Source organism: Conger conger, chromosome 7 (assembly GCF_963514075.1).
Source record: "Conger conger chromosome 7, fConCon1.1, whole genome shotgun sequence".
Taxonomy (NCBI): Eukaryota; Metazoa; Chordata; class Actinopteri; order Anguilliformes; family Congridae; genus Conger; species Conger conger.
The window spans coordinates 31,394,631-31,466,719 of record NC_083766.1 but is presented as its reverse complement, the minus strand read 5'-3'; the positions used below and the strand labels follow the sequence as shown (position 1 = coordinate 31,466,719).

The following is a 72,089-nucleotide window of genomic DNA, read 5'->3' as shown; positions in this document are numbered from 1 at the left end:
TTTTCTTTATGGAATACATATAAAATGTCCCAAATGTATACAATACTGTTGTTTGGGTACAACTCAGTACATTTTACAAGCAATAAAAGTACAAATTAATCATTAATCCAATGGCTGCCACCCCAGTGACAAGCTTTTTTGCAATTTTAGGTATTTCTATACCTTTTTTTCTGAGACTGTGCTGTTCCCTATCACACTATACGAGGTGCTATCTCCCCATTCAGATGAATCTGGGCCAGCTGGACGTGCTGTTGCATCATGATTGTACCTGCTGTGGCGACATTAGGGTCTCAGTGACTGCTCTATCACCAGGAGGAAGGGCTACAAACTGATGTCATCGTAGTCAGAGAATCTTTCCGAAAATAGCTGACAGATATCATCGTCGGCATGTGAAGCGTGTATAAATGGATCTGCAGAGATGAAGGGAAGGAAAGGTGTGGAAAAGAGAAGGTGTGGGTGAGAGAGGGAGAGAGAGAAAGAAAGAGAGAGACTGACAGAAGAAGCATAAGAGAGAAAGAAATAGAATGTGCAAAGGATGGTCAGAGAAGAATAAAAACAAAAAGTTAAAATGTTTAGAATAAGTCAGAGTAAAGGAACGGAACTGGAATTCGTAGTTACTATTAAAATTGTTTTGAAAAAAGATGTCTCCACGCAAGTTATGCCCAGCATTTATATAAAACGTGATTCAGTGGGGTGACTAATCTTGTGGTCGGGCTGACACTGAAATTCCAAAACAGCCGAGCCAAGAGGCACACGCCCGACCTAGCTGTGCCATATTCACTGCCGGAGCGCACCGGCGAGAGACGGTCAAAACCCAGCAGGATTTTTTATTTCGCTCTGGCCACTGCAGGAAGCCTGCGGTCAAAAGGACCACACTGGCGAAAAACATTCAGAAGCCAGGACACTTGACTGAAATGGAAAAGCCAGGTCACATCGATTTTATTTGGCAAAAAAGAGATCCTTGTGGCAGTATTCAAACCAGAAGTCAGTGATATACGGGAATGTGATTTAGAGTATAAACCCTTAGTGGTGCCATGAATAATGCGCACCATTTGATACTGTTTAAAGCTATTTAATTTATAGCAATCTGTGTGTGAGTGTGTGTTGGTGGGTGCAGTGATATTTCAGTACACTTTGTACCTGTGTGTCACTGGCTTGGCGTGTGGCTGAATGTGCCATGCCTGGTTTGGTATTACTCACTGCTGGTGTGTGGTGTCCCAGGCCTGTGTGTCAGTGCAAGTGTGTTGTGTTATCCCATATTCACATCGCCTTGCCCAGTCCCTCCTCCGAGCACTTCCTGTTTATGTGGACAGTGTGTGCTCTGCTCCCAGCCAAGTCATCTCTCTCTCTCTCTCTCTCTCTCTCTCTCTCTCTCACTCCCTCAGTCTACTGCTCTGTCCCTTACACACCCTGTTCTTCTTTTTCTCCCTCTCTCCCTCTTCTCTCTCACCCAAACATACTTTTTATCTCCTGCTCTCTGTCTGTGCTCTCTCACACACACTCCCTCACACAGCCTCTCTTTCTCCCTCTCTCTGTCTGTTGATCTTTAACACAGATTCTCTCTCGTACTCTCACTCCCTCTTTAACTCTTCTCTTCAGACTGAATTGAGCTATTAAAAATGGACTGCCGCTGCCAGAAGGCCAGTAGACAGCGTACGATATCGTAAGCGTGTGCATATTATTGGGCAAAAAGGTCACGCCATGGACCTATTAGTCATTGTGTCACGGCTCCCCTGGCAAACGCTTGACATGATTGGGCCAGTTATGAGTCATAAGAATTAGGCAGTTCAATCACGCTGCTCCGGAACCCTTCCCCGGGTCTGTGTTTTTATCATTCAGCTTTTTCATGCTGCTCTTGCGCGACTGGTTTAGTTGTGAGAGAATTATGTTGTAGTTCATAAGAGGTGTGGCAGTTCTGGGTTTGCATCCCAATTCGCCACGAGAGAGGGAGAGCACACCCACACCAAACAAAAATAAATAACAAAACGTCTTCACCCTTCCCCCTCACAGGCTCTGGGCAAAAGAAAATAATTTACAAAACAAACAAACAAAGAAAAACAACAAAGACAAATAAAGCAATAGAGAGGAAGAGTTCTTCTGCTTGCCATTCTAAGCAGACCAGCTTTTCAGCTAACCAGAGGTGTATATCATAAAGCAGGATTACTGAGTCAGATAAGTTCTCCAGCTAATTCAGTAATCTTGTTTTGTGATATGAAAAGCTGGCCGGCTAAAAGTGGTGAGCTAAAGAGCAGTGATATACCCCCAGGTGCAGAAGAGCAGTGATATACCCCAGGAGCTGGAGAGCAGTGATATACCCCCAGGTGCAGAAGAGCAGTGATATACCCCCAGGTGCAGAAGAGCAGTGATATACCCCCAGGTGCAGAAGAGCAGTGTTATACCCCCCAGGAGCAGAAGACCAGTGATATACCCCAGGTGCTGGAGAGCAGTAATCCCGCTCTCGGCAAGCGCTCCCGGTCTTGGTCTTGCCTTTGTACCATGAAGAGGAGCACACCTTTAAGCACCTGGTGGTAGGCACCCAACACCCCAGCATTTTGTTAAAATTCTTCACTCAGGAGATGTAATGATTGCAATCAGCTGGCTGAGTCCACGGGTGGAAGTAATACATGGCAGGACTTCCTGGCCCCTGGACTTTCCACCGCTCTCTCCACTGGTGGGCGTGGCTGAGACAAATCTGATTCTCCACCTGACTGAATGCCAGCGTGTGTAATGATTATTCAGGCATTATGCTGGTACAATCCATTTTTGGTCAAATGTTTCAAGAGTCAAATGCAGGTTTTAAATAATGTGCCTGTACAGTATTTTATGTTTCTCTCCTATCTTACACAGGTGTGCGTGTGTGTGCATGGGTGCATGTATATGCACATGTGTGCACCTGCAGTGTGTGTCTTTCCTGTTATCTCTCCCTCCATCCCTCTCCCAGCCTCGCACCCTGAACAGTAAGAGTTTATGTGCTGCTTCTCCTCAGTGTCAGCACACAGGCTCTTACGGTACAGGGTGGCTGGTCCAGTCCCATGTAGGGGTGTCTGTCTGTCTGTCTGTCTGTCCACCGTCTCCATGGCCGTCCGTCCATCTGTCTTTTAGCATCTGCCCAGGACATGCCTCAGGATTACCCAGCTGAACCACTGTGTGCACAAGCATCCTTCTGCTATGCTGCAGATCTGTGCTGTATTGAGTTCTGAATTAACTCTGTATGTGTGTGCTTCTGCACACGTGTGTGTATATGTATAATTATGTACTCAACAAATAATATAAGAATGTTTTACATTTTGTTGAAATTTTTATTTTATTAAATTTAAACCAGCTCTTGACCAATCATAGGTTGTGTAAATGATAACTGAAATTTGAATGCATTCAAATGTATTTTTATCATGCAGTCATCTATTCAGTAAATGTCTAATTAAGTACACACCATTATTGTTCGTGGACATGCGGGCTAAAGGTATTAACATCGTTATACCTCTAGATGGCGACATTACAAATCTACAGCTCACTCTCCTGCAATAGGGTTAGGCCAGTTTACGCAATAGGGATAGGCAAAAAAAGGATACTATTACTATATGGTAGGAGTTATGGAAAATACTGTATCACTTTCCAGTTTCTCTTCACTAATAACTCTCCGTTATCATTAATTTGAGTTCTAAAGTTGATATTATTGTCTTGTTAACAGTGAAGAACTTGCAAGGAGGAAAGGGAGGGAAAACAATTGCAGTTGAAGGACTGAATGAAGTCAAGAGTTTTCCTTATGTTCTGTGGCAGTTGTTAAGGTGAAATATACACTCACTGAGCACTTTATTAGGAATATTCTTACTTTATTACACCTACTTATTCTTGCGATTATCTAATCAGCCAATGCAATGCATACAATCATGTAGATACGGGTCAGGGGCTTCAGTTAATGTTCACATCAACCATTCTGCAGACAGAAACACCTTGTTAATGAAAGACGTTAGAGGAGAATGGCCAGAGGAGAATGGCCAGACCAGACTGGTCAAAGCTGACAGGAAGGTGACAGTAACACAAATAACCACAAATTACAAGAGTGATATGCAGAGCATCTCTGAACAAACAACGCATCATAACTCTTATAGGCTACAGCAGTAGAAGTCTAATACATACCTAAGAAAGTGCTTACTGAGTGTACATGCTTTCCTTATCCTTCAAAATTCACATCCAAACATCTACAGTATAAGTTTCTTATCAATGCGTCGTCTCAAAGACGCTCTCATCTTGAGCAGCTTGAGTGCTTTCATAATTTTACTGAATTCATTTTTAATCGCTGCCCTTATTTCAAAGGAGCCGTCCAAAGCTTTTCTCCCAAGGTCGTCCTGAGAGAGTTGCTAATAGATGCTAGCGCAGCCTGAGGGAAGGCAGGTTGGCCGGGCCTAGCCTTTGTTCTCTGAGGGATATGGCACTGAATGGTGATAAGTGATCCCGCTGCAGCGGCCTGTGTCTTTGATTCTCAGCGAGTAGCGCGGGACCTCCTGATGCACCGCGGTTGAGTCATCTCATCAGCCACACCGGCCGCCGACCGTTCCTAATAAACAAGACCTAAAAATACCATTCACCTGCTGTTCCATCAATCACTGTCTTCACAATAACATTTCATACGCCATATAACGTACACATATAGCAATGGACAGTTTGAAACTAATGAAATAAGCAACAGGATATATCAGATCAAGTGCATAGAAGGTATACATTACTCAAGAGACCAGATACTGAAAAAATACTCCAAAAAACTGTATAAAATGTTTTAACAAACAGTTCTGTAGAAATACAATTTCATGGGATCAGATTTAATACATAATGATCACTTCTCAAAAAGAGTCTTCAATTTCAGTCTGTAAACTACATTTTCATGACCGAGTGTACCCTTACAGAAAATTGATTCAATCTGCAATATATTGGCTTTAAAAATAATCAGAAATATATATACAGCACAATGTTTCACAATATGCGCACATTAGTGCATTCACATACACTCTACAATATATTTTAAACAGATTATTGTAATACCTGAATATATCCATGGTAGGGAGAATGGATGTATGGACTACAGTGATTAAAGGGCAGGAAGTGAGGTCATTAGTGAAGTAGTGAAGTTGGCTGCTCAGGGGCTCAGGATACCAGGGAAAAGCCTGTTTGCTGATTGAAAAATGTTAGTAATTAATTTCATGGGGGCAGTTTAAGATGGGTGGCTATGGGAACCATGAAGTTCAGATGCTGCAAATAAATAAAAAGCATTAGATTGCCAATTACAGAAGGGAAATTAGGGCTGGCTATTTATATCATAAGAGTGGTATCAGTAAGGCAGTGGTCCCACCAGAGTTCTCTGTAGCGTAAGCAATATTAATTCAGTGTTTGGCCCCAGGAAGGGTCCTTGTGGGACTCCTTTGGTCCAGTGGTTGGGAGAGGATAATATAATATTTCCCACACTGTGTTGTCTAGAATAGACTACAGAAACCTACTTCCAGCACAGCGCAACAAGAAATTGGCAGCAGTACAGCATAATCGGTAAAAACTAAATGCAAAACAATGTTTAAGTTGCTCTTGATAATAGCATGTGCTTAATGCCAGCAATGTAATGTTATGAATTATCAAATTTCAGCACAGTTCATGAAAATGGGCCATGCAGCGGTGTATATGACTTAGTGAGGGAACAAAATGTCATTTGGGGCTCGAAGTGTCAATGTCTCAGGAAAACTTGCATTGTAGAAATCTGGTTCAGACCTTTTCAGAGACTGAAAGAGAAAGGATTGAGGTCAGTAGCAGTTGGGGTCAGATCATTGTTGAAGGTTAGGATGATAGACTTCCAAGCAATGGGAGATTTTTCTGAACGGACTCTGGTTGCACTAACTCTGGGCCCAATGTCAGAAAATGTCTGAGGGCAGAAGAGCTGCTTATCTAGGGTTAGGTCTGTATCCTCATTGGCATGAGCTAAAACCAAAATTTACCCCAGACCAGTACTTCTACGCTGACATGCAAACAGGCCTTTGACTCATTTCAGATCACATTGTGACCTCACTTTCAGCTTGACCACTTGTTTTTCTACATCCACAAACTTGGAACTGTAATTCAATCCATTATTTCCATTGTATATGCTCGGCACTGATTTCCAGTTGCATCCTGGCAGCAAGGCGGTCGTGATCAAATCCACGGGTCTCTATCATTGTAGCCGTAAAATGTGTGTAATATTAGCTTATTTAACAATATTATTGTTACATTTCACATAATCATATTCATTATAATTTAAAAAAAGTCATAATAAGAGGTCATCAAAAACAATGGAGTGGAAAATTAGGAATCGGCATCAGCTTGTTTAAAGGCACATATGCAATAAACCTTGTGGTGCTTTTAATTCCACTAATAAACTGTAGCATCACCCATCCTTCAGTTTATGTGTATGTCCTTTATAGTAATGTGGACACTCTCAGTCATGGGCCTTATTTCAGAAGAACAAGTACTGTTTTTGCCACCATTATTGTTAAATATCATCCATTCAAAGTCACCTTGGATGAGGTCATCTGCTACAATGCGAACTACAAAGATACAAGTAATCAATACGCATCTAATCTCATCAAATGTATTATTTTCAAGCATGTATTCACATTACCTTATTCACACATGCGCTTAACCAAGCAGGTACAGAATGCGGCTCATAGAGTTTCTGCTGTTTCATAGTTCTGTCATTCTCCATATTTTCACATTATTGCACTCCATGCCACACTGCATTCACTAAATTATAATATTTTGCCATTCCCGTGTCCCATACGTCTGCATTAACAGAATAGCTCCATAGTTCTATGAAGAGATAAAAAGATTAAAGCGCTGTAAAAAGCTTCCAGACTGACTGTGCACGGGATGACCCTGATCCTGCTGCAGGGAGATTATGGCATCCCACCCCAAATCTCTAATTTCTCCACGTAAAGCGTGTCATTTTTTCAATGACGCAATGAAAACAAAACAGGGGGAAAAAATTGGTTGTCAGTACAGGAATGAAGATCAGGAGAAGAATGAGAAGAACAGAGAGGCAGAGGGGGATAGAATGGGCAGATGATCTACTTTTCCATGTTCTATATTCAAAACACACACCCTGCTAAATGATACTGACAGTTAAAGCGGATTGTCTGTGCTAAATGAATGGTGAGTGAAAAGCTTCATTTTGACACAAAATGGGCTTTTCTGTCATCACGATCGGTCTGCTTTCTGCCGCACTCCCCCTTTGTTGTGGTGCCTGCCCCCTGGCGACCATGGCTGTAGACTGTTACCAAGGTGCCGTCGCTACAGTAACAATCTAAAGCCACGGTCACCATGGAGACAGCAGAAAAAGGGAGGGAAGTAGTTGCCCTGGAAACTGGAAATAGTACAATCTGATTGGCTCGCCAGCGGAAACGTCTGAGACTTCAGTGCAGGAGTTTCAGGGAGACACCATATTGACTCTTCCCCGTACACTTACGTTTGCAGTGCTATATTTGTCAGTGCCCCCCACCCGCCCACCCACCTCACGAGCCTGAAAACATATTCGCCTCAATATTTCACTCACAGTAGTATGTTCCTGTTCCCACAGACTGAGGAGGAGTGAACGTCCTTGCTGTGGCCTCAGACCTCTTCTGTGATCTTAACATTACTTCTGTCACAAGCCTGACCCCGGAAAACTTACTTAGCTTTGCTGAGCGTGGAAACTGCAGAGGCTTGCCAGGCATCAGTAGCCATGACTGTAGACTGTTACTGTACTTTCAAACCCTATTAGCAGTAAGCAGTCTAGAGCCAAGGTATTGATGCACTGGCTGTTCCTAGATCCACTACAGCATGCTGAGCCCTTCAGAAGAGGCCATGTGGGACCTGTGTGGGACCTGTGTGGGACAGTGTGGGACAGTGTGGGACCTGTGTGGGACAGTGTGGGACCTGTGTGGGACCTGTGTGGGACAGTGCGGGACAGTGTGGGACCTGTGTGGGACCTGTGTGGGATAGTGTGGAACCTGTGTGGGACCTGTGTGGGACAGTATGGGACAGTGTGGGACCTGCGTGGGACCTGTGTGGGACAGTGTGGGGCCTGTGTGGGACCTGCGTGGGACATGTGCGGGACCTGTGTGGTATGCATTTTTAAGGGAAAGAGGTTTGATGTTCCACACGTGTCCTTGTTCTTGTTGTTGATGATGTCATCTTCCTGTTTCACATCCTGCCAGATTATGATACATAAATAGAAAACATAAAAAATGTGACTTACTTCATTTAATACAGACTGAACACTAAAGTAACAGTCACACTTTAAAAATACCATGCATCCGCAACTACCCTAGGGGGTATTCCCAAACTCCTAGCATTACATTTAAATCAAAGAATAGGATACCATACTACTATATATATATATAGTATTGCACCAATGTATACGGTCAGATTGACCAAAACAGTCATAGTCCTAGTCCTAGTTTAAGTTCATTTATGACAAAAGATATACATGTCTATGAATGTCAATAAAAATGTTACTAAAAAGTACATGTTTTCACATAAGTGATTTTTTTCTTTCAAATTCTAGCAGGTGTTGGTAGGAGACCGACCAGGAGTAACGACAGACTCTGTGGAAAGAATGGGATTAACAAATGGACTTCAGGTCCTGCATAAATCACAAATATTTAATTTCTATGTCATTATAATCTCTCTCTCTCTCCCTCTCTCAACACATGCACACCAGCAACTTGCATGACCCAGTTCTGCAGTTTAAAGAGTGATATTGATTGAGATGCGGCTTATGTCTGACTCAGGGAGGTCACAGTGTTCCGTGGAGGTGGGAAGACGTGTGTTACTCCAATAAAGCAGAACCACATCTGTGCGTCTAAGGTGTAATGACATCATGACCTACTCCATGCTCCCCCATATCCCCTAGGACCATTGAGAATATGCTGGGAAAGTGCTATTGTTAATCACTTGACTATACATTCTTATACAGTTGAAAGTGTATACTCAATATACGTGCAAGAGCATATGTATTAAGCTATATCCATTATACATTAAAAACGGATGTCTTTTTCAGTTATATTTCTCCCTAGCTGCTTCAAAGTCAACATATCTACAAATGTGTGTTCATAGCAAGCTGTCATCTATGTTCACACTGAGGCTATTAACATACTTGTTACTTGAGAACAGTATCTGGTTTGGTCAGCTACTGCGTTACACTTACTGTCCCTTATATTCAATAAGGTAGGCAATATCTATCTGAAGTCTGAATATCAGTGGCATCATAATAGTTATTATTATCATTTCCATCTTTGCCAACATCATCATATATGTCCGATGGATTTAAGGGTTGCTTATGCAAGAATATCTGTCAATGGTGCATGTTCCCTCCTCTTGAAACCATTGCACAAACCTCTTAGGTGTCAAGCTGTAAGCCTGCGTGATTAATACTGTCCTGCCTGGGACATAATTGCTGTCTCGCTGACTCAGTGACTGAATGACCCTCTTGTTAATAACGCTATGCCCTCTAGGCTGTACCAAATGAGGAAGTAACATCTTGGTCCACCGATATTTTTAACAATGTCGAGGAAACAGTCCTAAATAAACATGTTTACAACGGTGATCGTCAGCAAATGCTTGGGTCCCAAGTAACTGAATTAGGGAATTCGCCAATCACCAGGGTTTTAAATGACGTGATATTCAAACCGGATGTGATTAAGCATCCAGGTACTTTGGCAACTTTCCTTATTCTAGCCTTTAATATTAGCTCGAGTGCACATCTCAGAAATGTAATTGCAATGTAACCCAATATACCTCTTTTTTATTCAAACTGTCTTAATATTCCTCCACTGAATACTTAATTGGGCATCGTGACAGCTGGAGGCAGCTGAGCTCTTGTACAAACGGTGCGGATGCTGTCCTTGGTGCTGAACATTATTATAATGTACTCGCCACATGCGGTATAGTTGGTTGTCTGAAAATATCCCCGTGTAGCAAAGATAGTATTAATTCACATGTCTGAGAGTGATTTGTCACACGTATCACGTTCTAAATTCGCCGCTGTGCCGTCCCTACTACAAGATCAAAGTCAACACTCCAAGGGGAAATTGCTTCCATGAATGGGTCCAGCACGAGAAATGGCTCCCGGTTTTTCATTGCCATTAATGACAGTGATCATTCTCTTTCCTGGTGGTCTATCGGCTGTTTTCGATTCCCTACAGTCACCAGTTGAATGAACTACCGAATCATCAACGACGTGCGGTGCACGACATACACGGACTGATAGAAAAATGTGTAAGCTAATGCATAACCCAAACCATATGGATCTGAGATATGATTTCATAGCCTACGTCTGCTTCCACGTTAAGGAAACACGGCGATTTAATTGTCATTTGCATACGAGATTGTAAGTTGTAAGGTTGTTTGGCCAACGGATATGATATAACATACAGCCAATAAATGCTTGCCCAGAGACTGCATCAGCTTATCAGAATCCAGAGAGTCACTCCACGTGGTCTAACAGAGGGGAGGGGAGCAGCGTCAAATTCGTTCACGCGACTGTGAATGAATACAGTAGCCGGGGCTCACTGACACGACTTCTGGACTATGCATAGTGCGTAGCCAAGGAAACATCAAAAAGCACTTCAAGGACTTACACAAATGCGAATCTGCATTCGAACTTGCCGTCCGAATGACACAAAATATAATAAATGAATCAAAGCTTATAATGTGTGTCGCTATAAGGAACAATATCCAAGAAAACTAAAAATAATGTAAATGGTACCCACGTGTCTGCCCATCTAGAATTATTGAATGTATCATGCACACTATTTTAAACCGCTCTTGGTAAGACCGCCTTCGGGTATAAATGCATGTAAATCGTAAATTGTATATATTGACGTTTTTCCTTTTACTTTAAAGCTGGAAAATAAAACCTCGGTATTACACTGAAATCCTGCCTTCCAATATATCCAGTTTATTGCTGAACCATGCATGACTATTTTTTCAATGCGTCTACAGAATGTCTCTCCGTCTAATTTAGGCTACCCCCCGACCACAGCCTCTATGAGCGTAATTTCCGAAATCGAAAGCAAGAATGTTTGTTGCCCTGTCTCGAAGCGGATTGCGTGCGATTCACATCGTGGGGGTCCAAAATCGAATGAATAAATCACAGGTAGGTTAAATCGAGTGAATGGAAGAAGATGTCATTAACATTCTGTACAGCGCTGAAGGAGGCGCCCCCGGGTTGGGATGGCCCCCACCCCCACAACTCCCCCTCCCACCGCCCCCCTCCCACCCAGCACCCCGCGGCACATCGCCCAGCATGGAGTTCGCACTGCGGTCGAAGTGTGGACTGTGCACGCGCTGTCTCTTTAAGGGGTTACAGTAGGTGACTGCGAATCATCTGCAAAGTGCGCAAGAATGACGCAGGGCTGACTTCAGCGCTCGAAAATACGTCACAGTATTGAAATAAAAAAAATGAAAGGAAGAGAGGAAGGAAGGGAATAGATAGAGAGAACAGAGGGGAAGGGAGGGGAGGGAAAGCGGTAGAATCACCATGGGTACCCTATAGAATTTATAATTAGAAGTTAGAAAGAAGATGCACGCGCTTCATGAGAGGTAGAAAGAGAACGCGAGATGGGTGATGTGATATTTAAGGGGATGTAGACGGGCATCTCACAACCGGAAACCTCACGGTGCCGAGCACTACCGGGAATGGAAAGTGGTGGTGATGGGGGGGGGTCACTTTCACTACTCCCACTCTCTTTCTCAATACTCCATCGATGCAGAGGTGGGGAGGGGCGGGGAGTGAGCAATCCCAGCTCATCTCCAGCAGCCACATATCCTGAAAATATTTTTATGGAATACTTCACACTAATAGGACCTCAAAAAAAAAAAAAATCAGCGTCCAATAATATCTTTCGGGAAGTAATTATATCATGATACAAGTGTAACAGGAACAAATTATCTCTTCTCATTTCAAAATGTATTGCTCAAATCGCGTTTAATGTGTTCGTTATGGACGACCATGTAGGCTACTAAAGCAATGCCAAATGATGACTATATTAGAAAAGAGCGCACATCACAGCCTCTATCATTGTTAATACTCGCAATGAGGGTTAGTGTTATTTCGCGAACGTCGAATTTAGGCATTCGATATATTTTAGAAACATATAGTGACCCCTGACGAAAACCCATTTATATCCGCTGTACTGATCCATTGGGGTGACTAGACGTCATCTGCTGGAAGGACAACAGAATAATAGAATAATTACATTCACTACATAGATGGGGCTTCTTGTCACGTTTTGCGATTTTATAACGTATGCATTTATTCTCAGTGAATAGTCTCAAAATACCTAGTGAATACATGTATCCATCACCTACGTCAGCGATAATGGCATTAAGTTATTTAAATCGTGCGGGGAACGAAGTAAGCAAATTAGCTGCGATATTTCTTATGCCCCTTTCTCTCTTACTTATAATACATATCGTAAAATCTAATAACGCATCTTAAAACCTACATCTAATTATAATGCTCGTCTGCAGCATTCAAACGCTGATTGACAGAATTATAAGGACGATTCTCTTGAGCCATTCCCAGCGTTTTTCTAAAAGCTGTCTGCTGCCCACGTGCGCTAAAGTGAGTCACACTGCAGTAACTTTCACCTCTTCCGCAATCCACCGTATTCCCGCTAAAAGCAACGCACCACAGAAATCTGTAGGCTATTCTTGATCCGATAATAAAATAGGAATATTTTCAAATACCACCAGCACAGCAAATACACTCTGTGAAAATAAAAGTTCCTAGCCTATTTTAAATAGAAGAAACATGCTGTATGTTGCGGCAATCATTGAATAAATATCACCTGCATTTGTTAGCCTAATTGTGTAGAACAGAAATTAAACTTACCACATTCATCTTCATATCGGAAAGTTTTCCAAATTGAGGGTTGTTTCTTAGTCACCGAGATGTTCATTACTTGAAAAATAAAACGCTATTTGGAAATAACATAATTTTCACCGAATCACTGCATGCCCTGCTGCCTGTTACCGGTCTGCTGCACTTGGAAAAGCTATTCTTCTGTTGTTCCCGCATCTCTGTGCCCCTTGCCTTGCGGAAACTTGCAGTTCTCAGCCGGTTCTCCCATCTGTCCTACGCTTTATATAGAGATCCCGTAGTACTAGTAACGCGGTTGGGGGGTTGAGGGGGGGAACTCATTCACTGAAAAGCATCACCTACACATCTACGTGCATTTCTTACGTCATTGAGAAATTGTTGTCAACGGGTTGCTATTTATAAAGACAGGGTTCCTGGCGGAGAGAGAGGAGGGAGCGTATGTGGACTCCCTCGTCTTACAGACGTCGGAAACGGAAAGAACAACTCGTTTGATTGTTTCTACTATAATTAAATTTGGAGAATATATCTTTCTGAATCCAAAAATACAGGTTGCTGTATTTCATGTTTATTATTTCGGTCGTGTTTAACGCTATAGGAGGGCTGAATCCGTTCCTTGTGAAAATGGGATTGTTTTTTATTCAACAGATTTACCGAAAGAGCACTGGAAGTGTGATACTAATTTGAACTATTGGTTATGTTATTTGATGCTGTTATCTACATTGTTAGATCGTCGTGTTCATAATCAATAATGCATGCGTAGGCTATTTTATAAATTAGAATGTCACCAATAATATCAATAATGTCTGCGTGCACGTTGTCGACGACTCTTTTCACATGCAATGTTTAGCTGTTAGTTAGGACATGAAAAAATGGTTACTGGTCGATGCCTTTGATACGAATTGTACCGTGATTCAAAATAATTATATTTGTGAATGTATCACATTGTCTATTAAGTCACGTTCTCTTAATTAAAGTTGGCTACATAGTTATCACGAACGATATTCGTCGCAGTGTTAAAACAATGGCTACACTATCTATAGGTAAGTGCACCACAGACAGATAGCTGGTAGATATAGCCTAGCATAATGATGACGACATTGTTTAACAAAATAAGAAATAATAGTAGCGTCGCTATAAATGTGTCTGTTACCATTCCCGTTTAAGAGTATACTAGTTCTAGATCACCGGTCGTCTATTCAAGAATAATTATTTTCTCGCATGTTTTACGAACACTGTGGGTGGCCTAATTTTTCCTTTAATAGTTATAAATAGTAATTATAAAGCCAGTACATTTGCCATTCAGAACAAATCACTACTGCGTCCCTTGTCTCAGGTGACGAGCGATACGATACATTGACGCGATAACCTAACGTAGCCTACACATGCCAGTCAAGAACTGGAATCTGGTATTACAGCTCAAGTAATGTCCGGTTTTTCTAAATACGAATCAACTCGTTCATTGGGTATTAAATGTCTAACATAAATAAATATCCTACTGAATGTTAAGTCTACAATTTCTATACCCCTTTCGCTCACAGTAAGGTGCCCAGTGTTCATTCAACTCTAACAGACTAGCCTACATATGAGTCCAATAGGGACCATATCTAGACTCTAAGATTTGATTTAACATTGAACATTGTGCTATGTTCCATCCGCTTGGGGTAGGTTCCGTGTTCATTGGATGTCGAACACTCGACATACGTATGAAATAGTGCAATTCATCGATTGAAACACCTCTCCCCAATTACCACGTTCATAGCAGATATTCTGGCTGGCTCAGCGTTTATTCAGCCTGTAGATCACGACATAGCCTATATGTAAACTTATCGTGCACGTTTCCAATATGGAAATCGTGAACCGCAAATGAAGTAATTGTTGCAGTTCAACTCAACTAAAATATTTCTCAAAATTACTTTTTTTCATTTCAACAGAATCCAATTTGTATTTTCTGGCCTGAGTGAATCATAACTGTCGTAATCGTGGGCATGCCTTGTGATAAAATCGTGGAATCATGGTGTAGAAGTTGGCAGGCAAACGCTACAACTTTAAGCATTCGAGTCTCGCGGGAGCTTTAAAACGTGCCCAAAATATATTTTTATGATGTCTGGTTTTTTTAAAGGGAGAACCCCGGACAGCGTGCGCATTATAGCGTATTCAGCAGCGTGAGGCTTGAACGCCCATTCTCTCAAAGAGGAGTAGTGAACGAATAGGTGTTATTTTTTATAACTTTCGGTCTGACAGCATGCGTGCGCATATCATATTTCCCCTAGCAAAATGCGCCCCTTATGACACTTCCCAGGTTATGAACTGAATGCATTGAAATTATATTAGACTAAACAGGAAGAGGGTGCATTAAAACAGTATGGTATTATCACATTGTTCAGAGTCGGTAATACTGTCTCACTCACCTTTTGCATGTATGTATTTGGGGTAATAAACAGGCTATATTCAATTTGACTTGTGTGAATTTATGAATATGTATCAGCCCCTTCTGCTGCTCTGCAACTAGATATATTCAAACGCTGTTGAGCTTAGTAAACTCTGGCCACGGTTTGGCGACCAACTTCAGCTCGTTCTCCGTGCTCTGCGTGTATTGTCTATAGGTGGATGCGTTTCAGCGTAGGTCAGCTGAACCTGTTCTCACGTTTACAAAGCAGCATTAGTGAATCACAACTTCTCTGCCCTCACATGCTTAGGATACCATCTAGCAGGTTAGTGATTAGTGAAGATTTACCGTCCTACAGGTTTTAATTTCAAACCCTAATTTTAAATGCCTCTACTCATTAGAAGCTCAACAAGATCTCTGGCGGTTGACTGGGGGCATGGGGCATAGTAGTGAATTGGGCACAGTCAACCTTAATGCTCGTGAGAAGGGTTAACAGTGTTTGCACGTGGGGGACTTACACAACACTGGAGATTTAGTTCAGGCATATGTCATCACTGCAATAGCACGTGCCCGTATATTTACATCTGACATGCATCAGGAGCACAAACGTTATGTGGAGAGGGGCGAAGTGTTTTCTGCCCAATGATCCAGTGTACAGGCAAGGCACAAGATAGATACCAGCCTCTGAGGCATTAACTGGTCTGGTGCTGGTCCTGATTTGGAAAAGATTCCTGAAAAGGTGAAGCTAAGCCCAGAGAGGTATTTCATGGAGACCGCTTCACCTGTTGTGTCTTGAGTTGATGCAAACTGGGCTGCCTACCAAAACATTCAGAAGGTTTCACCATGTGAACTGGGCAAAGGGGTGTTGAGTATTTCAATGTTAGGGGACAGACCCAAGATAATTATTGGAAACATGCCTGCAATGACACATAAATTATTAATGGCTGCCCAACAGCTTGTACTGTCTTCTGTATACATTACATTACATTATTGGCATTTGGCAGACGCTCTTATCCAGAGCGACGTACAACAAAGTGCATACCCATAACCAGGGATAAGTTCGCTGAAAGACCCTAGAGGGAAGTACAATTTCAACTGCTACCTGTACAACAAAGATAAGGACGAGGGCCTTTTTTTTTTTTTTTTTTTTTTTTTGAGAACAAGTAAACAAACAAACAGAGCAAAAGTGACCAAAGTGAACTATCCAAACACTGCTTACCTAGCCAACTAAAAATACCGATACACAAAGCACATCACAGAGACAACAATTAAGGTTCACAGGGAGGTAGGGAGGGACGGGGAGAGGTGCTGCTTGAAGAGGTGTGTCTTCAGCTTGCGCTTGAAGGTATAGACCAAGTAATGTTCTGTTGTTTAATTCCATATCAGACTCACTTGACATGTAATGCACCTTAGCTTCTAATCTGATGGACTTTTACAAGAAGAAGATAATGTGCCCACCAGGTGACTGAATGTACTTTTTAAAACAGAACAGAATTGAAGAATTAAAATATGATGCTTTGAATCACCAGCAGGTGTGTGCAGGGGTGTGTACTGTCTGAGGACAGACTGGTGATGTGGGGAAAAAAGCAGGAAGCAAGGACAACTGCAGTGAATTTGAGCAACAATGGGAAGCCCACCAAAGGATCCAAGCAGAGTAACACTGGAGAATGGCAGAAAAGGATGCCAAGCGAATGTTAACAATGTTGCTTAAAAAGTGGCACACAACGGATGTTCAGCAAAGAGCCAGATACTATGATGAAAGCACGAAATGAATATGAAAATATTGTGAGAGCTGTCTGTAAGTATCGCCTATGATGGAGTGGGAAGAATGATTCAGAGAATGACTAGGATGACAGAAGACAGGGGAAGACAAAAAGCAGATGACGTAATAGAGAGAGAAAGAGACAGAGATAAAAATATGTATTTAGTTTTGAAAATACTTAAGTGTATAACAATGGAAATGTAACTAGTAGGGGTCTGCAGAGAAGATATTATCTGTTCAGATAACAAAATTATCTGTAATTGTATCTGTATTCGGATGGAAAATGGAAGTGGATGTGATTTAAACTGGAAGTAGTGTGAACTTGAGAAAATGCCAGTTCTCTAGCTGAATATACAGTACATTGGCTTTCGAGTTGTGCTTTAATGCAACAACTTTGTGATTTAACACTGATAATCATGAAGCATAATAACAGATTACTTTTATTTTTAATTACAAGCAGCCGTAACCCAGCAGATGAGAGAAAAAGACCATAGTATAAAACTATGGAAATGGTGACACACTGAATTGAAATATAAAAAAAGTGAACATCACATGTTACATCTGCCAGATCTCAAATCACACTCCTCCACCGGCAGACTGCAGCTGGGGAGCACGTGGCTTGGCTGATACCACCATTCGTCATCCCTGGCCAGTGGACCACCTGGAATCAAAATAGTTGGATAGCCAGATACCACTGGCGTCATCCTGTGCAGCCACTGCAGGGGGGCATGACTGGACCAGAGGATGAAGGACATCACTGTGGGTTTCATGTTGAGACACTCCTTCTGAATGGTGCTGTGCGGCCCCTCCATGTTAGGACATGCTGGCGAATGATGGTGTCTCCACCCCTCTAACTCCTGGGACAAAACTGTACCACCCCAGTCCCCTGTCGAAAGCATGAGTCCATAGGGTGAAAGGCAGGGTGAAATGAAGGGTATAAAGTAAAGGGCTACGCCACAAGTATGCTTTGATTCTCAGAATCAATGGCTGACTCTGCTGCTTTCACTGGTTTGGATCAGGGGCTCCTTTTTAAGAGAGGTTGGTCAGAAAAGTCCAGAAGAAACCTGGGGTAATAGACTAGCCCAAGAATTACCTAATTTTCTTTCTTTTTTTCTTGCTGTTCTCCCTTTCTCCCAATTCATAAGCATACTGTATTTCCCAATCATACAGTGGGAGCAATAATTATTTGATCCCTTGCTGACTTTGTAGGTTTGCCCACTTACAAAGAATGGAACTGTGTAGAATGTTAATCATAGGTACATTGAGAGACAGAATATCACAAAATAATCCACAATAACAACATCATATAAATATTATAAATGTATTATCTTATTTTTGCATGAAATAAGTATTTGATCCCCTACCAATCAGCAATAATTCTGGCTCCCACAGACCAGTTAGTTTTCCATTAAGAAGCACTCCTAATCTCAACTCATTACCTAAAACACCTGTGTCAACTGGTTACATTGTTATGTAGCTGTATAAAAGACACCTGTCCAACGTTTCCACCATGGGCAAGACAAAGGAGCTGTCTAAGGACATCAGGGACAAAATTGTAGACCTGCACAAGGCTGGGATGGGCTACAAGAAAATAAGCAAGCAGCTTGGTGAGAAGTTAACAACTGTTGGAGCAATTATTAGAAAATGGAAGAAACACAAAGTCACCACCAATCTCCCTCGGTCTGGGGCTCCACGCAAGATCTCGCCTCGTGGGATATCAATGATCATGATCAGGGATCAGCCCAGTAAGACACAGGTGGAGCTTGTTAATGACCTGAAGGCAGTTGGGACCACAGTCATGAAGAGAACCATCAGTAACACACTACACCGTGAAGGATTAAAATCCTGCTGCGTGCGCAAGGTTCCTCTGCTGAAGAAGGCACATGTACAGGCCCGTCTGAAGTTTGCCAAAGAACACCTGGATGATCCAGAGGAGGCTTGGGAGAAGGTGATGTGGTCAGATGAGACCAAAATAGAGCTATTTGGCATCAACTCGACTCCCCATGTTTGGAGGAAGAGAAATGCTGAGTACAACCCCACTTTACCATCCCCACTGTGAAGCATGGAGGTGGAAACCTTATGCTTTGGGGGTGTTTCTCAGCTAAGGGGACAGAAATTTTGGGCGACAACCTCCTTCCCTCAGTGAGAGCACTGAAAATGGGTCGTGGATGGGTCTTCCAACATACGGCCAAGGCAACAAAGGAGTGGCTCGAAAAGAAGTATATTAAGGCCCTGGAGTGGCCTAGCCAGTCTCCAGACCTAAATCCCATCAAAAATCTGTGGAGGGAGCTGAAGCTTCGAGTTGCCAAGCGACAGCCTCGGAACCTTAAGGATTTGGAGAGGATCTGCAAAGAGGAGTGGACCAAAATCCCGCCGAAGATCTATGCAAACCTGGTGAAAAACTACAACAAACGTCTGACCTCTGTGCTTGCCAACAAAGGTTTCTCCACTAAGTATTAAGTCCTATTGTTCTATGGATCAAATACTTATTTCATGTGAAAATATGATATTAAATGTATAAAATGTATATGATGTTGTTATTGTGGATTATTTTGTGATATTCTGTCTCTCAATGTTAAAATGTACCTATGATTAAAATTCTACACAGTTCCATTCTTTGTAAGTGGGCAAACCTACAAAATCAGCAAGGGATCAAATAATTATTGCTCTCACTGTATATCAGCACATGTAACATTCGTTATCAACATGAGAGTGCACAGACAAGTATGTGTTCTCCTCCAAAGCAGGTGATGTCAAGCAGCACTGGGCAGCTTGCAGGATAGGCTTGCACAGAGATGAGTAAGAGGAAGACACTTCACGTGCGGCTTAACAAGTAGACTTGCCGGTGCCCAATTAACCAGCTGAGATGTGGTTCCAACCAATTATGCATTAATGGTCAGTATTTGATCCCTTGCCATGGGCCTCATCCATTCACTAGTACAGGAATGGGGCCTTAACTGCATGAGCTACCCAGCATTCCCCCTCACTTGATTTTAGACTTCATTTTAGGACATGTAATGTTTAAAAATATATATATTTCTGACCTGGCTCTGCGCTAAGAGGAATCTGAGATACCGCAGGCCCCTCCAATATGGAATCCTAACTATAGTGCTGGATGGGGTATACAAGTTGTGTTATCTGAGATCAGTCTGGCTTGGCAGGGCTGAGAACACATCAGCAGACTCCAGCTACAACTGAGCTACCTCTACTGCTCTGGAGTGAGATGGTTGTTAATTGGAATGGACAGAGTTTTGGCCATGTTTCCAGTCCTAGCTCATCCAATATTCCCAGATTATATTACATTACATGATTTGGCAGACGCTCTTATCCAGAGCGACGTACAGTTGATTAGACTAAGCAGGAGACAATCCTCCCCTGGAGCAAGGCAGAGTTAAGGGCCTTGCTCAAGGGCCCAATGGCTGTGCAGATCTTATTATGGCTACACCGGGATTAGAACCGCCGACGTTGCGGCTCCCAGTCATTTACCATAACCACTACGCTACGGGCCGCCTCAGATAATGGGAGTAAAATTAGGACATTGTCTCCTAGGTTAAATGTTCATAATTGAGCAGTCCAGATTTGCTTATGGTCCTCCCAAGTTTTTCTTAACAGGTCAAAATGTCCCCTGGGGCATCAGTCATACACTAATTCCAAAGGGATAACCTCATGAACACTAAGGGAACCTCTCACACAGTAACTTTACTCACTCCTTACTGAGCTCACGAGTGAAGCCTGCCGGTCTGGAGAGCAGCAAGGCCATGCAGCTTCAGCTCCCAAGCCTGGGGCAGTCACCTCTCTTTCCACAGGTAATGTGGTGACTTGATGGCCCCTGGGATCTCCTCACTGCCAGTCACTGTAACTGGACCATTTATGTGTGTCTGTCAAAGTGGGTGAGGGCAATAACCACATTTTTATGTATCTATTTAAGTCCAGTCTATGCACTCAGATAATAATTAACATCTATTCCATTGAAGTTATATTACAATAACCTGACACAATAGCGCCAGGTTCAATGAAGTGCTGCCAGAGAGCTGGTTACATTTGAGCTGTCAGCAGTCCATAGCCTGCAGTCCTATCACATCATCCAGGGGTCGCTGTTGATGCTCTTGTAAGCTGCAGAGAGCCTAGTGTTGTGACTCTAGTTTCTTTGCCATCTACTCTGTGCTGGCCTATGCCAACGCATTGTCCACACTGAGCGGGACAGAATAGATCAACATGGAAAAGTAGATGATCTGATGCAGATCGGAGTCTTTATTTTAGCAAATGGGGATAGCACACGAGGGGGGGGAGAAACAAAATCAAACTTCATAATTTTCCCACTTTATGTTCTGGCTAAAGCACTAAACCAAAATACTGCTTTTTAGCAATATAAATATTGTGACTTATATCTCTCCCGCTCTCTCTCTTTCTCTCTCTCTCCCTCACACAAACACACACACAACAGCCTTCCCTCTCCCTTGTGCACTCTTTTGTTCCTCTGTCTCAGCCACCTACTGTGAAAAGAAGCACACTTATATAAACCTAGGGCTGATTAGATGATTCAACCTTGGAGTATGTGCCTACTGGTTAAGTAGGCATGGTCCTAGATTGCCCCATTCCTCGTCCCAGGCTGAGCCCTGCTACAATGTGGTTTTATGATTGACGAAGTCTGAGTCATCAGTCATAAGTGTGTGCAGGCAGGACATGTAAAGGTACAATGTCTTTTTCCCTGAATTGGAAAAACTAACCACGGTTGTGAAACTCTTATCAGACAAGAGTGGCTTCCAACTAATTGCATGTGTGATGGAGAGAGAGTGAGTTCCTTTATTCTGACACCTGTGCCCCAAGAGGCAGAATAAGGTTCAGGAATAAGGTGAAGATCACAGATGTTTTGGAGTTGCTGGTTGAGCCGGTTCACCTAGGTTTTGAGATTAATGTCACATTGTGACATTATTCCATTGTTTGAGACAGTTATAGATGCGACTATTCAAGTTAGCAGTAAATACATGTTCTGGATATATTTGTGTTGAAGGACATCTTTATTGTTGAAGCAGTATAGGGGATCAACCTTCTTCTAGTTCCCAAAAGTTTACAGTCAGCACATTCAATACCTTGGGCAGGGCATTTAGGGCCATTGCCAGTCAGTTTTTTTGATGTGATATAATATTGTGTGTACAGAGTGCCAGACTGCCAACTGGCAGTACCAGGGAGAAAGGGGCCACAAATTAATCTGCTCATTATTGATACACCTTTCAGATGTATTACCAACAGCACAGGTAACCATAATTCCTTAGCAGCTTTTCATTATGGCAGGGTACCCTGAAGCATTCCCCCTAATTAGATCAAGAGCCGACAGATAGTTTTTGCCCTTGTACAGTTCTTATCCTGAAAAATGCTTTCTGATGAGGGCACAAATTTCACTAGATTGCACTTCTTGGTATAATGGGCATAAGAACCATGACATACCACCATCAGATATACAGCCAAGTTTAGTGCTTCAATTGAAACATGAAGTCCATTCTCCACACATTTGTTGCTGACACTGGTTCTCAGTGGATCCTATATCTCCTCTTTGCTGACATAGAAGTCCCGCAAACCTTAACTTGATACTCATCACTCAAGTTGCTGTATGCAAGTGAGAGGACCTGAAGACATAATGAGAGGCATTGGAAGTGGAAAGCCCCAGCAAAAGATCTTGTCCTACATCCTGAAGGTGATGGATATGCTGGACCAGTTATCTTGGTTGCTGCAGGGCAATGTCACTAAAAGCACCTCAGTAGGGCTATGGCCAAACTAAGAAGGGGAGTCTTGGCCAGAATGTTCCATTGCTATTGCCATCAACAGACAGTGGATAAGTAATTAAATGGCAGGGGCCTTGTGAGATTACAAGATGATGACCTGAATTGAGCCATCCAATCAAAGCTTTCCAAGAAGAGGGAATCTCAGTTGGTCTGTTTTGAGTAACTGGTAAGGACAGAGCACAGCACAGTGTTCCCCTCCTGTATCCAAATTCTATCAAACAGGATGTGGGCATCATGATGGAGATGTGACCCAGCCTTCCTGTAGTGAGTGGTGCATTCTAGTGGTCTTGGTACTTCAGGTTCTTCACGGACTTCCCCAAAGTTAACACATGTGGTGAGTGGGCCGGACCAGTTTACGGTCATGCCATTTTGTCTTTTTCATTTCATTATGCCATTATTTTTATTTCTTTTTCCCTACTATTACTATTTACCACTTTCTATTTTCATAGTCCATCCAGCCCATCTTGGTCCAACACTACATATTCAGAATTAAGCACTGCCTCAAGCCTGAACTTTCTGCTTCATCAACATGGCCAATTGATCCATTTCATGCATTGTCAATGCACTCTTTGTATAAAATACTTTTGGATAGCTGTGCAGAATTTATATTTACCTAAATGTTTTATCAATTTCTACCTATATTAAATCTTATCCAGCCTGATGGGCATCTTCATCTTCATATCTTAAACTAATGTGAATATGCCTATTCCCAGGTGTGCAAATCACCCCAGCCTAATAAAGCACTTCCATCTCTTAGTGATCCTAGAGCTAATTGTATGTCACCCTGCCAGCCACATTTGGCACTGGCACAGTCCAGATTTGCCACAAGACCAAGGTATCAATGTACTTAACCCGTCTATATATCACTGTTTTTAACCAAATGTGATGAAATGACAGCACTATTTAATATTTATGTCAGATCAGTATGAACAATAATGCATTTGGAATGGACAGAATGCATTCATGTATGTAGCCAGGATATATTTCACTGTATAGCATCAGCCAAACACGACTTGTGTTGCCTTCATCAGCGCAACCCTTCCAGTCAGAAATGAGAGCATGAATAAATAGAACAGGGGAACTGTGTGGGTGCTATTTGGAGGATGTAGATATTTCTGTATTCCTTTTGAATATAGAAGTAATGTCTTCCATTTTTGCTTCCCTTCTCCCTCCATCGACATTGGCGAAGGAGTTCTCACTGGTTTTTTGCGGAGTTCAGTATACAGCACTGCTTGTAATACACAGGTCTTCAAGCGCACATGTAACCACAAGCCACAGGACAACGTTGCCTCTAGAGCAAATGGGATTGTTGAATATGCTTACAAACTGGCAGCATACACAATCTCAACTCTGAGAAAATTAATTAAAAATTATGACAGACCTTCCCGCAGCTGTGAGACAAAAGATGAGAGAAAAGCACAAATTATAGATTTTTTAACAGTCATAGTGACACGCACATACAAACACAATACACACAAATCCACAGATACATGTTCACTGCATAGATAATTACAGTATACAATCACACAAAAGATGAATCACCATGCTGTGAGACAGCTTGCTCCAGTCCCTGTAGAAATACCATCTCGTTCTCTTTCTCTGTCTTTCTCTGTCACTTCCACCCACCTCTCTCATCCCACTCCCTTCCTCCCTCGCTTCCAAATACAATCGCCCACACACGCTGCCACCTCTGTGTCACTCTCTCTCTCTTTCTCTCTCTCTCTCTCTCTCTCTCTCACTGTACCACACATAGCTTCCCCATCCTATGACTGCTCCTCAAATATCCAAACTCTGTGTATACATACCTTTATTTTAACCACATCAAGCCAGTAAATACTTAAGCACATATGTTTTGATATTCCTGTATTCAACATTATTTCTTTAATTTCCTTACTATGATGGGATTTCTTGCAGTTGTCGTTCTCGATTGTACCTGTATCAACTCCAATTTCACTTAATTTAGCTACATTTTGTACTCTAATTAATGTTAGGGGTAATGATATTTTACAATATGTCATTCATTTGGCTTGCTTTTGGGTATTTAAAAAAAAATATGCAACATTTAACATTTTTCGCCATCTCCTTCCTCTTTTCCCAGTCTCAAAATGTGGCTACAAATCAATATAAAAATCTTCCTCCCCCTATCCCCTTTTCTCCTTCCAACCCCCTCCTTTCCATATCCCCCTCCCTGCTCCCTCTCTTCCACTCCCACCATGCACACCTCTGACTCACGCAGAAATCCCTGCATGGCCCTCTGTCTCATTCCTGTATTCTCTCTTTGATTTGCAGACTGACTCTCATGTAACGAGGGAGGTGAGAGAAGCTATATAGATACAGAGAGGGTGTTTGAAGGAGAGAGAGAGAGAACACAAGAGAGATAGAAGAGAGAAAAGAGAGAGGAGGAGAGAGCAAGAGAGAGAGGAGGGGGAGGGAGCTAGCAAAGGCTCACTGCAGACTGTCTCACATGTAATGAGGGAGATGGAAGATTGAGACTGAAAGTCAAGGAGGGAAAGAGTGTTTCAGCATGGCCACTAGGCTCCCGGGCTCTTTGCAACAGCTTATTTTTACGTTCTTGCATCCTTTTCTTGTGTCATTTCCTCACTCCTAGCGCCATCCATCAGAGGAGGCAAGGAAAGGAAGCAAGGAAAGGAAGTAAGGATGCAGAAATCAGAGAAACATGTATTAGACAAATGGACTGTCCTTGCCCTTTAAAGCGTCCATTACAGCCATGGCAGATGGGGAGAGGTGAGTCCATAGGTGGAATATTTTTACATCAAGTATTATGTGCTCATGCTTCCTTGCTCAATAATCCTTAGGGAGCCTCCTAGCTCCTCAGTATAAGCTCCTTCAGGGAGCATTAAATGGGTCGGAATGTACTTATAAAGATGGCAGACCATGCATGTGCCCCCTCAATTGTTTTGCATTAAAAATAATCCCCCCAAACAAGTAACCCAAACACACATCTAGCTTAAACTTAGGTCTACTGACCGCTCATGTGCAACTTTAACAGATCAATGTTTTTGATCAATGTTGATGCAGTGTAATGTGTTATTATGAGTTAGCATGAAAATTCGTTTGTTAACCAGCAAGCTAAATATTGTTGACTTGCTTCTTGCTTGTTGGCTAGGGTACTCTGTTTACAGTTTGGTAAAATGGAACTCTGCAGTCAAGATGGTAATCTGTATTCATTAGCCTGCATTTTAAAGTGCTGGTTACTTCTTCATGTAAGGAATGAAAATGGGCCACTTGGGGTGTTTTGGGGGGGATTTTTTTGTGCCCCCTCAAAAATAATGGGTGCATGCATACCATATAGGGGAGACCGGGGATGGTTTAAACAATGGGTTAGTTGTAACGTCTATTCTACCAACAAGCGATGAGTTGTGGTAATGTGATCACTTTTGTCCAGACCCATATTCTCCTGTGAGCTCACAGAAGTTTGATGACTCTATATTAAATATTAGGTGTTTTAAGACAAATAAAAAAAACTGATTTTGAGGTACAAAAGTAACCATTGTAATCTCAACTATTTATTTTTTAGCAGTTACATTATTGCAGGTAAAATGGTTTATCATCCAAGGCAGTAATAAGCAGTTTCTCTAGTCAAATGCTTCAAATTAATGTTAGCTTCAAACCCACATGCCAAAATAGCTGGCTATGTAATGGCTGCCTTGTTTGGGGATGTTTGTGATTTATTTATGATTTCTCATTGTTTTTTACATTTATTTATTTCTCAGCATGCCTTGGCAATGGAAGAGAAAAACAGACAGGTGTGTCCCAGTGGACACACTAAAGCACTCTTGTATGTACATGGGTAGTCAGCTTTGACCTATTCACTCACATGCCCGCACACACACACACATACACACACATATATAGTTATAGTATAATGTTTTGAAAAGAGATGTCTAATAAATATATTTTACATTTAAAGACTAAAAACCATCAGTCCTTGTGTAAATGTAATAGTGTGGGTCTCATTTAAGAAATGTATTACAATTCACCCCAGTAGTTGGGTTGGTTGTAACAGTGGAACTCCTTGTATTTTATATTAACTCACACATTCTTTGATATTGTAGACAATGACTAAATGACTAGTCTCTTCTACACATATATTCAAAAGAATACAGGCACAGTCTATTATGTGAAAAAATCTAATGGATTTATTATTATCCCAGGCATTTTCAACAAACGCCAATCATTTGCCATTTGCATTATCCACTAATTGCAACAATTCATGCTGGACATATATGATTCATATATTAAAAGGTATGACTTATGGTATGGTCATGAATTATTGCTTGCGTGTGGCAGCTTGATGTGGCAGTGCATCCGCACATGTACTGTATGTGTCAGGATTCCAGTTTAATTTCATAACACCCTGAAATCTATTTGTTTCCTGTCCACAAATATAGCTCTCAACCGCTGAATCACGGTACCCTGTACCCCACAGTGGGGGTCTCCGTCTAATGCTGGGGAATATTGGGTAACTGAGAGTCAGGCCAACCGAGCCATTACCCGTGTTTGGTTGCATAAAGCCACTTAAGTTCATTTTCATCTTGTTTTTCCTGTTTATTCTGGAGGTGTTTCACAAAGCAATCTCAAAGCCTCATGGGAAAGTTACCTAACACGTACAGCAAATAGTTTATGCAATCAAACGCTGACCCTCAACATATGGGTGCCATGTTCACACAGGGTGTTCTGTGACCTCCACTGACTCTTCACTGAACAATAACCAACATGAAAAAGTGCAATTCTGACTGTGAAAGAAGGAACTGTGTCCACTATTGTGTATTTCTGGTGGTATTTCTATTACGCTTGTGTGGACATAATGTAGCAGTCTGTGTTTTGGTGAAATTTGTGCAAGTCGAGAGTGTGTGTGTGTGTGTGTGTGTGTGTGTGTGTATGTGTTTGATATGCACCCATGAGAAAGTTCACAGTATAGTAAACTTTTGGGTTGTTGGAAAATTTTGGTTTGTTTGTCCCTTACAAAAATATTGTGTTTAAATTATTGGTGTACCTCATAAAATATTTAAATATTTAAGTTGAATGGGTAAGCACTTGTCTCATGCACAGGTAGAGTGCTATAGCCAAGACAGTTTTTCCTAGTCATATCAGACTTTGGTCCTGGTGGACTGCAGTGCCTGCTGATTTTTTCTGCGTTTCAGAATTTTGTGATTTAGTTAAGTCTCTGATTGTCTAAAGACTTCACACACTTTGTTTCCAAGGCCCACAAGAAGCCATAAATACAGTACCTACTGACTCTGGAGCTTGACACGCCTGACCTGGACATTGCAAGTTTGAGTCTGGGATGTCATTCGCCAACTATGACCAGGGGACCACAGCAGTGGAACAAAATTGGATTCACCCTGGGGTGATGGGGTATCAGGTATAGGATGTGCAGAGGTTGGGATTGGTCAGGACTCCTGAAATCAGCCTCTCACCAGGCACCTACAGGTTACCAGTTGACAGCAGTGAGACAAGTGCTTCTCCTCCAGCTGACCTCTGTATTGTGCTGTGTGCATATCTTGGTGTGTAAGACAGTCAATGAATTGTGCGTGTGCTGCAGTATTCACTGTAGTGGTATACTGGTGAAGCAAAGGAATTGTACACTCTGGGATGGCAGACCGGAGAAAAGAAGGGCAAAAAGGAAACAAAACTATAAATCAAAAGGTTATATTGAACTGTATTGAAGGGCAACTGTTATATGATATGCAAGGTTTTGTCACGTTGAACACATTTTTAGGTATAGTGGGGTTCAAGTGAATGAGTTCAAAAATGATGTATCAATAGAATCGTTTATAACAAAGTGTAGCATCCTAGGTATGTTGAAATCCTCCTTGAAAACATCTGTACCTATAAAAGTGTACACTGCTGTGTGCTTTTCTGCATTCCACCCAGGTCAGTCTGTAACTATCCACCATATTTATTAGTCACAACTAAATGGCGAATGGTAAATGGTTGGCATTTATATAGCACCTTTATCCAAAGCACTGTACAACTGATGCTTCTCATTGACCCATTCAAACACACTCACACACCAACAGCGATTGGCTGCCATGCAAGGCATCAACCAGCTCATCAGGAGCATTTAGGGGTTAGGTGTCTTGCTCAGGAACACTTCAACACACCCAGGGCGGGATCGAACCAGCAACCCTACGACTGCCAGACAACCGCCTGAGCCAATGTCACCACTATGTTTTAAGTAAAATGTTAGCATTTGCTGAAATCCTCAAAAGACAGGAAATTTAATTGATCAGCCCTATTGCTAACATCAGCCTGCTCTCCATCACGGTATCAGTACAGATCTCTGACAAATTATATAGCCATGTATAATTTCAGCTGTACATCAAACAACATGTGCTCACCACAGATTGTTTAAGATTCAAACCTCTCAAAGAATTCATAATCTTAAGGTAGTACACTGTATTGGCAAGGTTGCATATTAATGTTGTGATTTGCACTTTTCTAAAGCATGCTTTATTTCCAGCATGCCCATGTGTCCTATTTGGGACGACATAACTTGTGTCACTCTTTCAACATAGCTTGTCTATGAAGCGTTTCAGTACATAGCATAAAGCTTTTAAACTAGTGTGATTACTTGATACATCATGCATTAAAAGTGTATAATGTAGAGTGTAAAGTGTGTATTGCTTTGATCTCATTCATATAGGCCTACTGTATGTAGTTCTGGACAAAAGTGTAGAAGCAGATAGGCTGCAGTATGTTCATATATGTGGGCTTATATAATTATTATTTGACCAAAAGTCATTGACCAATTAAACAAAGTCATGGCTAACTACTGTGCATTCAAAGTCACTCAATGATAGTGTCACCCTCAAATCAATTTTATTCTGTCTGTGGGAATAAATGTTAATATATAATATATAATATATAAAATGTATTATCTGTGAATTTATCAAAATAATAATATGCTGCCATATTAATACTATGCAAATAATTGGGTATAAATGAGAAGGCAAACATTTAACTTTTAACATTTTACTTGTGGGATTAACTTTTTTCACCAGGAGGTTAAATTCATACTTGATAGGTCGTTATAAATATGCTTTAAAAATAAAACCCGAGACTGAGACCTTGCCTTACACGTTAAAGAATCTATTCGGCCCACTTACCAACGTTAACTAGAGTGAAAGGTACAATAGGTAATTTCGGACTTCTAACCCTCTATTGCATGAATTATTGCTTAAACATGATAAAAATGTTTTAATGTGTTTTTATTAATTAAAATTGCTTAAATAATGAAGATATTTTATTTTTTATTTTTTTCATGTTTAAAGGGGGGTAGTTGGTAAATTGTTGCCATATGGCAACTGCGCATTCGTGGAAAGTACCATAAAATCTAAATTTTCTCTAAAACATCCTTTTATTGAAAACAAGACTAAACAAATCCAACTTATACTTTGTGAAATGTATAATGCAATATGTACACAGTTAAATTAATATAATTTCAATTGTTATTTGGACTGTATGGTAATAATAACATCGTAGACACCTGTACTAAGACTCGGGGACATCATTTTCTTGATCAAAAACAAATTTATTTCCCATTTAATTTCATGTAATCATTCTTATTCAGTATTATTCATTTCATTTAGTTATTCTTTTCATTTATTAATTTTATTTCATTTAGTTATTATTTTCATTCATTTCATGTATGCATTTCAATTCATTTAACTTAGTTTTTCTTTTCATTCCATTTCATGTACTCATTTCAATTCATTTCATTTCATTTAGTTATTCTTTACATTTATTCATTTTATTTCATTTAGTTATTATTTTCATTCATTTCATGTATGCATTTCAATTAATTTCATTTCATTTAGTTATTATTTTATTTCATTTCATTGGGTCATTCTTCATTTCACCCCTTGTGAAAGGCCAAGAAGCAGTTCCTCTCTCCGGTGAAGCAGAGGAAAACTGCACACTTCGAGCACCTACTTCTTACAATGCCCTTGCATCCTGGCATTTTACATCTGCCCTTCTCGGAGGCATTCAAGGGCCAGTGGTCAGTGTTGTCCCTGCGGACAGGATCTGGTGGGACAAAGCTGAGGGGCCCTCTTTTATTTTTCCCCACCACAACAGCTTGGGAAGGTCTCCCCTTTCTCTTGTTGGTCACCTTGTTCTCCATGCACAAGCAGGAGGCCACTTGGATCTTGAAGTCCAACAGTGGGAGGTGGCCGTTCTCTGACATCTGGGACTGGCAGTCTCTTCGGTAGAGAAGCCATGCCTCTACCAGGGTCAGGTCCAGCATATGGAAGACGATGCGATGGTACCATTTCTTGGACCTGATCTTGGTGCGGTAGAGGCTATCAAAGAATCAAGAAGATCCACTCCCCCCATGCTCTTGTTGTACACTGACACAATTTTGGGGCGTGAGACATGAACCATCTCTTTCTTTTTTTTGTCCCACCTTTGCACTTCTGTGGTGGGGTTTGCTGCAACATATGTCCTCAGGAGGGTCACGGGACGGTTGTCAAATCACTTGATGGCCCATAGCTTCATACCATCGTGAGTGGTCATCTTCTCTTGGTGTGTACCCCATCCTTTTGCCTTCATGGCATGATCATCCATAAATGTGCAGCCTGCAAGACGGTTCTGTCTCACAGTTCCGACACTATGGATCTTCTCCTTCTCCAGGAGTACCTGCAGGTCCACACTGCAGAACCAGTTGTCAAAAAACATTTTGTGCGAAAGGTTGGTGGGGATAGCTGAGGCCAAATGTAGCACAATGTTTCCGCTGGCACCAATGTCAGGGAATCCAGGACAGGGTTGAATGGACCCTGTGTACACGTCAAAATTGTATACAATTCCATGTTGGTCTGCTAGGATGAAAAACTTGTAGCCCCAGCGCTTCGGTTTCATAGGTATATACTGCTTCAGTTCATCGACGCAGAGCATTTCATCCATAGGGATGCTCCTGAAGCTGTCATTGAGGAAGTTGAGGAGAGGTCTCACCTTGAACAACTTGTCTCCCCCTGGCACCTGGTTGTTGTTGTCAGCGAAGTGGAGATGTCTTTTGATGTTTTCCCATCGATTCACGGTCATGGTGCTTGCGACCATCTCCACCCTAGTTTGGGGGTTCCAGTACAACCTGGTTTTTGGCAAGCCATGGATAGACATGTAGAAGCATACACCAATGAACTGCTCAATTTCTGCAACAGTAACATTGAGGGGTCTAGAGACATTGCACTGTAAAGCAACTCTGCCCTGTTCTCTTTCCCTCCCCCATAGAAGTAGCTGGCTTCCATGTTCTATGGATGAAATCCAGATAATATGTTAGAGTTACAAAATGTCTGAAATTACAAAATAAAAATAATGTTTTTCCATTTAAAATATAAGCAAAAGTTGTAAACATAGTCTCAGCATAGCCTAGAGCTGTGTAAGTCAATTGCAGTCCAATAGGTTGAATGCACACATATCACTTCCATATTCGCATATAGTTGCCATATGGCAACAAATTCATTTTAGCATTTTACAAAAAACTTATAACATCTAAATTTGTTTTAATGATGAAAATTGAAAGTTAACTTACTCAGATTGTATTTAGATTTTTTTCTTGGTGGAATTTTGCTAAAATATTTAAGAATTTGTCAATTTTGAGAGCCCTCAGACCATGTATGTCACAGCATCATGAGTCATGGAAAAGAGGGCTGGCAAACAGGATTTCCTGGTTCCTGATGTCATCAATTATCTGTCATTCAAAATAAAAGCCCCCCATTTCACAACTAAACAGAAACACATGGATTTTATATTACAGCCTTTTAGTAAAATTGAGATAAAGTAATTGTTGCCATATGGCAACGCTATGCAATAGAGGGCTAACGGTCAAGAGAGGAATTGCAGCAACTAACACGCACAAACCACAACACTGTTTATCCCTCCCCCTTCTCTCTGAACGCGCTCACGTTGAAACGCCAATGGCTGTGGCAATTAGAACCAATTTTCAACCAATGAGCTTGGACAGCTATACGATGTTTTGGTACAAAACAGAGTGCTGGCCTGTAACTGCATATTTTTAAACTTTTAGGACTATGAACACCGGCGGAGGGTGAGTCAACATGTCAATGATACTTTTTCAATGATAGGAAGGGATTTTCAATGATCTCGTAACAATGTTTTAACACAAAAATCTTACCTATTGTACCTTTAAATCTAGTCTTGAAAGCCCTCCCCATTTCTTATACGCGAATGCCATCTACTGGCCGTTCATTTAATGATTTAATTGAGAGTTCTCAACTGAAGGTTTTTGTTTTTATAGCTAGTATGCACAAGCATGCATTATTTAAAAGTATAGCTAGTTAGCGTCATTGTTTTCTATTTCAACGATAATTCCGCCGTCTGAACGCATTTCTTCAGTCAAATCTTAAGCCTTAGACTGTTTGTGATCATCATGGTATTTGCATATTAAGTTCCATCTTGCTTGCGAGATTGCATTTTCTCTCGTATGTAATGATAAATATTCCATATCAACCAGTCAGCTAGCTAGAAATGTATACGTTATACTATAACTACTTTTAAAATCCTAAATATAGGCTAGCTAGCTAGTTAACTCAGTGGCATTAACACTGACAGACTTAGCTAGACTTAGCTGGCTAGCCGAGTGCACTTTGTTGGTGTTTATGACTAGCCTAAAAAAAACTTTCTAAAATAGCTGCCGATAAAGCTGAAGGTTTTCTGTTTATTTACACCGACTAAGTTGGACATTTACTGTATCCGACACGTTTTCACAAACCGAGTGGTTGCTTTCCACTTTGAAATGAGAGTGAGACTGCAGCTGTTAGCCTATCCGGGCTATGTAATGTCATCTAGCAACGACCTGTACGCCATAACGTTCCTGAACATAACCGCTCATGTTCGTTTACAACTTTAAATTAGCATTGTATCTCCCCATGTTAAGTATGTGGACAATTCAAATTTAATAGAATATACAGTCATGAAATTAGAAAAAGTACACATACTTCTGAATAACGGACATAATGAGTGGTCTTGTGTCGGGATTCGTTGAATTTAAATTGAGTAATTTCTGTGCAAAAATGTCTTAATAGCACAGAATGACGCAACGTAGCAATACCAAAATAGTTGTCGAGCTCGTTGCCATTGTAATAGACATGCAAAATGGCATTGAGATTGGTTTTGAAAGGGGTAAGATATTGAGGTTCAAAATGTGCTATTTTGAATGGAAGTGCCAACCAACCAAACATAGGGAGCGTGCTATATTTCAGACTCTCACAGATGTGCACAACTGGAAAATATCAGTGGACATTTTATATGTATTATGTTTAATTTTCCTGATCATCCAAATGGGATGGATGCTGTTCCCCAACTTGCACATATTACCAGGAACACATCGCTGTTATGATTTCTGTGGATTGGATCTCATCCAAAACTTCTTCCATGGCTGATCTTCAGTTCTACCCTTATTATTTCCAGGGCAAATGTCTATTAGAAATTGAACAGATTGTATTTCAATAAAAAGTAGGTTACATAAGATGAGAAAATCAACAAAAACAGAGAGCCGTCCAAGATTCAATGCCACCTGTCACCAGTACAGCACCATGTTGGGTAACACTGACGCTACCATTTTGCACTCTCATGTTGTCATAATTCCTTTGTTCAGTTCAGAGTGGAAACAGATGGCCGCCGGTTTTCTGAGCTTTAAGTATGATGTGTTTGTCACAAGGAGCTAAAACACATCTGGCGGAAAATAGAGATTATTCTTAAATATTTTAAAGCAGCTAACACTGGTTGTTGCACATTTAAGGGAAGCAGAATATTATACAGCCAAGAACAGATACAGTTGCCTGTGTGTGTGTGTGTCTTGAACCAGCCAGTGTCCATGTCATTATTCTATACTGTATGTGTATATTGTTTATGTTCTTTATATGGACATGAATAAAAGTATTAATGTTTGTGTATGTGCCTCTACATCACACATTGCTGTATATTGTCATATTTTAGGCTATTTTACAGCACTGAGGCACTGTTGTATTACAATGCTAATGTGAGGGCGTCTCAGTACACAAATAGTTTCTCAAAGTATAGCGATGGATATAACTTGGTTAAACTGTTTTTGAAACATTATTTTATTCAGACGTTTGTGGAGGGGGAATGATTAATCCATAAATGAATCATTTTTACCTCTGTCATCTTTTTATAGATGAGATAATCCTGGAAGTCAAGCGAGGAGCTTATTGGGAATATCAGTGTTAATTGTTTATCACATATTCTCAAAGGAATCTATGTTTAATTCACTTAGAATATGGAGTGGGTGGAGAGCGTTTGAGCTGTTGCAGTGATGATGCAGACAAAGCAGGTGCCGGAAACCGGAAGAAAGAGAACCTGCCAAAAAAGGGTTTGGCAACCAAACTCCTGGAGGGCCTCAGGGTTTCTTTTCACCTCATCACTAACCCATTCAGTCCCAAGAAACCAGGTGAGGTGGGATAGCTGCATAGGCAGCTGCTTCAATTGATCAGTTAAATGCTTTCAGTTGATTAAAGATTAGAGCAGGGGGGTCTCCTCAATGAACCCACAGGAAGGAACCAGAACATTCAGCCAATAGGTCACAAAATGTAACCAGTTCTCAGGTGATGATGATTATGATGATGATGTATTTAGTTTCTTCTTTTCAAGTCAAAGCAATGGGGGGAAGCTCACCCCGAACACCACCAATGTGTAGGACCCATCTGAAGGAAGGCTGCCATTTTGCACCAGAACAATTAATACACATCAGCTGAGGTGAGGCCCTGAGAAAACTGGAAGAACTGCAGTTCTTCAAAGAACTTCTTTGCTACAGTAACACCCTAATTACCAATAAATCTAACTCACCAACTAATATGAGAATGAAAGCATACAGCAATAGAGAGGTTACATAGCCCTCATGTACAGTAGTATGTTCTCAGCTGTCCTGGTATATGCTTTTTTTATTGATAGATTTTATTTGGCATGTGATTAGTTCTAGTTAGAACTAATCAAGTGTTAGTAGATTGACTGTAGTACATATAATATTACTACAGTAATTTGAGTAGACAAGACACGGTAATGTTGATAAATTAGATTTTTGTTCTAGCTTCAAGCTAGCTGGCTGCTTGTTCCTATATTGTATCCTTAAGTCAGTCCATCATGCATTAGCATCAATATATTTTGCTCATTTGCAGTCTGATAAAATATGTCTTAGTGTAACCAATAAGAATTTGAGAGCTACCATTCACTGGTATACAACAAAGGGTTTTCATCACTGATTCTTTATGAATATGGAAGAAACAGAATAGATATTTAGCCGTTTTCACCCCAGTTGGGCAAAAGTATAATTTATTGATGGAATCTGATTTTTTTTCTACAGAAGGAATACTTGTACGTGTTTTGAGGGAAGACTTTGATTTTAAAGATATGTATCCTCTTCCTGGTACAAGTATACCTTCTTGCCCCTTCTGGGACTTCTGTGTTTCCCTAGAATGTCTCTTTAGACTCACAGTGAAAAATCATTTTTTCTCATTTAAATTGTACTGCTGCCCTAGAGGCCACAAAAAGCAGCAAAGCATTTCATTTGAAGGACCATTATGAATTCTGAGAATTGGACTTAAAATAATATTTTTGACAGTCCATCCAATCCCTTGGTACAATTCAAGAAAAAAGTCCTGTTGGTACTTTACATTATACCTAGAACTGGTTCAAACACATATTGCACCAATTGTGAAAAAAATCTTGCAAGAAAAAAAAATATATATATATTCCACCAAATTCAAATCCTATCCCAAAATTGTAATATCCCTTTCTCACAGAAATCCCAGGGTATACATTGAATATTGAACCTGCTTTATCCATTCACACCACACAATAGTCCCGGGAATGTCCCAGTTCCTTGCCATTCACACCAGACCCTGTAATCCCCCAGGACTGCAAGTTAACTTCCATATAAATCACTGCTGAACAGGGCTGTCCCATCTCAAAATCATTAAATGTGGACGTTATGTTGCTGTGAATTGATCTGTAGGCTATATATCTTTTGCAATAAATACATAAAATAATAAAAGCAGATGATCATGCAATTTTGTTTATTGGAGAGTCAGCGTGGTAGTTGGTATTTATTTTGTTTAGCCATCAAGAAATGGCTGGATTTTAGCTAAGTAGGCTACTTCAAGTGAACCTATCTTAGCTTAACTGTATTGATACTACCAACATCAGGCGTCCAGCAGGCTAGTTGCCCTCCGCCCAATTAAATCAGTGCATGGCAACAGTGCATGGGGGTGTGAGACAACATGTTTACCATTTTCTTGATTATTTTACAGGTTCTATATCAGAATTATTTGAATTTAAGGATTACTGTACATATAATAATTTACTTTTTTTTACTACAATGGCAAGGAAACTGTAAACAACAAAAAAGCAAACTCAACCATTTTTCGAGTACTGTCAGAAATACTATACAGCATGCACATTGTCATCACTCTGAACACTTAATATTCCATATTGCCCATTTTTACTCAAGGGACAGCTCTGCATTGATGCCATTGATTTTCAAACGAAAGCAATTCATACACAGCAGTGTTTTCCCACAAAGGGACTGTTAGTAAAGGATGTGTAATGAGAGTCCAAGATCAGCTCTATAGAAAAACTCTATAATAGGGTTACTGTATGTGCATATAGTACTGTATCCTCCAAGGTCCCCCAAAGAAAATCATTTTGAAACGTTGGGATGTTTGCTTTAAACAGGGAAAAATGTACAAAATGTACTGCTTACTGTACATCTATGTGCATATCTCCCAGCTCTAACATCAGTTGGATCAATATACTGGACATACAGTACATGACAACATATCACTGAGAGAGATATATTACAATGCATGCATTAAACATACAGTCAGGTCCATAAATATTGGGACATCGACACAATTCTCATCTTTTTGGCTCTATACACCACCACAATGGATTTGAAATGAAATGAACAAAATATGCTTTAACTGCAGACTTTTGGCTTTAACTTGAGGGTATTTACATCCAAATAAGGTGAACGGTGTAGGAATTACAACAGTTTCTATATGTGCCTCCCACTTTTTAAGGGACCAAAAGTAATGGGATAATTGGCTGCTCAGCTGTTCCATGGCCAGGTGTGTGTTACAGTGTTGTGAAAAAGTGTTTGCCCCCTTCCTGATTTTTTTTTTTTTTTTTTTTGCATGTTTGTCACACTTAAATGTTTCAGATCATCAAACAAATTTAAATATTCGTCAAAGACAACACAAGTAAACACAAAATGCAGTTTTTAAATGAAGGTTTTTATTATTAAGGGAGAAAAAAAAATCCAAACCTACATGGCCCTGTGTGAAAAAGTGATTGCACCCTAAACCTAATAACTGGTTGGGCCAGCCTTAGCAGCAACAACTGCAATCAAGCGTTTGCGATAACTTGCAATGAGTCTCTTACAGCGTTGTGGAGGAATTTTGGCCCATTCATCTTTGCAGAATTGTTGTAATTCAGCCACATTGGAGGGTTTTCGAGCATGAACCGCCTTTTTAAGGTCATGCCACAGTATCTCAATAGGATTCAGGTCAGGACTTTGACTAGGCCACTCCAAAGTCTTCATTTTGTTTTTCTTCAGCCATTCAGAGGTGGACTTGCTGGTGTGTTTTGGATCATTGTCCTGCTGCAGAACCCAAGTTCGTTTCAGCTTGGGGTCACGAACAGATGGCCGGACATTCTCCTTCAGGATTTTTTGGTAGACAGCAGAATTCATGGTTCCATTTATCACAGCAAGTCTTCCAGGTCCTGAAGTAGCAAAACAGCCCCAGACCATCACACTACCACCACCATATTTTACTGTTGGTATGATGTTCTTTTTCTGAAATGTGGTGTTACTTTTACGCCAGATGTAATGGGACACACACCTTCCAAAAAGTTCAACTTTTGTCTCGTCAGACCACAGAGTATTTTCCCAAGTCTTGGGGATCATCAAGATGTTTTATGGCAAAATTGAGACGAGCCTTAATGTTCTTTTTGCTCAGCAGTGGTTTTCGCCTTGGAACTCTGCCATGCAGGCCATTTTTGCCCAGTCTCTTTCTTATGGTGGAGTCATGAACACTGACCTTAACTGAGGCAAGTGAGGCCTGCAGTTCTTTGGATGTTGTTTTCACTGTGGTTCACTGGAGTCCCAAAGCTTTAGAAATGGCTTTATTTGCAGTTTGCTGCAGTTGCACACCGGGGACCGGGGTTCGATTCTCGGTCCTGCCAAAAAGCCAAGTTTGGCCGGCTCACGTGGGGCAGCAATAATTGGCTCGCTGCTCTAGAGGGAGGGACTTGGCAGGGTTATTAGATCGCCGCACAATAAGCACCTCGGGCGCCTCGGAATCAGGCACGAGACGAGACGGCTTGAAGAAGGCGTGTCGCTCTCATTCGGGCCGTCAAGGGACGGGGTACGGGCGGTACATCTAATACGACTACCTCCAATTGAATCAGACGAGGTACAATTGGCTACCAAATTGGGAGAAAAAGGGAAAAATCTGGAAAAAAAAAAAAAAAGAAAGAAATGGCTTTATAACCTTTTCCAGTCTGATAGATCTCAATTACTTTCTTTCTCGTTTGTTCCTGAATTTCTTTAGATCTCAGCATGATGTCTAGCTTTTGAGGATCATTTGGTCTACTTCACTTTGTCAGGCAGGTCCTATTTAAGTTATTTCTTGATTGAGAACAGGTATGGCAGTAATCAGGCCTGGGTGTGGCTAGAGAAATTGAACTCAGGTTTGATAAACCACAGTTAAGTTATGTTTTAACAGGGGGGGCAATCACTTTTTCACACAGGGCCATGTAGGTTTGGATTTTTTTTCTCCTTTAATAAAAACCTTCATTTAAAAACTGCATTTTGTGTTTACTTGTGTTGTCTTTGACTAATATTTAAATTTGTTTGATGATCTGAAACATTTAAGTGTGACAAACATGCAAAAAAATAAGAAATCAAGAAGGGGGCAAACACTTTTTCACACCACTGTATATCCTCATTATCTCATTTACAAGAAGCAGATAAAAGGTCTAGAGTTCATTTCAAGTGTGCTATTTGCATTTGGAATCTGTTGCTGTCAACTCTAAATATGAGGTCCAAAGAGCTGTCACTATCAGTGAAGCAAGCCATCATTAGGCTGAAAAATCAAAACAAACCCATCAGAGAGATAGCAAAAACATTAGGTGTGGCCAAATCAACTGTTTGGAACATTCTTAAAAAGAAAGAACGCACTGGTGAGCTTAGCAACACCAAAAGACCCAGAAGACCACGGAAAAAAACTGTGGTGGATGACAGAAGAATTATTTCCCTGGTGAAGGAAAACCCCTTCACAACAGTTGGCCAGATCAAGAACACTCTCCAGGAGGTAGGTGTATGTGTGTCAAAGTCAACAATCAAGAGAAGGCTTCACCATAGTGAATACAGAGGGTACACCACAAGATGTAAACCATTGGTGAGCCTGAAAAACAGGAAGACCAGATTCTAAAAAAGCCTTTACAGCATCCTATGGACAGCTGAGACAAAGATCAAGTTGTACCAGAATGATGGGAAGAGAAGAGTATGGAGAAGGAAAGGAACTGCTCATGATACAAAACATACCACCTCATCAGTGAAGCATGGTGGTGGTAGTGTCATGGCGTGGGCATGTATTGCTGCCAATGGAACTGTTTCCCTTGTATTTATTGATGATGTGACTGCTGACAAAAGCAGCAGGATGAATTCTGAAGTGTTTCGGGCAATATTATCTGCTCATATTCAGCCAAATGCTTCAGAACTCAATGGACGGCACTTCACAGTGCAGATGGACAATGACCCGAAGCATACTGCAAAAGCAACCATAAGAGTTGGAATGTTATGCAATGGCCAAGTCAATCACCTGACCTGAATCCGATTGAACATGCATTTCACTTGCTGAAGACAAAACTGAAGGGAAAATGCCCCAAGAACAAGCAGGAACTGAAGACAGTTGCAGTAGAGGCCTGGCAGAGCATCACCAGGGATGAAACCCAGTGTCTGGTGATGTCTATGCGTTCCAGACTTCAGGCTGTAATTGACTGCAAAGGATTTGCAACCAAGTATTAAAAAGTGAAAGTTTGATTTATGATTGTTAGTTTGTCCCATTACTTTTGGTCCCTTAAAAAGTGGGAGGCACATATACAAACTGTTGTAATTCCTACACCGTTCACCTGATTTGGATGTAAATACCCTCAAATTAATGCTGAAAGTCTGCAGTTAAAGCACATCTTGTTCGCTTCATTTCAAAAAGATGAGAATTGTGTCGATGTCCCAATATTTATGGACCTGACTGTAGTTCAACATACTTATTGTGATGTGGTTTGTTAATGCCAATGGATTTACATTAACTGCATTTTATTCTACTGTTACGAATGTTTTTACAGCGGCCAAATTATTATACATTATAAGCGGAGTGACATTTACTTTTGTTATTTTAATTCCAACTATTTAACTTTTCTAGCTTTTCTGAGATTCAGTTAAGAACATTCCTTGTACACAGCTCAGCTGGATGGTTGTTGGGGCGATTAAAAATGAGTAGTGTACAGGCACTCAAAAGGTTGCATTTGGCCACAATAGACAGGAATGTTCCACCTTTCAAACCCAAGTTGCATTCCATCAGCATGTCTTTCCGAACTGCAGTTACCACCTGTAGTGAAGAGCTACACAGCAACCAAAGCATACTATTGATAGAGGTAATGTTAATTACTGTGTTTACCTTATAGAGGTGAGACTTCAATGGTTTGTTTTGTGAGACAAGGAAAGTGTGGCCAACAGTAGACAGGGCTATACTATATATTGGAGAACATTTACGTGGTATGCTATTTACAGTATCATCGTAAAAATTTAGGTTTGAATATATACAGTCCGGTGCATAAATATTGGTACAGTGGCGCAATTTCTGTTGTTTTGACTCTGTATTCCAGGACAGTAGATTTGAAAAGAAAAAATGAATATGATGTTAATGTGCAGACTGTCACCTTTAGTTTGATATCCATATCAGGGGATCTGTGTAGGAATTATAGCACTTTTCATACAGTCCCTCTAATTTCATAATATAACATTTTGGATGATTTTGGACATATTTGAGTCAATTTAGTGATTAATTAGTGGGGCTAAAATGCTATAAAATGTAAAATCATTAAATGTAAAATCAATTATTGAACTATTTAAAATAATATGCTAGTTTCAAATAGAATTTGTAAATTTTTTGAACAAAAGAAACAATCCAATAAATGTTTTTCTTTTTGCAAAAACACTACAGCAAAATGCAATACAACCACACATGCAATGAGATGAATACAACTGATTTACTTTTCAAAATGAATAACACCTGTATTCACCACGATCCTATTATGAGGGACCTCTCCAGCTTATCTAGAATGCTGCTGCTCATCTGACATACAACCTCTCCAGACTCCGCCATGTCATCCCCTTCTTCTCTCCCTCCTCTGGCTACTTATATCAGCTTGCATCAAAACCTTGGTGCTGACCTATCGGACAGCCAAAGAGTTTGTTGTGTTATCGCTTCAAAACATCATCAGACCCTACACACCAGCCAGATCTCTCCATTCTGCTAGCACTCGGCACTGCTACCTGCTCATTGCTCTGGATCGGCGAAGTGTTTGTAATTGAAATTGGAAGGCCAGCGAGCAGAGAGTTGCAATACTCCAGGTAGGACAGGATTGCTTGAACAAGGAGCTGAAATTAGTAGGTGGAAGGGATGGATTCTCCGGATGTTGTACCAGAAGAACCTGCATGCTCAGGTCACCGCCGCAGTGTTCTCAGAGAAGGACAGCCTGTTGTCCATCGCCTCTCCGAGGTTCCTTGCTCTGGGGGATGAGGTCACTAGGGTGTCCCTGAGTGAAATGAAAAAATCAGAGAAGGGAGAGGTTAGAGCAGGGATGAAGATTAGCACAATTTTTCCTGGGTTGAGCTTTAGATGGTGGTTGTCCATCCAGCTCTGGATGTATCTCAGGCAGGTAGAGATACAGTGCGTCAGACGGATAATTATCTGGAAGAAAATAAAACCAGGGCAGGATTTGCGGCCAGATTTTATGGTCCCTGTTCTATACATTTAACAGTACAGGTAGTCATCGACTTACGACCTATGCAACTTATGACCGTTCGCCTTTACGACCACGACCGCGAAGAAAATATAGATAAAATATGACTTAAAGATGATTATAATATCATTACACAGTATAATATATGTAAGGTAATTATAACATAGGCCGACGTACGACCAGTTCCACTTACGACCAGTCGGTCGGAACCAATTACGGTTGTAAGTCGACGACTACCTGTATGTCTTCATATATATAATCAAGCTTGGGTGTTAGCATGACTACTCTGTGTGTCAGACTGGGTTCGTGTCAGTATGGAAGGAGTTATACGGCAGTTATAAAGTTCTCATGGTGTACTACCGGACATCGCTTTGCATCAGCTTTCACAGTGCATTCAAAAAGCATCTGTCTACCTGCAGCCATGCGTGCTGAGTGTGTCAGTGGAAGCAAGTGCGTCAGTCCTCCAGTGCGTGAATGTATGTGCGCACGGTGAGTGTGTACCGTCCGACCGAGTGAAGTTCTCCTCTCTTATCTCGCCCCTCCGTCCCAGAGCTCATTAAAACAACCCTAGGGCTGCGGGAGAATGCTCACTCTCCAAGGGAAAGCGGAGTGCAAACCTCAAACAAGGAACACTCCGTGCAGATAGCCATCCACTGAACGAAGAAACGGGGAGACACTGCGTATCAAAATGTGGGTCATCGAAGATATACATCTTAAAAAAATTATATTGTTCACAAAATATATTACATTATAAAATGTTTGCGCAACACAAGTGCAACACAAACAATCATACATGAGATGTGCGTTGGTAAATATTTGTGTGAATATAATTGAAGCATCTAGTTACAGATCTAGAACAAATAATATATTTTTTAAATATCTAATTTCTTGCATTTTTGATTTAGAGATTTGAATTAATTTACATGTATTAACACACATTACTAATTCATACGGGTATGTGAAGGGGAGCCCTATCAATAATACATGCTGGCTCTTTCTCATTCATGGTCCGTTCCCTCATACAGTACATCTCTGACTCCCTCTGCTTCCTTGTCTTCCTCAGTGGAATGTCTTGTGTGAATTACACATGATAAGTACGCAGTACAGGGGATCTTTTTTCCCCTGATCTCATGACGGCAATTGCAATACGTCACTGTGGTCTATAGCTACCTATCTCACACTTCCTCACTTCCGTCTCTCTTTCTCCCCATTGCTCTCTTTCTCTTTTTGTCCTAGTTTTCTTTCATCCCCCTGTTTTCCCTCTGGTTGTCCTCCAGCCTCCAAACTGCCCTCGTCATTCTTTCATCTTTATCTTTTCATTCTCCTCCTCCTTCTACTTCTTCACCATTAATCCCCCTTTCCTTTCCTTTTTCACCTTTTTAAGTCCACACAATCTCTTTTCTCTCTCTCCTTCCCTCTCTCCCCCTCTTTCTCTCTCTCTCTCTCTCTCTCTACCATCATTTCTCTTGCCCCTGTTGCTCTGCCTTTAAGCTGCAGCTGGCTGGCTTCGGGGGGGGGGGGGGGGGGGTGCAAAAAGGGAGAGGGAGTGAGGGGGGGGGGGGGTGAGGAGAAACCCCAGCAGTGTTCAGAATTCACCTGCAGAAAAGTCCCTCCCCGCCTCCACAACGCTCACGCACTCATCAGTATGCTGAGCGGCTCCTCCCGATCTCCCTCGCTCCCAATCTCCCTGCCTCCTCCCTCCCTCCCCCGTCTCCAGCTCCGGCATCGGCGTACCTGCACCAGCGTACTGCGCTAGCAGTCAGGTGCTAACCCCCTTCTCTCCCACCCCCACACTTTCCACTGCAGCCCAAAAAAATATATCCTACCATGTCATCTGCGGATACAGAGCATACAGGGAAAATGGAGAGATTTGTGATAAAAGTCACAGAAATGCTTGTCATTCTTGTACTGCCCATGCAGAATTGGTAAAAGCTTGCCTGTCCCGTGTGTCAAAAACCATCAAATGTAGTTATGCAACGTAATTTTATTAGTTTTGTTCATCATTCATGTGTATAATGCATCATTCCTATGAATACATAGACGTGTTCGTGAACATTCGTTCTCAGCAATCGTGCAGGTTCTGTGAGTAGCTCAGGATGTCCGGTGAGACTTTGGTCATTCCTGAGATGAATGCATTCCCCAGTATTACAACATTAATGAAGTAAGAGGCAATGCGGGCATTGGCTCTTTAACTACACGAGTGTGATGTCATGTTGCCAGGGAAACAGAGCTGTTTACTCTACCATTAGTTTGTGCTGGCAGACTCCCTTGTGTCTCCCAGCTCTTTCTCTTTCTTTTTTTTACCTCACCCATCTTCCGGTTTATTTCCCTGCGTATCACATTCTGTCACACTGCTCTCTCTCTCGCTCTCTCTCTCCTCTCTTCGTTCTGCATGCCATCCCACTCCCCCCCCCCCCCCCCCCCCATTGCCTGTTTCTCCTCCCACTCACTTCACGCCATCAGAAAAGGCCAAGTTGATGGAGAAGAATTAATAAATGAACAGATAACTGAAGCCTTATACCTCGAGCTGCCCGCTGACACTCATGTACAGCGTGGATCAGAGAACAAAGACGAGCAAACCAAGGTCGTGATTTAATCAGGCTCCAGTCTGACTGATCTTCCCCCTCCTCTAAAAAACCTTTCCATTCTACAGCCATTGCTGCACTGAGGGATTCACTCATTGAATTTGAATTGCCTTCATAGCTCTGTATTGGCTTTGGATATCCAGGCAGTAGGTACAGATACCATTGCTACTGGTTGCAGATGCACGTGTTTTGTATTGTTTAAATGCTCTACCTCCATTTCCCAACTCTAAATTAACCCAGCATGAAGATGCCTGCCTGCCATAACAGTGACCTCCATTTTAGGTTTGTAATCACATGATTAAAGTGCTCATTTTCAGCTTTTATTAAATGGTACGTATTTCTACACAGTTGGATTCACTGTCGAAATCACAGCACTTTTTATTCATATGCAATCTCCCCATTTCAGGGCACCATAATGTTTGGGACAAATGGCTTCACTTGTGTTTGTGGTTAGTCAGGTGTGTTCAATTGCTTCTTTATTACATGTATAGGAGAACACTCAATCTAGTCTTGATTCTAGGCTTTTGATTGCCTTTGGAGTCTGTTACTTCCGTTTGTCAATAAAAAGACCAGACTTGTGCTAATGAAAGTCAAGGAAGCCATTATGAGGCTGAAAAATAAGAAAGAAAACAGTCATCAGAAACATAGACCTTAGGCTTACGAAATGCAACTGTTTGGGGCATCATTAAGATGAAGGAGAGCACTGGTGAGCTCATTCATTGCAAAGGACCTGGTAGGCCAAGGAAGACCTCTACAGTTGATGACCAAAGGATTCTCACCATAAGAAAAATCCACAAACACATGTCTAACAGATCAGAATGGAATACAAACACAGAGAACACATAGAAATGGAGAAACCAGGAAATGAACTACGACACAGTGACAGTTTCTGCCAAACTGCAGGCTTTACTATGTCTTATGCCCCCACAGCGGGTACAGTACATGTGTACATTACCTGATAATTCTACAAAATATTTAATCTTATTTCCAGCTGGAACTATTCCCTACGTATATAGTTAGGGCCACCAGTTTGTCTCCACCATGTGACATCATTAATTTAAACTTAGTTGATCTAATATGGGGACACTAAGGAAGGAATGTGGAAAAAGAATGGAAGTTTAAATGCTTCAAAAAGCATGTTTTTGAGCCAGTGGTCATTACGCCTGGAGGACTGAAGTACATCTGAGTGTATATTTTGCCCATCAATCTACACTCAATAACCCATAATCACTAAGTGAACATATTCAGATCCTTCGCTGTGGCACTCAAAATTGCGGTCAGGCACATTGTTTGCTTTAATTATCCTGGAGATTTGTCTAGAATTTGATTGGAGTCAAATGTAATTGATCAGACATAGTTTAGAAAGACACACACCTGTGATAAGGTCCCCACAATTCACACTGCACTTCAGGACAAAACCCAAGCCATGAAGTCCAAGGAACTGTCTGTAGACCTCCGCCATAAAATTGTGGCATAGATCAGGGCAAGGGCATAAGACCATTTCTAAAGCTTTGAGTGTTCCCAGGAGCACAGAATTAATAACTGTGAAATGAAATAAGTTTGGAACCACGTAGGACTGTCCGGCCAAACTAAGTAACCATGCAAGAAGGGCCTTGGTCAGGGAGGTAACCAAGAACTCAACGGTCACTCTAACAGAGCTTAGGAAGTGCTCTGCAGAGATGGGAGAACCTGCCAGAAGGACGACCATCTCAGCAGCACAGCATATGACAACCCTAACGACATTTAAAGGACATTTAAAGGAAAACGATTCTCTGGTCTGATGATACAAAAATTGAACTCTTTGGCAGAAGTCCAAGCAATATGTGTGGGGAACACCAGGCACTGGTTAATACCATCCATTACATTACATTAATGGCATTCGGCAGACGCTCTTATCCAGAGCCACGTACTAAGACTAAGCAGGAGACAATCCTCCCCTGGAGCAATGCAGGGTTAAGGGCCTTGCTCAAGGGCCCAACGGCTGTGTGGATCTTATTGTGGCTACACTGAGGATTGAACCACTGACCTTGTGAGTCCCAGTCATTTACCTTAACCACTACACTACAGGCCATCCCTACAGTGAAGAATGGTGGTGGCAGCATCATTCAATGGGGGTGCTTCTCACTGGCAGGGAAACTAGTCAGAATTAACGGAAGGATGAATGCAGCCAAATACAGAGAAGTCCTTGAAGAAAACCTGCTACAGAGTGCACAGTAGATTGGGGCGATGGTTGACTTTTCAACACAACAACGACTCGAAGCATAGAGCCAAAACAACACTGGGGTGGCAAAGTGTCTAGGACTCTTTGTCTAGGAGCTCTCACAGTTCACATCTATAATAGAATGTTCCATAAAGAACTAAAAGGGGTTCCTCTATGGGGACAAACCAAATAACATTTTTTTTTTCTGTGAATGCAGGCAATCCACAAAGGCTGAAGGGAGAGATGTTCTGCTCTTTGGACTGACATAAATAAGCATACACACGTGTTGCATTTTGTTCAGGAAAATTAATAGAGCTCCTCCAACTGCTATAACCTTTACAGACTGAGAATGACTAACAATTATTTCATGAGAGGGACATATAGTCCTATTTGCAGAGTAATATAGCCTATTGAATATAGAACCTGAGTGGTATTGCCATTCTATAGTACAATAGAACACTGGGATGGGGACTCTCAGCATTAAAAAGTAATAATTTACTAATAACAGTAATAAAATCCAGCTATGTCCATAATCCACTTTTGTTTTTGTTACGTCTTTATTGTAGACACAGTGTAATTTATGTCAAACAGTGATTGTACTGTTTACAGTACAACAGTAAACTGTATACAGTGAAATTTTCAATCATTGGGTTGTGGGTCCCACCAAAAGTGCAGCCTGAACTATTTCAGATCAGCAAGACACTCTTTCAATCATGTCATCACTCACATGAATCAAATCCAAACCATTGCGTCATAGGGAAGATCACATTCAGTTCTATTCATGAGGAAATTACCAGTATCAATAATTATGAATATTATTGAGGCTTACCAGGTGTATTTGTTTTTTAATGTAAATCAAATTGATGACTCACAGTGATCATACTACAAGAGCATACTGCTATGAAACTGTCAATCAAATTAAATTGTTGCTTGGCAATCTTCTCATAGTGATATTTTATGTTGTTGCAGGTTATTGGATGTTATTTTTACTTCATTATATGGATATACTTAGAAGGGTTTGTCGACTCCTGAGTGTCTTGCAGACATTGCTCATGCCGGGTCAGTACAAGACTATCAACCAAAATTAATATTTACCCTCTATGTATATTGGTACAGGTCTTCAGGAAAGACTTTCAAAGACTCCACATCATTATGTCTCAGTCAGAATTCCTGCCTATACCCTGACATCTGCTGGCTAATGGCTACTACAGCAAGCTTAATAGCCGGAGAAATAGCAGAGGCATAATATTGCATTCTGTGCACACACCTGGGGCGAAGCGAAGTTGTGCCTCATGCAGTATTTACATATGAATGGGTGCGCGTGGGTGTGCATGTGGGTGTAGGTGTGCGTGGGTGTGTGGGTGGGTGGGTATATTGGAGGGGCTCTTACATAGTACCCATGTTGATATTCCTAATCTGCTTTCTCCTTTCTCCCCTCTCTCTGTCTTTCAGTGACTCTTTCTGCACTGTGTGGGAGACCATATTTTCTTTTCCCCTTTTCCCTTTCTCTCTCCCCTCTCTCTCTGTCTCTCTCTCTCCCCCTCTCTCTCTCTCAATCTATCTATCTATCTTCTGCTGTATTGTCAGCCCCCATCACACATACACACAGCAGCACATGACTCACACGGATGACTCACAACCCACCCCACCCCTTCTTTCACACAGTACTACATCATGCCCCCTGGCTAACCTAGAGAGGGGAAGCGAGGGAGAGAGAGATAAAATGAGAGACATGCTCAAGATCCTTAATTTCTGAACAAAATTAAGCATCTGTGTGTAGAAAGGGACAGAGAAAGAAATGGGGTGAGATTTTCATCTTTGTTACAACCAAAATGCATTCACACATGGACGTATCAAATATATGAATGTGCTTTATGTGCTTCAGTCTTACAGTACAGTACTGCTAAAGCTTTTGAACCACTGTGTAATAATACAAGAATACCAGCAATACTGTCATAAATACCAAATATTTAAAACGAATGTCATCTGAGTGCTGAAGGGAGCGATAAACACAGCTCATCGGTATGCATAAATGTCAAATGGGTTTGATAAGATCAGGTTTATATTTCCATTTTAGACATTTCGCTAAGACTCTTATCCACAGTGATTTAAAATGAGTCCAGGCATATTGGATGTTTTACCAGAGATCTTATAAATAAATGAATAAATGAGCAATTACAGTACGTTGGCAAATGTACACAAACAATAGCATTTACACAGATATATGAATTAAAATTGAAATCTTCAATTCATCATGAGTCTTCTGTGAACTCTGCTAAAAGTGAAACCAACAACTAAAACCAACAACTAAAACTGTGCATTTACGCTGTACCTGTTATGCAGGTACATGCATAGACATTCTCTTTATGAAGGCTGAGGGCAAGTTCTGGAAAGCTTATTGCATGGGTTTTTTTCCACATGGGGAAAGTGTGAGTTGAGCATGTTAGGTATTATCACAGTCCATGCCTTCTAAGGAGCATAACAGGAGGAACACAATCACAATTTATCCAACAGGATATTGGATTTCCATCATTCTGACAGTGACCTCTGGATCTGAAATTTCACTGTTTAGATCTTACAGTATGATTTGACCCAAGTTCTGAAATCAACAGTCTATTTGATTGACATTTTTTAGTGTAACTTAAGGCATATACAAGAGATACACTTTACAGATAGAAATACTGAAATAAAAAAATTATTTGCTTACCGTCTCAGCACTCACAAGAAATTGTGGTAGTCATGGTGAATTCCCCTGTGGTAAACATCTTAAATGTTTCAAACGTTTACTAAATGTTGTAAAAGGTTCATATGTTTAGCAAATGTGAGATTCATGGTTATTACCTCCGCCTACCCACTATGAATCACAGCGATTCAGAAATGCTTGGGATAACTCAACAGTACTGCATTCACATCCATCTGCCACACAGAGGAAACATTGTGAGAGAAATGATTAAACCCCAACACAAAATTGTATCTAAACATTTACATTGCCATGAACATTTACATTTACTATATGAAAATATAGTATTTGTTAAAATATTTTATATTAGTTGGCCATCTCGTTATCTGCCTATATGTGCTCTGCTAACGACTACATGACTACAAGGATTAAAAAGTAAAAAGAAGCAATGTAATAGCAGGACCCAGTTTGGAGGAGAATGTGTATGTGTGTGACCTCTCAAAGTAATTGTATATGTTATCGTCTTCAGAAGTGCAATAAGTAAAACATAATAAATAACCAGGTCCTGCCACAGCATCTCTATTAGTTTTAAACCAGGACTTTGACTAGGCCACTCCACAACTTGAATTTAATTTATTTTCAACAATCTAAATGTGGACTTGCTTTTGTGTTTTGGATCATTGTCTTGCTGCATAACCAAATAACACCTCAGCTTCAGCTCACAGACAGATGACCAGACATTCTCCTTTAGGATTTTCTGGTACAGAGCAGAATCCATGGCTCTGTAACTTATAATGTTTATTAATATTATAAAAGTATAATATACTTGTATAATATTATGTAATGTGTTGGCTGTTGCTTTGGCGAGGTCTCTCTTGAAATAGAGATTCTGGATCTCAATTAGACTTTCTGGGTAAATAAACATTAATAAAAAAAATGTTACATAATAATGAAACTGTTTTTCTTTCCTTGTTTCTTTAAAAGTTGGCTATTTGGAGATTTTTTAATGATGATGACACATAACTGAGAAATAATGTCAGTGACTCAAGAGACTCAACAAATTATTCTGCAACACAGAATCTGACCTCACCTACGTACCAGTTCAAGGCCTGGTTTTTAATGAGGCACTCATGTTACACTTACTCCCATCTGTCAATCAATCAATGAACTCTGCAATTCAGCACAAACTATAAGCTTGGCATCCTTTGTTGTGTACATATGAATATATAATTAAAGGGGAGCTCTTGCCAAAAATCATGTTCTCTTACCTTCAGGATAATTGGTGTGATCTGCCTTCCTCTGTCATTTGAAGTGAAAATTAATCCCTTTGCTATCGCTTAAGTGTATTTAGAAATACTCTGTTGGCTACCCTGCTAAAAAAAAACCCCAACTCAAGCTATGATTTGAGACTGCTGGTAGCTGGTATTTCAAGCTGATCATAGCTGGATTTTACACCAGGGTAGTTGATTGTCTTCCATCTAGTGTGTATTTCAGTAGTTGTAGTCACAATATTTAAAATTAATTCACTTTCTGGCAGGGATTTTTACATACGTATTTGTATATTACTGGATGCATCTTTGAGAGTGAAGGGTTTGTACTGCTTGATAATTGAGAAGGAAACAAGCACTAACATAATATAAAATTTTATATTTACATCTATATTTGTGAATAAATGCTAGCAGTCTGTTCATATACACTGCATCTGGAGTCAATGTTAACAACATGCTATGTACATTGTATTACAAGTGTTTTTGTACTACCTTGAAATATATGAAGCCTGAATGCCCCTATTCCTGCTGTTGTAAACCCAAATGGTCTAGCAGATTTCAGTCAGTATTCAAAATAACATACGTACACATAATAACAGTCTTTGCCAATCAAAAACATACACAAAATGGTATTGTAACATCAAAAAGTGTTTTTATTATTATTATTAATTAAAGCTTTGATAAATGTATTTTCTACAATGGAGGAAAGTATGACTTTCTTGATCATAAGTGTAAGATATGTAAATTATTGTCAAAATGAGGACTAACATATTAAATTTGAGTCACTTTTTGAGTTTCCCATTTAAAAGGTGCAGCACAACACTTTAGAAGTACCAGTTTATGGCCCTAAACATTCAACAATTAATTTTACAACCAGGAACACCACAGACATAGTAGCTATGGTCCTGTATGAACTACAGACCCCCTATGGATAAGGCGTGTTGCTCACTCCAATTTATGAAAATATATGTTCAACACTGACAGTGTCGCAGTTGCGGACCTTCAATCTGTTTCATATTTAAATAAGTAACACAAAGACCCTGGTAGTAGTTTGCTTTGAAATTAACCAAGTAGCCTGTAGCTAGGATGTGTATGCAGGGCGTAGTGAAGTTAGCAAACTTTCACTTAGTTTGATAAATCCATTTTTCAGCCTGAATGACAAGCAACAGGCCAGAAAGTCTGCCTGTTGTTTTTCTAAACGCGTTCTCGGAGAGCGCGTGGTATTTGACCCTGCTGGGCCACCATGTGTTTGTGTTGATGTAGACGAAGATGGCGGATGAACTAGATAGAGTGCGGATTTCAGCTGCGGAGCTACGAGCTGGAGCGTCGAACTTGGTCAACCACGAAGAGAGCTTGAGAGGTGAGAGTGTGTCCGGAGATCCCGAGGGGAACAGCGACAGGGTCGTCCTCAAACGCTGTCAGAGTATTCACAAACAAAGCCAGAAATTGGGTTCCCCGCGTTTGTTTTGAACCCCCTCGAAGCATCTCCTTGTCCCCACCTCTCCGCAGCATGACAGCATGCTTGCAGTGCACCCCCTAGTTCACACCTCTAATAAAACGGCTCTCACGGTCCCTGCTGTACTCGCATAACGCCAATTCCCAGTCGGTCTAGTTCTGTAACAGGCCAAAATGGACGAGGCGGCAATTTCGTGTTTTAAAATGTAGCTAGCAATGCACGAAGCTAGCTTTGAGGCTAACGTTAGCGTGCACTGGGACTAAGGAATACCAGTTTTCTGCAAACCTAGCTAGCCTAACGTTTGCTGATAATAGTGTTAACTTAACGTAAACTAGCCATTCAACTAATACTTTCTGTCGTTTTACTATCGTTAGCTAAGTTAGCTATCTAACTATGTAATTACACATAAGTTTCATTTGTGTGGTGTCAAGTGTGTGCCATTAGCAGATGTGGCCGTTGGCGGCTATCGTCTGTGCTGTGAACTAACGTTAAGTTAGTACGTTAACTAGTTAGCTAGTTGGGATTAGCTAGCTAGGTAAATTAGTTAACCAAAACGTACTTTGTTAACCAAAAAGCTATTATCACTAGTTTGTTGTTTTTGGGTTAGCTACGTTACTTCAGAAATGCCGTAGCTGTAGCTAGGTTGCGCGTGCGAAATCTGTTAACGTCTGTGGCTGTAAAAACAGCTAATAACTTTCAGTTAGAGTTGGCTAACTTGCAGTAATGACTCGCAAGGTTAGTTACCGTAGTTGATTCAACGTAGCTAGCTTGCTAGCTGCACTTGATTACAGTGAATAAACTTTAGACGTGCCTTTATTCAGATCTTCGGCTTTTCATTTAGAATTTTACCACGTTGAAGGTAAAGTTATTGTTAAAGAATAGCAGGTTGCTATATATATTCAGTTTGGGCGGTCATTCTCCGTTTCAAGTGAATAAGTCGTGAACTGACACTCGTGTTGCTGTATGACATACTTGTTAGTGTTTTTATAATCCCAGTGTATTTTGTTGTACCAGCTTTGTCAGTAAAGGAGTTTATTCGCTACTGGTATTTAATTTACTGTCCCATACATCCAGAATGCATCACAGAATATTTAAGTATTTTAAAAACAAGAGGAAATTATTTTTCATTCAGTTTTGTGCCCAGCGCTGACTGCTATGAAAATACATGAGTAGTTTCATTGCAAGGTAGTGCATTGAAATTTTGTGTCTGGCTATGTTAGCGCTGATCATGTTCAACAACATTGTAAGGAATTAGTGATGTGATACCATTCCTGGTCAGTAAATGGTATCTTGGCTACAATCCTACATCAACATTTGTGACGCTATGACCTAACTTTGGTGAAACCTTTATCAATTCTGAATTCTAGAATCACTATTAACTCTTTTACACTTAGTCTTATGTGAAGAGCTGGAGCAAAGACCTTTAGAATGATTTAAGAACAAGATTTCTCTATTGCCCATAGTAATGTAGATATGGCAAATCAAAGGCATGGAGTCGTGCTATATCGCCTTTACTTTTTTAGCCTGTATCTCCAATAAGAATTATCTCATACAAGTGTAATTTTGGTTCCAGTGGTTTCTTATGAACCAAATAAGCATGCTAAATCCCATTAAAATCTGTGATGATGCGGTCCAAAAGTGTGTTGAACTGACCTGGGCTTATGCTTACCCTGTTTTGTCTTCTTGTGCTTAAGTGCTAACACTGGTCTCAATGATTGGTAATGTAAATTTACTGTTAAATGTAACGCTTAACAATCTTTCCCCTTTCTGTTCCTCTGTTCTCCCTCCCTCTTTTTTTCCCCCCACCTCTCCCTGCAGACGTGCGAGAGGAGAAGAGAAGCCAGAGGCAGCGTGAGAGGAAGCGGCCGGACCTGCAGCGGTACCAGCCCACCCCAGGGCAGAGCCACCGGCAGAGGGACGGCGGGGAGACCGCCAAGCAGGCCCAGGAGCCAGACCTGCCTGAGATAGCAGGGGATTTCTCGCCTGCTGCAGACACCAAAATGGAGGCTGACGCCAACGTGCACCCAGGGAACTCAGTCTCTGACAGTGGGGTCAGAGACGGCGACTGTTGCCGCGATGCCAGCCGAGGGAACGGTCAGGCTGACGCTCCCAAGAGCCTTGGAGCGGACCGTGGCCAGCTTTCCGGCGCAGGCTGCGTCGGTACCGGAAATCCGAGAGCTTCAAAAGCCGGCTCGGACCTTGGCAATCGGCAGGATTCCGTTCACCGTGTGCGGGCCGATTCTTCGGGCTCGGGTGGCCAGCAGCAGGACTGCAGCGACTCTGTTACAAATGCCAGCGTGGGCGCATCCCAGTCTCCGAAACCGGCGCGGCGCGTGCGTAAGCCTGACCGCGAGATATACCAGCCGGGAGGAAGACGGTCACAGCCTCCGGCACAGAGTGCCAAAGACACAGGGTCCTGCAGAGAGCCGGAGAGAGCAGCCAAAGAAGAGCTGAAGAGGGACTGCCAGCCCTTTAAGGGCGAAAGAGAGAGGGAGGATCCTGCTGGGGGGAAACCCAGGGAGGGCAGAGCAAGGGCAAAGAGCGCTAAAGAGGCAGAGCAGAGGAAGCAGGAGCAGAAAGCGGAGCAGGGGAGAGGGAAGAAGGAGTCCAGCGACGCATCAGCTGCGCAGGATCCTGGCGCCGCGACGGAAAGCCTCCCCGGCAGGCTGGGGAGGCTGAACATCTGCGCTCCGGCAGGGGGAGAGGCTGAGGGCAAGAGAGGAGCGGGTGGAGCGGGGACCGAGGAGGCGGGAGGCGGGAGGAGGAAAGGGGGGCCGGAGGGAAAGAGAAACCGAGCCGGGGGAGGAGGGATGCAAGGAGGGGAGGAAAGCGCAGAAAAGGCAGAGAGAAAAGGCAGAGGAGGCCGGAAGAGCCGTGGTGGTGAGAGGGAGGCGGACCGGGAGCCCAAGAAGAGGGGCGGGGGAGGGGACAGGGACAGGACCAATGGCGCGGGGGGGAGAGACATGGAAGAACAGGAGGATGAGCGAGAAAGGGACAGAGAGAGAGCAAGGGACACTGCCGGGGTCAGAGACAGAGAGAGGGAGCGAGGCACTGGCAGGGGCAGGGGCAGAGATGGGGAGAGAGACCGGCCGAAAGAAAGGGATGGGGACAGACACAGAGCCAAGAACAGGCAAGGAGACGCAGAGCAAGGCCAGGAGGCGAGAGGCAGGCCCCAGCACGGAGGTAAGGCCAGCCTGACTTCCAAACGCTATTCGAAGTCTGACAAACGCCGGCCACGGAACTACAGCACCAGCTCCGCCAGCAGCGGCACCAGCATGGACGGCCCTGCAGATCGAGTGGCAGGGGGGGAGGGTGCTGTATCCTGGTCCCGATCGTCAGGGAGAGACAGAGGGGAACGGAGGGAGAGCGGGGGGAGAGGGCACCAGCCCCAGCAGAACAGGAAAGCGGCGAGAGACTTCTCCTCCACGGACTCTCTGGAAGAGAGCGAGACGGGCCGGGACAGAGGCAGAAGGAGGACCATGAGCGAGAGGGACCGGTTCGGGGAGGAGGGCAGGAGCCCGGTCAGGAGGTCCGGAGAGGGCCAGGCTCGCAGGGGATCTGGTCAAAAGAACGCGGTCGGCGGAATCCTGAGGGTGTCCTTCGACAAGCCTTCGGCCGCCTCCCACGAATCCTCAGAGGACCCACACAGGAGAGGGGAGGCGGCCCCCAGGGGCCGGGGACGGGGTATCCTCATACTCCCCGCCCACACGAACATCACCGTGGCCCCGGAGCCCGGGCCCAGGATGCTTTTCGGCGGAGCTAGGGGGGGAGGCGGCCAGGGCAGGGCCAGGGGAGGTCGCGGGGGAGCCCTCCGGAGACTTTGGGACCCGAACAACCCCGATCAGAAACCGGCCTTGACGCGGGGCCAGCCCTTCCAGCAGTCGCCGCACTTGCAGCAGGGAGGCTACGGCCAGCTGCATTTCCTGGACACGGACGACGAAGCCGCGGGCAGTCCTCCCATCCGCCAGGGGGACCCCTTCCAAAACTTCCCTGCTTCCCAGCAAGCTGCCGCCATGAACGCGGCCGCCATGGCCTTCTACAAGTTTCAAAATTCTGACAACCCGTATTGCTACCCAATGCCGTCTAACCCCTCCACTCGCTACCCATACCCCTACCACGTTCCCTACCAGATGCCCAGCACCAATGGCATCTACACTGGCCCTGGCACAGCCTCCTACTATGCTGGGTTTGGCCAGCCTCCTGGGTCCCAGAGTTACCCCCCAGCCTCCAGCCCGCTGTCCCCAGAGGAGATGGAGGTGCAGGCCAGGAGCGAGCTGGGGAAGCTGCTCCGTGTGGCTGACAGTCAGGAGCTGCAGCTCAGCAACCTGCTCTCCCGTGATAGGCTGAGCCCAGAGGGACTGGACAGGATGACTCATCTCAGGTAGGAGGAGCCGGCCAGGCCTCTGACTGACACATGCTCACTTGCGCACACAAACAGATTAAATTGGACACAATTCAGTGTTTACAACAGAAGTTTACATCAGAGTGATGCTCAGGCCCTCGTGTCTTGGAAATGGGCATTGGATGTACATGGAAGGGTGGGCGGGGGGGACAATGGAGATTCTGTACCTTAAAAGTAATTTCCTGCAGCCTGGGAAATTACCCAGATAAAAGCCTTCAGACAATAATTGTTAAGAACCAGAAATATTTCAGGCCTGTGAGGAAAGTAATCTTAAATTGTATTTTCTCTCAACAGATAATAAAAAGGCCTACTAAAGAGAAATATTGTAATATTTCTAAAATTGAAAATGAACTAAAAAATAAAATAAATATTAAAAGAGAAAAATGAGTCTCTCACTTTAAGGGTTGACGTCATTTATTCACCTTAAAAAAATAAAATAAAAAAAAAAGCTACTTCAATAAATATTGTTTCGTCACCGTTTAACTCATTCGTCTGGCTGCAGGGCTGAACTCCTGGCTCTGTACGAGCGAGTCATTCTGACGGACATCGAGTTCTCCGACTCCCAGAACCTGGACCAGGCTCTGTGGAAGAACGTGTTCTATCAGGTCATCGAGCGCTTCCGGCAGCTTCTGAAGGACCCTGCGGCAGACACCGCCCCCAGGATCAGAAACATGCTGCTCACGCTGCTGGACGAGGTACCGTCGCGTCACCGCTGCTGGCGTGGGCTTGAGTCCAGTCCTCCCACATCGCAGTTCACAGTCCACAGTGCATCCGTCTGCTGAACGACACACGCAGCGAGAGAAGGAGGCTTTTCATTTATCAGATGTCCTATGACTAATGTCCTTTCGTTTGTGTAACTTTCCGTAATTCGTTAAGCGACTCGATTTCATGTCAGTTGTTAAAAACGGGTAGACTGTATGTAAACTAGTCGCTACTGTATCATGGAAATTTGAGCTTTTGCTGATTTGTTAGCCAAAGTCAGCCACTTGGAACAATCAACCTGCTTCAAACCACAACTTTTTTGGCTAAAGTGTGATTTTGGTCATTGCTGTGTTCAAGTGTGCTTGAAATGAACGTTGTATATGATGCCATTGGTGTTACCTAATACTGTTTATTTGATAATTGTGCATTTTAATTGCTGCCCCTCATTGCCCTTCAAAAACAAATATAAAGCTATGCTGTTCTGATACTGTTTCTAGTATATATTATGTAATTTTTGTCAAAAGGTCCCCAAGCATTGGAAATTATCATATGCTACCGATACAATGCCGTGAAAAAGTATTTTCCCCGACCTGATTTCCTCTATTGTTGCACATTTGTGTCACTAAATTAAAAATGACTGGGAAACAAAATGACTCTGGGTGACAATGCAATTGTGGAACAAAAAATACAAGAGAACATTGATTTTTTAAAGAAAAGAACATTCATGTTCATGAAGGGGTGACTGTGGATAATTGCAGTAACCCAGAGAGGGGACAGATTGGAGGGAGAAGCTCCCCCGATTGGAACACCCTCCATGCACGGCAGCTCTGTAGGCTCCGGAGAAGTTGGACAGTCCGGTGAATCCACCTGCACAAGGGATGAACATGTTCTAGAGGAACATGACACATGCCAGCCATGGGTCCTGAAATAAGAGGACCATGCAGGGTTGGAAGAAGAGCCTTCAGCGCTGTACAGATGACCATGCGAAGTCAAAGGAAGATGTCATGAGGGCAACACCGCACGATAGAACAGTGATCATTCATGTCTCTTATTTTCACCTTTTGTGTTTACTTGGGTTTCCTTTGTCTGAAATGTTTAAAGATTTGAAACCATTCAGTGTGACAAATATGCAACGATAGAGGAAATCAGGAAGGGGCAAATACCTTTTCATGGCACTGTTTGCAAATGTATATCTGTCCCTGTGAAACACACTCTGGTTTACTGTTTATTTCACTCCAGGACTAGTAGTTTTAAATGAGGAACTGATGTCTGTTCTAGGGGGCAGTGTTCTTCGACGCACTACTGCAGAAACTACAAACTGTGTTCCAGTTCAAGCTGGAGGACTACATGGATGGCCTGGCCATACGTGCGCGCCCATTACGCAAGACGGTACGCGCGTCACCCTCCTAACCTCTCAGATGCCACAGAGACTGGGTATTTCCAGCCGCGGGCGTATTGCGGAGAACCTAACCTCGTGTGCTGTCTGGCTGTGTAGGTGAAGTACGCCTTGATCAGCGCACAGAGGTGTATGATCTGTCAGGGCGACATCGCCAGGTACCGTGAGCAGGCCAGCGACTCCGCCAACTACGGAAAGGCACGCAGGTGAGTTCACTCCGCTCTACTCACACAAATGGATTCTGTTCACAGGCGTTGAAAGAGTCGTAAGGTACATGGGCTGACAGACGCTCAGTTGGTAAAGGCCCTCGTTTTGAGCACAGATGAGGCCCTCTTGCATACCGGGCGCAGGTTCTAGTAATGACTGTGAACATGGTTGAGATGCAGGATAAATTGGCTTTGTTTTGTCCAGGGTTTGGTAGATCCCTGCTGCACTCGTTCCTTTCATCCTTGTGCCCGAAACTGTCTGTAAGTTGTCGTCAATGAGGTGTATGCCACTTCTCTTTCTACAGTTGTGCTGTAGAAGATATTGCAAATAAGTGGCTGTGTTCAAATACTGTATCTCTTCTGATCTTCAGTGACAAATACTATAGGACTGATCACCAGATTCAATGCACTTTTTCGTCAGTTGCTTTGCCAATTTTAATTGCAAACTGCGGGCCACGTGCGGTAACTATACTGTTTTGGCAACAGTTATATTTGTCTCCTTTAGTGAAACCCTGGATAAGTAGCTATGTTAACATGGATGAACTTGCAGGAAATAAACTTAAGACACACTTCAGACAATGAGGATGCAGTGCTTACTGAGTGCTAAATGCAAGTCTATGAAAATGTTTCATAATATACCTCTAAACAGGTATGCAAGGCTTGCCATCTGAGAATGAGAATTCAACAAGCTGTCATGGGTATCTAGCAGCTGGATACATTGTTTGCTGGCCTACAGTATTGGTATCTAAATACGGGTAGCTACCTAGCAAGAAGGCTATCTATCTAGCCTGTATGCAACCTGTATTTCTTTGCATACAAAAAGGTTGTTTTCTACCTGTTTTCTACTAGCTAGAAAATCAAGCCAATTCAAATGTATTTGTAATTATCTGTGGAGTAAACACTGCCAGCTTGATTCATTCATTGCCTTTTGTGGCCTTTAGCAAGTACCCGCCGTCTTGGGAGAGCCACACTGATGCTGACTGTTGTTCTGGAGCAGGCTCTGTCTAATTGCCTTTTATCACGTTGCATTACCGTTGGCAAATTTATTTTATTTGTCGCAGACGGCAAAGGCACTGGTCGCTCTATGGGAGCAGGTTGCTCCCTCCTGTCTGCCATTGTGATTGTGGGCAACTACTGAACCAGAGCAGCACTAAGATTTCAGATTTCTGAACACCCCTGAACTTATCATTCACAGGGATGTCATTTTACGTCTAAACAATGATTTGGCCTGAATTTAATTTAGCAATTGAATATAAATATTGCATTTATGTTCTGAGGTGCCAGCTTTTCCCCACTGAATCTCATTCTCTGCTCTCATGCATCATGGTCATGTCGTGGTATCTTTTTTGGCGATGAATGACACAAGGCAGGTCAAATCACTATTTGGAATCAACAAAAAATATGTGAGCGTTATCGCTTCTGGTCAGAGCGATAGCACTTAATTTTGTGTTTCTCACCTTGGTTTTGACTCTCATCTCCTGTCCCCATGCGCGCCTCTCTCCCGGTAGCTGGTACCTGAAAGCGCAGCAGATAGCGCCCAAGAACGGCCGGCCCTACAACCAGCTAGCTCTGCTGGCAGTGTACACGGTGAGTCTCTCAGCGCCCCCTATCAGGAATCTGCAGTATGGCAGGGAGTTGCTTTCAAGGTCAACTGTCTTCACTTAGAAGAGGCAAATTCTATGAATCTGTGATGCTTTAAACTTGTTAATTATTCCTAAAATGTTACAGCATATTTTTTGTTGATTTTTCCTAGAATGTTCTAGTTTAGTTATTTATTATTTCTAATTTTACTGAAATGTAATTGCATCCATCACTTTTTTGGTTTAACATGGGAATGAATATTGGCCTTATTACGGGCATGTTAGATCCCCAGTCCTAGCCCTGGAGAGAGTATACTGGTTCTGTTTAAGTGTAGTCAGCTGCGCCATTAAAGCAGCTACTTGCATGTCCCCTCACCTGGGGGGTATTTCACGACGCAGGATTACTGAGTCAGCTGGAAGAAACATCCGGAACAGCGGATTGACTCCATGTTCCAGATTTGGGAGGGTTTCTGGTCTTACTCCGTGCAGTTATCCTGACTCGGTTGTCTTGCTTCGTGAAATACCCTCCTGGTTTTCTTCGGGCCAGGGCTCAGGACCCATGGTGTATTGCATTATGGGTAGGAGATATTGTCGGAAGGGCATTTATGCATTTGTACGCCTTTTTTACTCAATAAGAATATGATAGAACTTTGAATGGATATGTATATATAAGCATCTTTTTATTCTTGGTAAAGTGAGACAGATGATTTGAATGAGGTTATTGTATTTATAAAAGGGATTAATCCAGCAGATTACAAATATCTGGGAAATACAAAAAGTGTTTTTTACCGGGATTCGATTGATTTATGTATTTATTACCAGGACGTCGAAGTTGTACAGAGTGTGCCTTGGAATGTTCTAGACCAGCCTTGACGAGCTGTTAGATACATGAAATTATCCCATGGCCTGCATGTGTGGCCTTATATTGTCATCAGTCTTTCTTATCCCGTGCTCTTGTTTGCGAATGCCGTCACTGGCATCCGAAAAGCAGGAAAGTTGGCACGTTGCTTGACTTTGTTGCCATGGACTGCGCTGTCTGCTGACTCACTTAAAGTCCCTTCCTGTTTATCTGTCACATAGAAGCTCTGACCCCGTTGGTGATCTTGCTGAAAATGTCCAAGTACGGTTCTGGCCGGCTGTATTGTGTGAAGCCGCCTGCTAGCCTTTTTTTTAATAGGCCTGTTGTGTTAAAGTACTGGACATTTGTCGAACAACTGATGGTGTTTTTTTTTTTTGTATTTGAATGGGAATTGACTTTGCCACGTGGCTGAGCAGGCCCTGAGCGTGTGGCGAACATTGACGGACATGACTGATGTTCTTTTTAACAGTCTGTCACTCACACCCTCACATTTTCTCGGTGCAGCCAGAAAGGGAGAGTCGGTTTCGGGATTGAACCTCTTTGGGCAGGGCTTTGGCTCAACTTGGACCATTGTGTTTTTTTTTTAAACCGCAGCCCATGTGATTTTAAATTGGTTTTCGATCGCAGGGGATTAGGGTTGTTCGCCGCCATTTCAAGAATTCTCATCTCCCCCCCCCCCCCCCCCCCCCCCTCCTTCCTTATTAATGAATGTGAATTTTATTTCTTCACGCAGATCCAAATATGAAACCATTGCATTTTGGCCAATTTACCATTAGGTGTCAGTGTAGCCAAGCGAGAGAAGAACCAAGACGTTAGTTTTGTAGGAGCACCGAAAACACGATCATGTGTGTTTTGAGAAAAAACAAAGTGGCCGTTTTGGTGTGGATGTTATCGAACGCCTCCGTGAGCACGTCCCAGCATGCCGCTGTGCTGGGCAGACTAAGGGTCGCGCAACACAAACACCGGGCTGATTACTCATCACTTCACCTTCATCGCCTCCCGCGCTTTCTGCCTTTCTCTCCCCTCCCACCTTGTCCGTTATTCCCTGAAATTCCTCCGTATGTCTGTCGGTCTCCTTCCCCCACACTTCGGTTCAAATTGAAATCTGCTTGATTTGGCACGAACGCAAAAGTTCTCAATATAGTTTTGCCAAAGCAAATATTCACATAACATGTAAATCAACAACAAGCAAAATATTAACTGCATTAGTGATAAACATATGTATTTTATTTCTACAGAATCTGTACGTGATGACACTTTCAGTACGAAAAGCGTTGTAAAAATTATGAATAGTAATAATTATGAAGTGTTTTATGTGCTTAGCTTTTGTTTAATTGTTTTATTCTGTTGTTAATCATTGCTTTTAACCATTCCTTGTTGTCTTCTCTCTTTCTCTCCCTCTCTCTAACCCCTTTCTCCCTTCTTCCCCTCCCTTTCGGCCTCTTTCTTACTCTCTCCGCTCTTCTCCCCCTGCATCCCTCCTCTCTTCCCCCCTCCTTCTCCCTCCCTCCCTCTCTCTCTCTCTCCCCCCCTCTCTCTCTCTCTCGTCCCCCATTTCTCCCCCTGTCTCTTCCACAGAAACGGAAGCTGGATGCTGTGTATTACTACATGCGCAGCCTGGCAGCCAGTAACCCCATCCTGACAGCCAAGGAGAGCCTGATGAGCCTCTTTGAGGAGACCAAACGCAAGGTTAGAGCAGCAGGCCGCCGGTCATGCGCAGTTAGCCTAGCTAACCGTCGGGTATGGAAGGCCTGAATTACGCCAGTGCTAATTGTAATCTATAAGGGGTATGTTTGCCCTAAGTTTGGGCTCTGTAGTAAATCGTGGCAGCTACAGTTCCATTCTTATATATTTCATTTTTTGTGTAGAATTCTATGAAGAAATGTATATGTTGCTGGTCCTGTTTTCTAATCCAAGCACACAAAAACCAAATGCAGACACGCTGTCAAAGCTGGGCTGGTGGGGGATATCTGCGGTGGCTTTTCTTCATTGTTTTACCTGAGGAGTGACAAAGAATCCAACAAAATGTTTTTCCTGTAAATGATAAAACTCCCCTGTGGCATGCCGTTTCCTGCGTCTCGAGCATTGTGCTGAAAGGGCATGCGATTAGCATACGGCAAACAAGTGTTCAAACGGTTATACGCAAAACCTGGCATTTCCAAAAGCTAAAATTCTCAGGGTAAACAACGGCCATTTCTTTCTAATTTGGCCACAGAACATTTAGGGGTTTGTCCATTTAGGGATGTGAAACAAGTTATCCATTGTAAACTACACAAATTCAAAATCATTTTGTACAGAAATTATTTTCTGCATTGTGACTCACTTTTTTGTACAGTCATTTTGTACTATGTCTCCATGTTGGCGCAAATGTGTACCATGCATTTGTGCAGTCATTCATAACTCTTGATCCCTGTTTGAGCCCGGTATAGCAAATCTGCTATTTTTGCTCAGCGACCTTGATGAAGCCATTTTATTATCATTGCATTATCTTAATTGTATTAATTTGAGAGTTGTTTCAGCATTCCTTGAACAGTCCTTTCCACTGCCATGCACTACTGTGGTTTAGTGCCTCCCCCTCCCAATTGCCTGGCTTTTCAGTGTGGCAGCAGTGATCAGTTTTTAATTTGGTACTCCATGTACTTCGCACCAACTTACTAAAAGCTGTCAAGTTGGCAGTTCAACAAAGCATCAGTCTGCTCTCCGCATCATCGTTTATGATGGCTGTCTTGAGAAAGCAGGCTAGCGCTTGAAAGGAAATGGAAAGGAGAAAAACGGTAAACAAACGCGACTGTGGAACAAATCCGCACACTTATTTGTTATGCTACATCCGTTCAGTCAAGTAAACCCCCTAGTCCCATTGCTCTGCCTGCCACACCTAGCTAACTGAACGCAGCTGGACGGTTTCATAACACAAAGCTTAACGATAAAGTCCGATCATCATGGAAACCGATTGCATAGTTTATTTACTTCTTTTAAGGCCTTGTAAAAGGACTGCAGCCCTTAAGACTTAGCGTAATCCATCGGGCTGTTGTGTTATACAATTGAATAATGTGTTAACATTAGAAGGTGTAATTCTTTTTATACATATGTCTGGAACAAGTTGGCACAGTCGAGTGCAATGCACTATTGTTGTTTGGTCAGATTTTGACACTCAGCGAGATCAGTCGGTACAACTTTTCAAGGGATAGTGCACTTTCAAAATATTGGGTTTTAAAAAATATATATATATATACATTTTAGTGTATTGGCCCAGCCAGTTTTTATATGCAATGTAAGACATTTAGGTACTTCTCAATGTTTCTGATGAGTAGCTAGCTTTGTAATGGCTAGTGTTGGGGTATTTGGGGGTATTAATGCTGAAAATACACTCCCAAGTAGCTTACCTTTCCAGATGCTGTACACAGGCACAGATTAATTCTGTAATGTTTATTCAAAATTTTAAACATAATTATCAGTTTCTATGTCTCTCAGTACTTCTTAACTGGAGCCCAACAGTCACAGTCTGGCATCTGTCAAAGTTCTGTTGGGCAGTTGATAGTTCTATTTAAAATATACATGTGTTGGTATATCCAACTGAAGTAACTGAGGAATAGAACAAAAGCCACAACACACTGAGTGCCGAACAGTTCCAAGCAGGAATAAGATTGTCATTTATTGAAGAATAATCTGGTAATATACACAGATGCAACCTCTGGAGGTATAATGTCACAGTGCAAAACTCCTGCAGAATAACAAACCTATCCGAAAAACTGTCTGGGCTGATCCAAAAGATACGTTATAACCCAGAAAGTGAACTATCCTTTTACGATAGTGTTGCATTAACAGGTGCACTTAAGACATTCTGTTAGCCTGGTCAGAATCCCAGAAATAGAACACGACACTATATTGTAAATATGTGGACATTTTTTTTTAGTGTCCACAGGATAAATGCATTTATTTGTAACATTATTTACGTATTTGTAAATTCGTATACGAGTGTCTGAAATTGCCAATCGTTTGTTTGTCCCTATTTTGTGTTGCAGTGTCTTGATTATTTCTTTTATTTTCAAGATATTTTCAGTACATTACCAAAAAATGTTGGAAATGAGTTGCCTCTAATGAAGTGGTTCCATTAGTGACAATGTGCCTAGTCTCCTCCCACCACACTGTGTGGCTGCTGTGGACGCTCTCTGTCCTCACGGTCTAATGGCAGACGTCAGTCATGCGATCTGATGCTGAACCTGGTTTTGCGGTGGGCCGTATCAGCTCTGCAAGCACCGAGGTATTGTGCACCACCTCCTGCGCTGTGTGCCTCCTGTTCAATGGCCTCGAGGCGCTGCGCCTTCTGCACGGCGCGGGGGGTTTTAGCGGCCTCGCGTTTTTGCTCGATTCAGGAACCAGGCTAAAAGTAAAAACCCAGCCACTTTCAGTCGGTTTATCATGGGGTCCGGCTTTTTTCTATTTTTATTTTTTTAAGTCATGCTAAGAGGTAGAAGAATTTTCCGGTGGTTTATAAGCAAGCTGCGAGGAATTGCGTGTAAACAATTTAGATGTCACCTTAAATATGCAGGAACCTTTGCTTGATATTCTGTGATTATTGTGAGGTAAGCTGACACTTTGCAGAGGCATACCTGGAAATAAGTCAAACATTTCTGTGCGTGGGAGCAATATATTTTTCTCAATGATCAAAGGGCCAAGCCTGTGTCTGTAGGGCTGTATTTGGCCTCGGAGCCCTCCTGTTGAATAGCCCAGCTGTAGAGGTTAATGTGTTTTGCGTGTCCTCATAAGACACCTTAAGTAAACGCATTCTGAGCGATAACGTTAAGTCAGTACTGCCGTCTGTCAGAGTAAATGTACAACCCCCTCCCTGTTTATTGCATGCCTTAATCACACGAACAAGAAAATAGAACAAGTAAATTGAGGATTACGAAAGGTTGTGATTAAGACCAGCGTTTGTTGGCTGGAAGTGAGGGAATAGCACACTCTGAGATCTCCCAGTGATGTATCCACACAGGAAACAGCTGCGGAAGAGGGGATCAGCTCGAGTCAGGAGGAGGTCTCTCAGAGGTCAGGGGTCAGGCGCAGTGCGGGGAGAGGACAGGGATGCATCCCATAATGATTCCCACTGGCGGAGCGCTGAGATGGAAGCGTAGCTGCCACATGTGGTCCATTTCCGAGGTGGCAGATGCCGTCTGTCTGTGAGACGGTCTCCTGGAACCTGTCGAGTGTAACCGTTCGATGTTTTTAAGATGTTAGTCTGCCAGCGGGCACTTATTTTGATCTTATAATTTTTAGGGAAATGTAGGCTAATATTACATTTATATTAATAATATCCCGCTTTTATAATTATTAAATGTTTACGCTACTAGGTTTAACTTATTTATCTTATTTCATTGAAAGCAAATATTATACCAGTTGTCTCATTCCCAGAATGCACCACAGGACTTTTGCTTGTCAGCCCAGGGCCATGTACCCTTTAAAATGGACACACATTCACATTCTGTAAAATAAGAGTTATGGAGTCTGAGTGATTATGAACAGATTTTACTGAATCTTTGGCAATGGCAACCGAATAGAGGTGCAGAAGTGCATTGCACTTGTATGGAGGTCAAATAGACTGAGGTAGGTTACAAAACCATGAAAGGTCCTCCCCAGTATTTTGCTCCAGTCACCTTAAACGTTATGCGTAATGGGCAAGACGTGAGCTTTGACCAAGGTGTGATTTCACCCCCGCTACTGTTGCTAGACGTTACCGAGAATGGTGTGATAGATCAAAAAACATTGAGTCAGTAGCAGTTATGTGGGTGAAAACTTTTTAATGAGAGAGCAGACTTCAAGCTAACATCGAGGCATCCTTCCTTTTGTCATCTGCGCAGGTTCGTGGTGGTGTTGAAATGGAGAATGTTTCCTTACATTAGGCCTCTTGATGCCAGCTGAGCTTCATTGGAATGCCACATCATGTCTAAGCAGTGTTGTTGACCAGGTTCATCCCTTCAGTTAGTTCTGTATCATTAACTTGTCTTTGGGTTATAATTGGTTCACGTAATATAGCTTGTAAATATTGTCTGGTACAGTGCAATGTTATCCATACCCTATTCTCATTTAAATCTTTGTGTCTTATTGGCTATTTATTATGCAAATAGTCTGTCATTGATGAGTTAGAAATGAAATGTGACCGTTCATGTCAAATCCTGGAATCTAGTCTAGGGAGAATTTAGTTTTTCCAGAAAACAGATGAACTTGGGGCCAGATTTGTATCCTGGTTGAAAAAAAACAAAAAAAAACATGGTTTTATTTAGAGTGTGTTGTAGTTGTAATATACTGTCAGTTTCTCCAGAGCTTCTGTGAAAGTTTTGATGCATTGGTTTGTTGGTTTGATTGCTCTTTGCTGCTCTGTCTGCTGAGCCAGTGTTTGGTAGTCATCTTTTTCAATATTACCCATACGTTTTCCCTAAACTGACACCAGTGAGTTATTTCACCAGGGCTTGATTAATATGAGCTGTGCCCCTAAACCAAACAAATTCCCTGAGCTGTGCACTGGGCATGCACTGGCAGCAGTGTTTTATGAGATGCCCATCTCCTGGTCCGCAAGTTTGGAATAGAAATTGAAGTACAAAGAATGGTGTGGCACAGCAAAACACCAGCCATCTTGATTTGCCTGGCTTGGGCAGGAGTTGTACCGGTAGTTCTGAACCATACTATATTGTGTTGCTGTGTTCCTGCTTGGCCCATGCTTTATTACCTTTTTAAGGACTCCCACAAGGTTGTCTACTTGGGGAAGTGGCTTGGCCATAAGGCACGCGCCCGTGCCACAATGTGGGCACCGCAGGTTTAATGGACATTCCTGTTTTTAAACTTGCATCATCCGTGATTAATGCCGTGCCACTGTTGAGCTCTGCCCCGCATTTCTTCATCCCATCTGCAACCGAACGGTCATTCAAAGACGACTGTTGTGTAATTAAGCGTCGCGTTCTCCTTGAAAAGACAGCGACAGCGTGTGAAATGTACAGTAGTCGTCTGTCCAGTCAGGCTCGTCTGTGACCACAGACATGACATCAGCCGACTGGAGCAGTTCCTTTATAGTTTCTTTATGTGCATCAGCAGCCCGCAGCACGTACGTCTGGCCTCAGCTGCTCTGCAGAGGATCTGCTTCTGTACAATAAGGCTGTGCGTTTTTTATTGTACACGTTTGACCTATTGTTTTGTGTGGTCGTGTGGGTAAATTACGAACAGAACGTATTGAATCCGCATGTGTGCAGTGTGCCAGGTGGGTACTGGTGTACTCGGCTGCCCAAAGTCGTTACGTCTGCGTTTACTTTCCTTCCTCGCCGAGTGTGAAGGAAATGAATGACTTCTATGAAGGTCAGAATGATCCACTAATTGTATGAAGTGCTGTGTGATCGCAATAAAGCCCAGTGCCTCTGAGGATATGGATTGTCAAGCAAAAATAGTCATTAAAAAAAGTTGACTTTTACACCGCTTAGCTGGCTGGCTTACCAAGCCTAGCTTATCATGATTGCAACAAAAACTTTGTCACGTTTTTTTTATGTTCATCATAGTCAGCCAACTAGTAGATTATCAATGTTTGATAATCAGATAAGCTTGCACGCTGCTGCAGAAATCCATGTTTACATACAATTTTGCAACAGACAGAATACTTAAGTGTCTTATCAGAAAAGGACGGATTTGTGATGTTTAGGTGCGACGAATAGATGTTTTGCTTGATAGACGAGGACTAATATGGCGCAGTGCAGTAGAAAAACCACTGCAGTTGACCACGCCCTGACTACTCGAGTGCATGTTACTTATCTGTTCTGTTGACGCAATTCTATTGCCAGCATAGGCTGTCTCCCCATACAATTCTCTCCACCAAGACCTTTACAACTCATCATTAGATAGCTAGATGCAAAACAATTTCCTATGGAAATTTGCGTAATGGCATTGTAGGTTAGTTCATTAACGTAGCAGGGTTGCAATGGCATCTATTTATATCTTAATCTGACCACAGTTCATCTCTCTAGAGTCAAAGTCAGCATTTGTTTTTGCCATTTGTATTCACAGTGTGCTTGCTGTCCGTAAATACGTGTCATTTGAAGTGTAACCACATCGTTCAAAACAAAAAGTGGAGTGGAGATGGAATCATAGTTTTGAAATTATTCCTGTACTGATAACTGGAATCTTGCAGTGCCGTTTTTTTTTTAAATCAGATGTAAAGAGTTTTTGCACTCTTGACAGCTGATGTCAGGAGAGGATGTTCAGCACTGACACTGGACATTGTCACGTGGGTAATAAGGGAGCTGGCTTTTGTTCTCCTAGCAATGGTGTGCTTTTTGAAAAACAGGAAATGGACTGAAGAGAGAGGAATTGGGGAAGGAGAGTACCCCGCAGATAGCGTTTTAGACAGACGTTATTAAAACCCAACTTCCCCTGAGTGAAAGCGCAGGCTCACTGGAGGACGGGAGGCCTGATCTTCCCCCCCCCCCCCCGTGTGTTTCAGGCCGACCAGCTGGAGCGCCGTCAGCAGCGGGAGCGGGAGGGCGGGTCCCGGGGCCCCAGGAGCGGCGGGGCCCGCGCGGAGGAGGCGGCCCGGGTGGAGATCTGGATCCGCCCCAGCGGGCCCTCAGGGACGGCGTCCCGCACCGGGAGCGAGTCCGGCCGGGACTCGGAGCAGGACGGGGAGCTGGGGGCTCTCAGTGCCAGCGACGTGAGTAACGGCCTCCCAACCCAACCCAGCCCAGCCCAGCGCCCTTACTGCTGGGTCACGGTGTCCCCTGTGGGCCTGCCTAGCTACTGTCGCTGCTGAAACAGTCCCCGAACGTTTAGGCAGTCGCTACTCAAACTGTCCTCACAAACTGTCGTACCCACACACCAGCAATACCAATGGCCGATGGTCAGGGCCTTTGGACCTTGTGCAGCAGATAAGGGAGGCAGAGACAGAGACAGACGGAGAAAGAGAGAAATGGAGAGATAAGTGACACTTTCCTCACTTGTGACCACACGCCGCAGGAGGGTTAGCCGAGGGCAGCCCAGGACCACAGCTTTATGGTACGAACGCCTCCACCTCGTTTTTGGAGAAAACAAAAGCTGCCAATGGAACAAATAAAGCAGTGTTAGTTGTTCTTGGTCATTATTTACCATCGGCATCATCATTATCATGTTTCTACTCTCTGTTGAGTGAGCCTGGTGTTGGGCAGGAAAGAAGAGAGTGCACGTATAGTCTTCCCCATGGGAACTGTGCGTGTGCGTGCGTGCGCGCGTCCGCGCGTCTGCGCGTGTGCTTGCCTGCCTATGTGTGTATGCTTGCATGTGTCTGTCTGTCTGTCTGTGTGTGTATATTTATGTGTGTGTGTGTGTGTGTGTGTGTGTGTGTGTATGTATGTGTGTGTGTATATTTATGTGTGTGTGTGTGTGTGTGCTTGCCTGTGTGTGAGTGTGAGTGTGAGTGTGTATATTTATGTGTGTGTGTGTGTGTGTGTGTGTGTGTGTGTGTGTATATATTTATGTGTGTGTGTGTATTTATGTGTGTATTTATGTGTGTGTGTGTGTATATTTATGTATGTGTGTATTTGTGTGTGTGTATGTGTGTGTGTGTGTGTGTGTGTATATTTATGTGTGTGTGTGTGTGTGTGTGTGTGTATGTGTGTGTGTGTGTGTGTGTGTGTGCTTGCCTGCCTGTGTGAGAGTGTTTGTGCCATGTGGCCACTGCTGCGTGGCTGTAGTCACGTCCCCCTCAGAGCGGCAGCGGGAATGTGGTCAGCGGCTCATAGAGCCCTGCACCTTGGCCCTGTCTCTACCCGCCTGCACACAGGGCCCAAAGGGGAAGCCTCAAGCGCTCTCAAGAGCTTTTTTTTACATTTATTTTTTACCCTCCTTCGCCATTTGTTCA

The 72,089-nt window shown here is 42.4% G+C and overlaps 1 protein-coding gene and 1 long non-coding RNA gene across 2 annotated transcripts in view; both read left to right on the top strand.

The window, feature by feature from the left end:
* The first annotated feature begins 32,852 nt into the window (after positions 1-32,852).
* On the top strand, positions 32,853-35,558 carry LOC133132546 (uncharacterized). Its single transcript, XR_009709142.1, has 3 exons — positions 32,853-32,874; positions 35,083-35,256; positions 35,457-35,558. It is a non-coding gene; the product is annotated as an uncharacterized LOC133132546 (long non-coding RNA).
* A 20,474-nt stretch (positions 35,559-56,032) lies between these two features.
* smg6 (SMG6 nonsense mediated mRNA decay factor) overlaps positions 56,033-72,089 on the top strand; it is a 115,076-nt gene continuing 99,019 nt past the window's right edge. Inside the window, exons 1-7 of the mRNA XM_061248222.1 lie at positions 56,033-57,460; positions 57,984-58,176; positions 59,462-59,572; positions 59,679-59,785; positions 61,294-61,372; positions 63,803-63,913; positions 70,701-70,907. Coding sequence (XP_061104206.1) covers positions 56,043-57,460; positions 57,984-58,176; positions 59,462-59,572; positions 59,679-59,785; positions 61,294-61,372; positions 63,803-63,913; positions 70,701-70,907 — 2,226 coding nt within the window. The 5' untranslated portion in view covers positions 56,033-56,042. The remainder of the gene's footprint in view (positions 57,461-57,983; positions 58,177-59,461; positions 59,573-59,678; positions 59,786-61,293; positions 61,373-63,802; positions 63,914-70,700; positions 70,908-72,089) is intronic.